Consider the following 72089-nt stretch of genomic DNA (forward strand, 5'->3'; position numbering starts at 1 on the left):
ACCTCGCATTTATCTGATTTAAATTCCATCTGCCACTTCTCAGCCCATTGGCCCATCTGGTCAAGATCCTGTTGTAATCTGAGGTAGCCCTCTTCACTGTCCACTACACCTCCAATTTTGGTGTCATCTGCAAACTTACTAACTCTTATGCTCACATCCAATCATTTATGTAAATGACAAAAAGTAGAGGGCCCAGCACCGATCCTTGTAGCACTCCACTGGTCACAGGCCTCCAGTCTGAAAAACAGCCCTCCACCATTACCCTCTGTCTTCTACCTTTGAGCCAGTTCTGTATCCAAATGGCTGGTTCTCCCTGTATTCCATGAGATCTAACCTTGCTAATCAGTCTCCCATGGGGAACCTTGTCAAACGCCTTACTGAAGTCCATATAGATTATATCTACTGCTCTGCACTCAACAATCTTCTTTGTTACTTCATCAAAAAACTCAGTCAAGTTTGTGAGACATGATTTCCCACGCACAAAGCCATGTTGACTATCCCGAATCAGTCCTTGCCTTTCCAAATACATGTACATCCTAAGTCCCTCAGGATTCCCTCCAACAACTTGCCCACCACCAAGGACAGGCTCACTGGTCTGCAGTTCCCTGGCTTGTCCTTACCACTCTTCTTAAACAGTGGCACCACGTTTGCCAACCTCCAGCCTTCCGGCACCTCACCTGTGACTATTGATGAGACAAATATCTCAGCAAGAGGCCCAGCAATCACTTCTCTAGCTTCACACAGAGTTCTCGGGTACACCTGATCAGGTCCTGGGGATTTATCCACCTTTAACCGTTTCAAGACATCCAGCACTTCCTCCTCTGTAATCTGGACATTTTGCAAGATGTCACCCTGTATTTCCGTACATTCTATATCTTCCATATCCTTTTCCACAGTAAACACTGATGCAAAATATTCATTTAGTATCTCCCTCATTTTCTGTGGCTCCACACAAAGGCCGCCTTGCTGATCTTCAAGGGGCTCTATTTTCTCCCTAGTTACCCTTTTGTTTTTAACATATTTGTAAAGCCCCTTTGGATTCTCCTTAATTCTGTTTGCTAAAGCTATCTCATGTCCCCTTTTTGCCCTCCTGATTTCCCTCTTAAGTATACTCCTACTTCCTTTATACTCTTCTGAGGATTCACTCGACCTATCCTGCCTATACCTGACATATGCTTCCTTCCTTTTCTTAACCAAACTCTCAATTTCTTTAGTCATCCAGCATTCCCTATACCTACCAGCCTTCCCTTTCACCCTGACAGGAATATACTTTCTCTGGATTCTTGTTATCTCATTTCTGAAGGCTTCCCATTTTCCAGCCATCCCTTTACCTACAAACATCTGCCCCCAGTCAGCTTTCAAACGTTCTTGCCTAAAACCATCAAAATTGGCCTTTCTCCAATTTAGAACTTCAACTTTTAGATCTGGTCTATCCTTTTCCATCACTATTTTAAAACGAATAGATTTATGATCAGTGGCCCCAAAGTGCTCCCCCACTGACACCTCAGTCTATTGCCCTGCCTTATTTCCCAAGAGTAGGTCAATTTTTGCACCTTCTCTAGTAGGTACATCCACATACTGAATCAGAAAATTGTCTTGTGCACAATTAAGAAATTCCTCTCCATCTAAACCTTTAACACTATGGCAGTCCCAGTTGATGTTTGGAAAGTTAAAATCCCCTACCATAACCACTCTATTATTCTGACAGACAGCTGAGATCTCCTTACAAGTTTGTTTCTCAATTTCCCTCTGACTATTGGGGAGTCTGTAATCCAATCCCAATAAAGTGATCATCCCTTTCTTGTTTCTGAGTTCCACCCAAATATCTTCCCTGGATGTATTTCTGGGAATATCCTCTCTTAGCACAGCTATAATGCTGTCCCTTATCAAAAATGCCACTCCCCTTCCTCTTTTGCCTCCCTTTCTATCCTTCCTGTAGCATTTGTATCCTGGAACATTCAGCTGCCAGTCCTGCCCATCCCTGAGCCATGTTTCTGTAATTGCTATGATATCCCAGTCGCATGTTCCTAACCATGCCCTGAGTTCATCTGCCTTCCGTGTTCGGCCCCTGCATTGAAATAAATGCAGTTTAATTTATTAGTCCTACCTTGTCCCTGCCTGCCCTGACTGTTTGATTCACTTCTGTTCTCAGCTGTACCCGCCCCATCCTCCCACCTTACTAGTTTAAATCCTCCCAAACAGTTCTAGCAAATTTCCCTGCCAGTATATTAGTCCCCTTCCAATTTAGGTGCAATCCGTCCTTCTTGTACAGGTTACTTCTACCCCAAAAGAGATTCCAATGATCCAAAATGTGAATCCTTCTCCCATACACCAGCTCCTCAGCCATGGATTCATCTGCTCTGTCCTCCTATTCCTGCCCTCACTAGCTCGTAGCACTGGGAGTAATCCAAATATTACTACCCTTGAGGACCTCCTTTTTAAAATTCTACCTAACTCTCTGTAATCTCCCTTCAGAGTCTCAATCTTTTCCCTTCCAATGTCTTTGGTTCCAATATGGACAGTGACCTCCTGCTGGCCCCTCTCCCCCGTGAGAACATTCTGCACCCTCTCTGAGACATCCTTGATCCTGGCACCAGGGAAACAACACACCATTCTGCTTTTTCTCTGTGGCCACAGAAACGTCTGTCTGTACCTCGGATTACAGAATCCCCTAACACAATTGATCTCTTGGAAGCCGACGTACCCCTCGTCGCATTAGAGCCAGTCTCAATACCAGAAACTTGGCTGTTTGTGCTACGTTCCCCTGAGAATCCATCACCCCCTACATTTTCCAAAACAGCATACCTGTTTGAAATGGGTATATCCACAAAAGACTCCTGCTCTAGCTGCCGACCTCTCGTACCCTTCCTGGAGTTAACCCATCTTTGTGACTGGATCTGAGATGTTCCCCCCTTTCTATAACTGCCATCCATCGCATACTGTAGCTGTTGCAAATTCCTCATCGCTTCTATTTGTCTCTCCAACCGATCCACTTGATCTGATAAGATTTGCATCCAACAGCATTTATGGCAGATGTAATCCGTAGTAACCCTTAAACTCTCTTTAAACTCCCACATCTGACAAAAAGTACATATCACTGCAAAGGCCATTTTTGCTCTTTCACAATCTACAGACCCAGAAAATAACATCGTCTTATTCCTCTACAAATACTGCCCCAGGTTAAATTAATAGCTATGGTTTATATTTTAAGTTTAATCAAGACTAAGCTTCAAAAACATATAATCAAGAAAGAATCCACTGTCCCCACTACTGCAGCCTTTCTATTGGACAGATATATCACCCTCTGTGTGAAAATGTTGCCCCCTCGGTCTCTTTTATATTCTTCCCCTCTCAGTCTAAACCTATGCCCTCTACTGCTGGACTCCCCCACAAGTAGGGAAAAGATATTTACCCTATCCATGCCCCTCATGATTTTATAAATCTCTATGAGATCACCCCCTCAGCCTCTGACACTCCAGGGAAAACCACCCCAGACTGTTCAACCTTTCCCTGTAGCTCAAATCATCCAAACCTTGCAAAATCCTTGTAAATCTTTTCTGAATGCTTTCAATTTCACAACATCTTTCCAATAGGAAGGAGACCAGAATTGCACGCAATATTCTAACAGTGGCGTAACCAATGTCCTGTACAGCCGCAACATGACCTCCCAACTCCTGTATTCAATACTCTGACCAATAAAGGAAGCATACCAAATGCCTACATGACTATCCTATCCACCTGCAACTCCACTTTGAAGGATCTATGAACCTGCACTCCAAGGTCTCTTTGTTCAGCAACATTTCCCAGGACATTACCAAAAAGGTTAGATTAGATTCCCTCCAGTGTGGAAACAGGCCCTTCAGCCCAACTAGTCCACACCGACCCTCCAAAGAGTAACTCACCCAGACCCATTCCCCCTAATTAATGCACCTAACTCTGTGGGCAATTTAGCATGGCCAATTCACCTAACCTGCACATCTTTGGACTGTGAGAGGAAACCAGAGCACCCGGAGGAAACCCACGTAGACGCAGGGAGAATGTGCAAACTCTACACTGACAGTAGGCCAAAGCTGGAATCGAACGTGGGACCCTGGTGCTGGGAGGCAGCAGTGTTAACCACTGAGCCGCCACGCTGCCCATGAACATGTGAGCGCGACACAGACAGTTGCCGGAGGGTGGAATTGAACCTGGGTTACTGGTGCTGTGAAGTAACAGTGCTAACCATTGAGCCACCATGCTGCCCTCAGGTTGGAAATATAAATAACTCCAATCTCGATCATGAACCTGTGACATCAGAAGACATGATGGAGATATTAACAGCAAATATAAATGCAGTTGAATGTTTTTAGGATGAATTTCACCAAATCATAAAGAAGGACACATCAAACATCATGGAGCTGTCAGCTTCTGTAACTCGCCCAGTGATTGTGTCTGGATCTGTCATCACTGCTCGAGCAGTTGCAGCTTTGATTGCAGCCTATTTGTAATGTCAGCTGCTGCTGTCTGGTGTGTTGTCTCTGAAGGTGATCGACACCATGAAATGTTGGCTCATGGTTTGGTCTTCGAGTAAAAAATGATGTCTGCAGATGCTGGAGATCACAGCTGAAAATGTGTTGCTGGTCAAAGCACAGCAGGCCAGGCAGCATCTCAGGAATAGAGAATTCGACGTTTCGAGCATAAGCCCTTCATCAGGAATGAGAGAGAGTAGCCAAGCAGGCTAAGATAAAAGGTAGGGAGGAGGGACTTGGGGGAGGGGCGATGGAGGTGGGATAGGTGGAAGGAGGTCAAGGTGAGGGTGAATTCATACCTTGTGGTTGGAGGGTTCCCAGGCGGAAGATGAGGCGCTCCTCCTCCAGCCGTCGTGTTGTTATGTTCTGCCGGTGGAGGAGTCCAAGGACCTGCATGTCCTCGGTGGAGTGGGAGGGAGAGTTAAAGTGTTGAGCCACGGGGTGGTTGGGTTGGTTGGTCCGGGCGTCCCTGAGGTGTTCTCTGAAGCGTTCCGCAAGTAAGCGGCCTATCTCACCAATATAGAGGAGGCCACATCGGGTGCAGCGGATGCAACAGATGATGTGTGTGGAGGTACAGGTGAACTTGTGGCGGATATGGAAGGATTCCTTGGGGCCTTGGAGGGAAGTGAGTGTGGAGGTGTGGGCGCAAGTTTTACATTTCCTGCGGTTGTAGGGGAAGGTGCCGGGGGTGGAGGTTGGGTTGGTGGGGGGTGTGGATCTGACGAGGGAGTCACGAAGGGAGTGGTCCTTGCGGAATGCTGATAGGGGAGGGGAGGGAAATATATCCTTGGTGGTGGGGTCCGTTTGGAGGTTGCGGAAATGACGGCGGATGATACGTTGTATGCGGAAGTTGGTGGGGTGGTAGGTGAGAACCAGTGGGGTTCTGTCTCGGTGGCGGTTGGAAGAGCGGGGCTCAAGGGCCCGCTCTTCCCGCTCCTCCGCCCTTGAGCCCCGCTCCTCCAACCGCCACCAAGACAGAACCCCACTGGTTCTCACCTACCACCCCACCAACCTCCGCATACAACGTATCATCTGCCGTCATTTCCGCCACCTCCAAACGGACCCCACCACCAAGGATATATTTCCCTCCCCTCCCCTATCAGCGTTCTGCAAGGACCACTCCCTTTGTGACTCCCTCGTCAGATCCACACCCCCCACCAACCCAACCTCCACCCCCGGCACCTTCCCCTGCAACCGCAGGAAATGTAAAACTTGCGCCCACACCTCCACACTCACTTCCCTCCAAGGCCCCAAGGGATCCTTCCATATCCGCCACAAGTTCACCTGTACCTCCACACACATCATCTATTGCATCCGCTGCACCCGATGTGGCCTCCTCTATATTGGTGAGACAGGCCGCTTACTTGCGGAACGCTTCAGAGAACACCTCAGGGACGCCCGGACCAACCAACCCAACCACCCCGTGGCTCAACACTTTAACTCTCCCTCCCACTCCACCGAGGACATGCAGGTCCTTGGACTCCTCCACCGGCAGAACATAACAACACGACGGCTGGAGGAGGAGCGCCTCATCTTCCGCCTGGGAACCCTCCAACCACAAGGTATGAATTCAGATTTCTCCAGTTTCCTCATTTCCCCTCCCCCCACCTTGTCTCAGTCGGTTCCCTCAACTCAGCACCGCCCTCCTAACCTGCAATCCTCTTCCTGACCTCTCCGCCCCCACCCCACTCCGGCCTATCACCCTCACCTTGACCTCCTTCCACCTATCCCACCTCCATCGCCCCTCCTCCAAGTCCCTCCTCCCTACCTTTTATCTTAGCCTGCTTGGCTACTCTCTCTCATTCCTGATGAAGGGCTTATGCTCGAAACGTCGAATTCTCTATTCCTGAGATGCTGCCAGGCCTGCTGTGCTTTGACCAGCAACACATTTTCAGTCATGGTTTGGTCTATCTGTTACAAAGCAGAGGCTGGCACCCCTCTGATAATAAAACTGAAACACCCAGAAAAGATCGTCTCGTAATCTAATAAAAATAAATGTGAAAGGTGGTATAACATACCCCTCATCCCCAATCTGTTCCTATAGAATCCCTACAGTGTGGAAACTGGCCCTTCAGCCCAATGAGTCCACACCGACCCTCCGAAGAGTAAGCCACCCAGACCCATTGCTGACTACTCTACTCTAATCTGCACATCCCTGGACACGTTGGGAAAATTTAGCATGGCCAATTCAACCTAATATGCACATCCTTAAACACTGTGGACAATTTGGAATGGCTAATCCACCATAACCTACACATCCTTGGATACTATGGACAATTTAGCACGGCCAATCCACCCGAACCTGCACATCCCTCTACACTAGGGGACAATTTAGCATGGCCAATTCACCCTAACCTGCACATCCCTCAACACTAGGGGACAATTTAGCATGGCCAATTCACCCTAACCTGCACATCCCTGAACATTATGGGATAACTTAGCACGGCCAATCCACCCGAACCTGCACATCTTTGGACTGTGGGATGAATTCGGAGCACCCGGATGAAACCCACACAGACACGGGGAGAATGCACAAACTCCACGCAGATCATCACCTGAGGATGAAATCGAACCCGAGTCCGTGGCGCTGTGAGGCAACAATGTTCCATATTACCATTTTTACAGACCACCTTTGTGACACACCTCACCCTGTCTCCTTCAAAATATGATTACAGCCGTAAACGTGGGATATGGGCCAAATGCTGGCAAATGGGATTCGATTAAATGGTGATATCTGGTCGGTATGGAAGAGTTGCACCAAATGATCAGTTTCCGTGCTGTCCAACTCTCTGGCTGTGTGAATGGTGATATGGTTCCCAGTCAGTGTGTTGGAGTTGGGCTGGGAGCTTCTTATGTGCCGATTCTTTTGCTTCCCCTGAGCGTCCACGTCATGGGTTGGGGAGGGTTTTCTGCACCACTCTTGCTTTGGTACTGCATTGCATCTTGTCCCAGTGCTGTTACAGGCATTTTAGATGGGTTCATGATCATTGCAATATCGTGCCCCTTCAGTCATTCCTTGATGTCACATGGACTGAATCGAATTGGCTAATGGCTGATGTTCATGATGCTGGGAATCTCATGGGGGAGACCGAGATGGATCACCCACTTGGCACTTCTGGCTGAAGGTGTTACAGATGCTTCAGCCTCACCTTTTGGACCTGATGGGTAGGGATCCTCCAGGCAATGAGAGGTGATAAGGGATAAGGGCCAGGTGCTGGCAAATGAAACAAGATTAGGTTCAGATATCTGGTCCACATGGACGAGTTGGAGCGGAGGATCTGATTCCGTGCTGTACATCTCTATGACTAATGCAATCATCATGTTACAGAAGAACCAGGTAAAATGAGAAGTGTAGGAGGGCTACCACAGAGCAATACTAAACATGCACAAAACAATTTACTTATGTCACAACAAAGGGTTGCTCAACAGTGGGAAATCAACTTGCAATAGGCAGGGATAAGTAATTCTACACAGTGTTCAACTTTTGGTTGTGACTGATGGTGGACGATTAAATCATTAATTGGAGGAGGTCAGTCACCTCCAACCTCATTGCCTGGAGGACATCAAGCCTTCAGGTCTAATCTTTTCTGAACCCCTTCAAGTTTCAGAACATCGTTCTGATAGGAAGGAGCCCAAAATTGCACACAATATTCTAACAGTGGCCTAACCAATGTCCTGTATAGCTGCAACATGACCTCCCAACTCCTGTACTCAATACTCTGACCAATAAAAGAAAGCATACCAAACGCCTTCTTCATTATCCTATCTACCTGCAACTCCACTTTCAAGGAGCTATAAACCTGCACTCCAAGGTCTTTTTGTTCAGCAATACTCCCCAGGACCTTACCATTAAGATTAGATCAGATTCCCTCCAGTGTGGAAACAGGCCCTTCGGCCCAACTAGTTCACACCGACCCTCCGAAGTATAACCCACCCAGACTCGTTCCCCCTAACTAATGCACCTAACGCTATGGGCAATTTAGCACGACCAATTCACCTAACCTGCACATCTTTGGACTGTGGTAGGAAACTGGAATACCCGGCGGAAACCCACGCAGACACAGGGAGAATGTGCAAACTCCACACAGCCGCCCGAGACTGGAATCAAATCCAGGTCTCTGGCTCTGTGAGGCAGCAGTGCTAACCACTGAGCCAGCGTGCCGCCCTAAGTCCTGCTGTGATTTACTTTTCCAAAATGCAGCACCTCACATTTATCTAAATTAAACCCCATCTGCAACTCCTCAGTCCATTGGCCTATCTGATCAAGATCCTGTTGTACTCTGAGGTAACCTTCTTTGCTGTCCACTACACCTCCAATTTTGTTGTCATCTGCAAACTTACCAAATGTACCTCCTATGTTCACAGCCAAATGGTTTATATAAATGATGAAAAGCAATGGACCCAGCACCGATCACAGCCGTAAATGTGCAGTGGTTTCTGTGCAGAATGTTTACAGTGAGAGACACCAGGATTGTTGTCTATCCTGGCAGACTCCTCACATCTCTCCCATTCGTCAGCTTTTGGCAGTGATGAATGATGGAGATTTCTGATTGAGATTCATAACTACTGCCAGTACTTTGTTGTACTTTAATTGTCCTCAGGGTCAGCAGAATTGGAGTGGTCAGGAATCTGGGTGGTGGAACATGTCAGAGTATCTGGGAGTTAATGCATCACAAAAGGAAGCCTTTGGGCCCATCATGCCTGCCCCTGCTGTCCCAATAAACATTTCCCTCACTGCCATCCTCCTCCTTTCACCCCGTGACTCTGCTCATTCCTTCTCAAACATGTCCCCTGCCATTTTGAACACCTCTGTGGAATCTGCCCCCACCACACTCCGGGCCAGTGCACCCCAGAGTCTCACCTTTCTCTCAATGAGTCAATGTTTTCCCTCCGCTGCTCCTGCTTCCTTTACCAACCACGTGAAGCCTGTGCTTTCTCCCACCATTGGTACAGCACAGGGTCTCAGTGGTTAGCACTGCTGCCTTTGAACACCAGGGACATGGGTTCGATTCCACCCTTGAGTGACTGTCTGTGTGGAGTTTACACCTTGTGTCTACTTGGGTTGTGCCTGGGTGCTGTGGTTTCCACGCACAGTCCAAAGATCTGCAGGTTTAGGGTGGATTGGCCACGCTAAATTGCCCCATAGTGTCACTGGGATGTGCAGGCGAGCTATATTAGCTGGTGGGATGCTCTTCAATGGGTCAGTGTGGACATGATGGGCCACATGGTCTGCTTCCACACTCGAGGGATTCTTCAGTGTACTGACCCCTCGTGATTGTGGACACCTCCATCAAATCTCTGCTCAGCTTTCTCCTCTCTGAGGCACACAGCTGTAACCTCTCCAATCTATCGACAGAACCACGCAGCTTGTCCAGAATTAAAGCTGAATCTATTACAGTATGCCTGTGATAACAGGAGATGATACGCATTTAGCTGCCTGCACTGGGCAACTGAACATTTGACCAAAGTCTGAGAAACAATCTTTTGGAAATCGCATTTTGGTCTTTTCAGTTTGTAACTTTGCTGAGTGGTTTCCCGTGTTCCTGTCGAATTGTTCAATCCCACAATCAGGAACCCCATGATCACTGTACACTTCCTCCTCATGACATGCTGACCTCTTTTAATCGTCCCCAATCAGCAGACGGGCGTGCTGTGATATTCGCTACCAAATAATCATCTCAGAAAATGGCTTATTTATTTCCCTAGTTCAGCGTGTTAGGCTCCAGGGGTTGGTGATGATTCACCGCTGATGATTAGCCACTGCCAGTTCTCCACCAGCGTTTCTCCACTGGGGTTGTTTGACCTGTGGAAACTATTCGCCCCCAGAAAACATTTCTATGTAGTGATTGTTTCCCCCCACCTGTTCTTTCAGACTTCTCAGTCCCCTTTATTTATACAACTACATATTGATTTAAAAAAAATGTAAAATAAATATCATTTTATTGGTTTATATATAAAAGAGTTACAAACTTTAACCAGAAAAAGGAAATATATTTTAAAAATCTTTATAATGGCAGTAAAATCCCACATTAATATTAAACAATCAAATTTTAGTTCACTTGATAGTTATGTGCTATTCCTCTAAGTTTTCCAAACAATCTCTTTTACCATATTCAAGAACAATTTTTTTATTCTATCGTCTGCGAATCGATTTTTTTTTAGCTTTATTTTTTAATCACAGTGCCACTTTTGATGTGGAAATATCCATTCCATCTGCCCCTTTGTTCACATCGCCAAAACTTAATACTTGAATCACTCTCGGATAGTTTATCAAAATCATATATAAAACCCTGGTGGTAAAACTTCTTATTTCCGCGTTTACTAATAATTTCTGTTTCCATTTTGAAGACTTGGGGGGTAAGTGGGAAAAAAAATACAAGCTTAAAAAAAACTCTCCTGTAACGAAAATAAGTTGTTACTGAAACAACGCAAACACTACCTTAACCAATATAACGACAATTTTATTTCGTTTAGATATGCTTGTTCTCTAACATTTTCAACGTTGTTAAATAAGAAAAATATATTAACAAAAGTAAATGGTTATTAAAACAAGTAAAGTAGGTAAAAACAATGACTGCAGATGCTGGAAACCAGAGTCTAGATTCGAGTGGTGCTGGAAAAGCACAGCAGGTCAGGCAGCATCCGAGTAGCAGGAAAATCGACGTTTCGAGCAAAAGCCCTTCTATTAAAACAAGTAAACACTATCACCAATATTCAGAATATACGACTTATTTATGGTGGCGAATCGTCTTCAGTGGCCAATGGGCCGTGGCTAAGCATCCTCTGTGGTTAAAGGGGAGTGGCTAATCGTCGTTGGCGAATGGTCCCATCCCGGGCTCCTGACTGAACTTACACATGCTCTTTGTCACACAGTCGTACAGCCCAGAAGAGGCCATTCAGCCCAGGATGTCTGCACACACCTGTTGACACTAATCCCACTTTCCATCCCTTGGCCCATCGGCCATCAATGCTGAGACATTTCAATTGTTCCTGCATGTTCCTTTAAAAGGTTGTGAGGTTTTCCACCTCGACCACCCTCCAGCTGTGACTGACTGTCCCTGTGTCTGATATTCCGATACTCCCAGTTCCTAAGTATTTTTTTTATGTCAAAAATATACTTTATTCATAAATACTTTGATGATCTATACAACTGGACATGCCATATATATGTAAACATTCCATTTGTTTGCATATCGAAACAGAGTAATCATTCCTGTTTACAGGTCTGTATGGTTACATTTTTAGCTGAGGTGTCAGCAGAGCCCAAATGACTGCATGGGCCCCCTGATCTTCTTTAGACAGGCAAATGTTACACGGTGGTCTTTCCCCACCGCGCTTTGGCGGCAGCTGCCCCAAGCTTCAGCGCGTCCCTCAACACGTAGTCCTGGACCTTGGAATGTGCCAGTCTGCAACACTCAGTTGGGGTCAACTCCTTCAGCTGGAAGTTCAACAGGTTTCGGACCGCCCAGAGAGCGTCCTTCACTGAGTTGATGATCCTCCAGGCACAGTTGATGTTCGTCTCGGTGTGCGTCCCGGGGAACAGGCCGTAGAGCACGGAGTCCCACGTCACGGCGCTGCTTGGGACGAACCTCGACAAATACCACTGCATTCCTCTCCAGACTTCCTCTGGATAGACACATCCCAGAAGGAGATGTGTGACAGTCTCATTCCCCCCGCAGCCGCTTCGAGGGCAGTGTGCGGTGCGGCTAAGAGTCCGGGCGTGCATAAAGGATCTCACAGGCAGAGCCCTTCTCACCACCGGAAGTTCTGGCAATGAGGCATTCTGCCAAATGGCTTTGACAGTCTGCTCAGGGAACCACTCGATAGGATCCGCCCTCTCCTTTTTCCGAAAGGTCTCGGAGACACTATGTGCTGACCACTTCCTGATGGACTTGTGGTCAAAGGTGTTTTTCTTCATAAACTTCTCCACAAAGGACAGGTGATACGGAACGGTCCAACTACTCGGAGCATTCTACGGCAGCGAGGCCAGGCCCATCCTTCGCAACACCAGGGACAGGTCGAACCTCAGTACGTAGTGACACTTGGTGTTTGCGTACCTGGGATCCACGCACAGTTTGATGCAGCCACACACAAAGGTGGCCATCAGGGTGAGGGTGGCATTGAGTGTATTGTTTCTCCCATTGCCCAGATCTTTGTACAGCAAGTCCCTTCGGACCCGGTCCATCTTTGAAATCCATATAAACTGGAAGATGGCCCGGGTGACTGCAGCGGCACAGGTTCTGGGAATAGGCCAGACCTGTGCCACGTACAACAGCAATGACAGTGCCTCACACCTGATGACCAGGTTTTTTCCTGCGATGGAGAGCGACCGTAGCTTCCATCTGCCCAATTTCTGTCTCACTTTGCTGATATGCTCCTCCCCCAAGCCTTGGCGCACACCCCCCTGAACCAAATACCCAGCACCTTCATGTGGTCGGTCCTGACGGTGAAGGGGATCGAGGATTGGTCGGCCCAGTTCCCAAAGAGCATGGCCTCGCACTTGCCTCGGTTAACCTTGGCCCCCGAGGCCCGTTTGAACTGGTCACAAATGCACACGAGTCTGCGCACGGACAGCGGATCCGAGCAGAAAACAGCGACGTCATCCATGTACAGGGAGGCCTTAACCTGTAGGCCCCCACTGCCAGGAATAGTCACCCCTCTCAGGCTCGCATCCTTCCTGATGGACTCGGCAAATGGCTCTATGCAGCACACAAACAAGGCAGGAGAGAGAGGGCAGCCCTGCCTGACTCCAGATCTGACAGGGAAGCTATCTGATTCCCACCCATTGATTGAGACTGCACTGACGATGTTGGTGTAGAGCAGTCTGATCCAATTGCAGATTCCCTCCCCAAAGCCCATTTGGAGAGAACATCTCTCATATACCTGTGTGATATCCTGTCAAAGGCTTTCTCCTGGTCCAGGCTGATAAGGCAGGTGTCCAACCCTCTGTCCTGCACGTAGGCGATCGTATCCCTGAGGAGTGCGAGACTCTCAGTGATCTTCCTGTCCTGCACAGCAAAGGTTTGGTCAGGGTGAATCACCGACTCCAGAGCAGACCTGACCCGGTTGGCAATTACCTTTGACAGAATTTTGTAATCCGCATTCAACAGTGAGATTGGTCTCCAATTTTTGAGTTCCTCCCTCTCCCCCTTCCGCTTGTAGATGAGGGTGATGATGCCTTTCCTCATGGATTCACTCATGGTACCTGCCCGAAGCATACTGACATACACCTCCAGCAGGTCCTGGCCAATCAAGTCCCACAGAGCGGAATAGAGCTCGATCAGTAAGCCGTTGCTTCCGGGAGTTTTATTCTTTTTGATGGACTTGAAGGCCCTGGTCAGTTCATCCAGAGATAGCAGCTGGTCCAGCCTCTCCCGTGTTCTGTCGACTAAGACCTCCATGATAGACAACAGGAACGACTGAGAGGACACGCTGTTGGTCGGCTTCGCGTCATACAGACTGGCATAGAAGGATTTACTGATCCTCATGACATCAGTCTGAGATGACGTTATCGAGCCGTCTTCTTCCTTCAGGCTTCTGAGCACGGAGCTCTCTTTGTGCACCTTCTGGAAGAAGAAACGTGAGCACGTCTCGTCCTGCTCCACCGAGCGGACCCTGGACCGGAAGATTATCTTGGAGGCCTCCGAGACAAAGAGCGAGGCTTGCTGGCCCTTCACCTCCTTGAGGTCCTCCGTGACATCGACCCCCATCGTCTGCAGCAGGAGCAGGTTCTGTATACTTTCCTGGAGCTGGGATAGTTTTCTTCGCCTCTCTCTCGCCTCCTGAACACCTTTGAGGATGAAGAACTTCTTGATGTTCCCTTTTACTGTTTCCCACCAGTCCTCTGGGGACTCAAAGAGGGGCTTCACGGTTCTCCAACCTGCGTAGTTCCTCTTGAGCTCCTCAATGTTTCCCGGGGTCAACAGCTTTGTGTTCAGCTTCCACGTTCCCTTACCCGCCCGCTGCTTGTCCTGTAGGTGACAGTCGGCCAGCAGGAGGCAGTGGTCAGAGAAGAACACCGGCTTGATGTCGGTGGATCTGACCGAGAGCATTCGGGACACAAACAGGTAATCTAACCTTGAGCGGATAGACCCGCCTGCCCGTGACCAGGTGTATCTACGCTGCGCTCCATCTGCAGGGGTGCTGAAGACGTCGTGCAGCTTGGCATCTTTTACTGTGTCCATCAGGGCTCTGGACATGGAGTCCAGTTTACTGTCCCCCCCGTCGGATCGTCCATCTGCATCAATGATACAGTTGAAGTCTCCGGCCAGAATGACCGCCTGGACGTAGCCAGCAACAGGGGAAGCTGCTGCAGGACAGCCAACCGTTCACTCTTACCCACTGGGGCGTACACATTAATCAGTCTCAGGGTAGCACTTAACTTAGAAACATCTTCTTCTTGAAAAAGAGTAATACATAGACCAAACGTGCAAATATTTCTGTGCATGTCAGTTCACAGTCTGCAACACCAGGGCTCTGTCTATGTCTGCAATCATCAGTCCTCCCATTGTTCGCACATTTTGCTTTAGGCTGTGTCTAAGAGCTTAATGTTAGAGGTGCACAACTCAAGTTAAATCAGTTGCTGCTGCCTCTCGGTATTATTCAAGCAGGTGTCCTACTTGTTGATATAATCACAGGGTTCAGTGAGTTTGTTGATGCTGGAATAAGCAGAAATTCCTCCAATGTTTGAACCATTCGGCAGAGCAGCTTATTCTTTTGCTTGAATTTCCTGAAGATTATCATCATTAAGTTCCGGGTTCTGGGGGAGCCCATTCTCCGATCTTCCCCACACAGATCAAAAAACACGTGACTGTGATATCTGCAGGACATGCAGCTTGCGGAGAGGAGCCAATGGCCTAGCGGTCGTATTGTTGGGCTGTGAATCTAGAGACCCAGCTGAGGTTCTGGTGTTCAAGTCCCACTACGGCAGATGGTGGGATTTGAATTCAATCCGGGGAGGAAAAAAGATCAGGAAGTAAGAATCAGATGATGATGATGATTGGAAAATCCCATTGGCTTCACTAATGTCCCCGTAGGGAAGGAACTGTGCTGTCCTTACCTGGAATGGCCGACATGTGACTCCTAACTGCCTTCTTATAATAAATGCCTCTCCAGTGACACTCACATCGTGTGAGTGAAAATGGTTTTGAAAAGTGATGCTTTCTCAGTGCAGTAACCCTACAGAGGGTGATATTTCATCACCAAGTCACCCTTTATTTACACATGAGTAGTCCTTGATGATAGTCCTGCTTCATATAGAGTCAGTCACCAGAGTGTAAGTATCCCTGATTCGTCACCTTTTTTATATCAGCCATGGTTCCCCGACTGGATCAGATTCACAGCCTCAGTCAGGGAACTCATATTCTATGAAGTCCCCCTGACCGACCTCATTCCAATCATTACACAAAGGCAGTCAAGCTGTCAGCTTCTTTTTAATTCATCTGTGAGATATGGGCATTGCTGCCTGGGTCCACCAGTTATTGCCCATCCCTAGTTGCCCCTTGAGAAGGTGGTAGTGAGCTGTCTTCCTGAGCTGCTGCAGTCCATCTGCTGAGGTTGACCCACAATGCCCTTGGTGAGGGAATTCCAGAATTTTGCCCCAGCGACAGTGAAAGAATGGTGATATATTTCCAAGTCAGGATAGTGAGTGGCTGGGAGTGGAATTTGCAGGGGATGGTGTTCCCATGTATCTGTTACCCTTGCCCTTCTGGATGGGAAGTGCTCCTGGGTTTGGAAGGTGCTGTCTAAGAACGTTTGGGGAATTTCTGCAGTGCATCTTGTAGAGGGTACACACTGCTGCTACTGTATCTTGATGGTAGAGGGAGTGAATGTTTGTGGATGTGGTGCCAATCAAATGGACTGCTTTGTTCTGGATGGTGTCAAACGTCTTGAGTGTTGTTGGGGCTGCTCCCACCCAGATAAGTGAGGAGTATTCCAACACATTTCTGAATTGTGCCTTGTAGATGGTGGACAGGCTTTGAGGAATCAGGAGGTGAGTTACTTGCTGCAGTGTTCCTCGCATCTGACCTGCTCTTGTAGCCACTGCGCTAGTGTGCCGAGTATAGGTGAATTTCTGATCTCTGGTTCTTTCGCGGTCTGCCTGAGCAGATCCTCCCAATTCCCTGCCTAAACCTCTGCCTCCCATTTTCCAGTTTGGAACCAAAGCGGATATTAGCAACAGCAGAAGCCATCAGTGTCTGGGGTGGGGGGTAAGAGGAAACAGGTCAGAGAATGGCCTTGAGTAGGACTGAAACCAAAGTCAATGTATTCCCAAAGTAGGTAGAGAGTGTCCCTGGCTCACCCCTACACCTTCACCCTGCTTTTTAAATGGGGAGTAAAAAATGAGGTCTGCAGATGCTGGAGATCACAGCTGAAAATGCGTTGCTGGTTAAAGCACAGCAGGTTAGGCAGCATCTCAGGAATAGGGAATTCGACGTTTCGAGCATGAGCCCTTCATCAGGAATGAGGTCTGAGCAGGGGAAAAGGAATCGATGTCCTGTGATGAGCAGTAAATGCTTTCTGGGGAAATGGGAGAACCACGCACAGAACAGTGACCGAACTCGGAACTCTCTTGAGTTTCGGTTGAAATAGTTGCTTAAACGGGAGACGTGACCTAAAAAGCAGCCATCAGCTGTTTTTAACTCTAAGGAAAACTTGGCTGAGAGGCAGGAAACGAATAACTGGTTGTTTTTATTTCAGACTTGGGGAGGAAGTTTGTAGTGGAGATTTCCAGATGGAAGGGGGGAATTCAATTTCTGTTATTGAAAGCGGATGGACAGATGAAAAACAGCAATTAATAAAGAGGAAAATGTATTCAACTTTGTGACTAGGGGCTAGAAACATAGAATATAAGATCGAGTATTTGGTGACCATCTTGCTCAGCTGGGAGCTTGACAAGGCAACATTATTTGCAGTGGTGTCGAGTTGTGAGAGCTGGGACGCGGATAGAATATTCCTTTTCCTCAGGCAAAGATCCCTTTCATCTGGAGTAAGCGACCAGGGCGAAATGATCGTAGTCTCCAGTCCGGACAGAAGGAGAGGAAACCACAGAACAATGGGAACTGACAATGATTGCACTTGGAGCTCGTTGACAAGTGTATGACCAGCAAACAGAGCAGCCAGTCACTTGTCTTTCCCCAGTCTTCGCAAACCGCTCATGTGACGCTCCTGGGAACAGGACTCCAGTGAAAACACCGGATCAGAGACACTTCTGCCAAAATGGAGAGAGCTGGATTCATCATCTCCGTGGTGTGCTTCGTCCTATCATACGGTGAGAATCTCTTTGGGTATCAGTAGGCCGGGTCAGAGCAGGCAACTGGAAGTTTTGGGGACCTCCTGAGGGTAAAAGTAAAAGGCAGCCCCTGTGTGTTGCTTTCCTCTCTGGGTTCCTTCCTAACGGAGATACCTTGGAATTGTTCCCACAGCTGAGCCTTTCAGTATCTTCGTGTACAAGCCAGAGGTCAACGCCACCGTGGGTGATCGAGTCACCCTCCCGGTGAGACCCTCCTCCCCCGTCTCGAGTGGTTTCTGGAAGTTTGGCGGTGAGTCCATCGTCCTGTGGACCGTCGAGCCGCCTGACCTCAACGTCGCCTACACCAAACACAAGGTGCTGCTTTTGGACAACACGTCCCTCCTCCTCCTCTCAGTAACTCTCAAAGACGCTGGGGATTACTGGGTGACGATGGACTCCCCGACTGGACAAGAAGGCAAAGCCAAGGTCACTTTGAACGTGTTCCGTAAGTTTCCTGTCTCTTGTAATCGACAATGAGCAGATCAACATGGGCCGAGCGGTAGACGGTGTTCACTTGGACTTCAGTTTGACAAGGTTTCACATGATGGACTATAATTAGCAAAGTTCGATCACACGGGATTCAGGGTGAACTTGCCAATTAGTCACAAAATGGGCTTTATGGTGAGAGACAGGGTGGTGATGGAGGGGTGTTGTTCAGATTGGAGACTTGTGACCAGGGTGTTCCACAGGGATCAGCGCTGGGTCCACTTTTGTTTGTCATTTATAGAAATGATTCAGGTGAACCTATAGAAAGCATGTTTCATAAGTTTATGGATGACACCAAGACAGTGGAGTGGGCAGTGAAGAAGGTCACCTAAGATTACAAGAACATCTTGATCAATTGGGTGAATAGGCAGATGAGTGGCAAATGGAGTTTACTTCAGATAAATGTACCACATTTTGTTAAGATAAACAAAGACAGGACTTAAACGATTAAAGTAGGGCACTGGGGAGTGTTATGGAACAGAGAGACCAAGGAGTTCAGGTACAAAATGCTTTCAAGTTTGCATCAGATCGAGATAGGGCAGTTAAGAAGGCCTTTAGCATACTTGCCTTCATTGCTGACAAGAATGTTGGAGTTGGGATGTTATTTTGAAGATGTACAGGATGTTGGAGAGGCGTCTGCTGGAATAGTGTCCAGTCCTGATCACCCTGTTACAGGAAGGTGACCTTACAGAAGTTTATAAAATCAGGAGGGGCATGGATAAGGTGCATGCCTTTTCCCTCGTGTGGGGGATTTCAAGACCAGGGGCGTATTTTAAAGGTGAGAGGAGAAAATTGTTTAAAAAAGACACGGGAGGCAATTTGTTTCAACAAAGGTTAGTGGTGCCGATAGTAGTCATGGTTTGGAGATGCCAGTGTTGGACTGGTGTGCTTCCAATTAAACCGGTTGGACTAGAACCTGGTGTTGTGTGGTTTTTAACTTTGTTTCATCAAAGGGTGGACCGTGTGTGGAATGAACTTCCAGAGGAAGTGGTGGATGTGGGTCCAGTTAGAATGTTTAAAAGACATCTAGACAACCACCTGATGAAGGAGCATCACTTCGAGAGCTAGTGCTTCCAAATAAACCTGTTGGACTATAGCCTGGTGTTGTGTGGTTTTTAACTTTGTCCATCCCAGCCCAACACCGGCATCTCCAAATCATGACATTTAGATAAGTACAGGAATAGGAAATATTTGGAGAATTACATGCTAAGTGCAGGCAGATGGATCTAGTTGAGTTCAGGATTATGGTCGCCATGGCAATGGACTGAGGGATCTGTTTCTGTGCTGGAAGTGTCTATGACTCCATAACTTGAATTGGGCATGTGATGAGGCTCATTTGGTGTTTTATTTATTGATATAAAATGCTTAGATTCGATTTGATTCCCTACAGTGTGGAAACAGGCCCTTTGGCCCAACACGTCCACACCGACCCTCCGAAGAGTAACCCACCCAGGCCCATTTCCCTCTGAATAACGCACAATTTAGCAAGGCCAATTCACCTGGCCTGCACCTCTGTGAAAGGAAGCCCCCACAGACACAGGGAGAATGTGCAAATTCGACATAGGCAGTTACCTGAGGCTGGAATCCAACCTGGGACCCTGGTGCTGTGAGGCAGCAGTGCTAACTGCTAAATCATCGTACCGCCCTGCGTTTATGTTTATAAAAATAAAGAACTGTAGGTGCTTAAGCTCTGAGATGAAAGACAGCAATTGCTAGAGAAACTCAGCAGGTCTGACAGCATTTGGGAAGAGAGAAAGCAGTCTTAACGCTTCAGAACACAGGTCACTGGAGCCGAAACATTGAGTTTGCTTTTTCTCTCTCTGTCAGACCTGCTGTTTCTCGAGTTATTTCTGCTTTTCGCTTCTTTCTGTTTGTCTTGGCCGGGTACGATACTTGTAATTCTGTGTCAAAGGTATAATTCAGACTCTGTGATTCAGCCAAACTCTAGATCAGATTCTCTACAGTGTGGAAACAAGCCCTTCAACCCAACAAGTCCACCCCAACCCTCCAGAGAGTAACCCATCCCCCTATGTTTACCCCTGACTAATGCACCATCCACGATTTAGCATGGCCAGTCCACCCTAACCTGCACATTGGGGGAGGAAACCGGAGCAAGTCCATGCAGACACGGGGAGAACGTGCAGACTCCACACAGACAGTCACCCAAGGCAGGAATCAAACCTGGGTCCCTGGTGCTGTGAGGCAGTAATGCTAACCACTGAGCCACTGCACCTGTACAAGCTAAGACCATAAGAAATAGGAGCAGGAATAGTCCATTCAGCCCCTCAAGCCTGGTCTGCCATTCAATACGAAAGTGGCTGATCTGACATTTCTCACGGCCACTTCCCTGCTCGTTCCCCATAACCACTGATTCCACGACTGATCAAAAATCTATCTCAGCCTCAAATATATCGAAGGACTCTGCCCCCACAGCAAGGAGTTACAAGACTCACAACCCTGAGGGAAAGGAAATTCCTACTCATCTCATTCTTAAATTGGCCACCCCTTTATTCTGAGACTCTACACTCTGGTCCTAGACTCTCCCATGAAGGGACACCTCTTTTACCCAGGAAAGCTCCTGAAGAATCTGACGTCTTTCAATGAGATCACCTCTCATCCTTCTAAAATACACTGCACAGAGTCCCCATCTGTTTGTCTTCGACATCATGGAACCCCTACAATGCATAAGCAGGCCATTCAGCCCATTGAGTCCACACTGACCCTTGAAAGAGCATTCCACCCTGGGCCTTACATTTCCCATGGCCAATCCACCTGACCCATACATCTTTGGACTGAGGGAGGAAAGTGGAGCACCCGGAGGAAACTCACGCAGACACGGGGAGAACGTGCAAACTCCACACAGCCAGTTGCCTGAGGCTGGAATCAAACCTGGTCCCTAGTGCTGTGAGGCAACAGTGCTAACTACTGAACCACGATGCTTCCCTTTGCTTGTGAGACAATACCTCCACACAGAGAATTACTCAAGTGAACCTGTTCTGATCTGATTTGGAGACACCAGTATTGGACTGGGGTGTACAAAGTTAAAAACCACACAACACCAGGCTGTAGTCCAACGGGTTTATTTGGAAGCACAAGCTTTCCGAGTGCTGCTCCATCATCAGGTGGTTGACCAGCTGATCTGCCAGACTTTTATTCTGAGTCAAAGGTGTAACTGAGACTCTGTGATTCAGCCAAACTCGATAAGTTGAGAGATTTGAATTCTGTTCAGAGAGGGAGATGGTGGTGTAATAGCATTGTCACTGGACTAGTAATCCAGAGGTCAAGGTTTGAGATATAGATTCAGATCTCACAATATCAGTTGGTGGAACTGGAATTCAGTGAATAAAGCTGGATTTTAAACCTTGTCATCAGTAATCATGACCCATTTGATTGACTGATTCCTTTTGTGAAGGGAATTTGCCTTCTTTACCTGGTTGACTGACATGTAACTCCATACCCACAGCAATATGGCTGATTCTGAACTGCCATCTGAAACAGTCCAGCAAGCTACTCAGTTCAACAAATGCTTGCCTTGCCAGCAACACCCATGGAAGAAAAGAATAAACCAATTAATCACTTTGTGGGTGGCACAGTAGCTCAGTGGTTAGCACTGCTGCCTCACAGCGCCAGATAATCCTGGTTCAATTCCTGCCTCAGGCGACTGTCTGTGTGGAGCTTTCACATTCTCCCCGTATCTGCGTGGGTTTCCTCCCACAGTCCAAAAATGTGCAGGTTAGGTGAATTGGCCAGGCTAAATTGCCTGTAGTGTTAGGTGTAGGGGAATGGGTCTGGGTGGGTTGCTCTTCAAAGGGTCAGTATGGACTTGTTGGGCCAAAGGGCCTGTTTCCACACTGTAAGTAATCTGAACAGGAATAGTATCGTTTAAACATTGTAATTGTACCTGCATCCAACACTTCCTCAGGGAGTTCATTACACATGTGAACCACCCTCTGTGTAAAAAATTTGCCCCTCATGTCTTTTTACAATGTCCATCCTCTCACGTTAAAAATGTGCCCTCTAGTCTTGAGATCCCCCCTCTTAGGGAAAAGACGCCTCCCATTGTCAGCACAGGACATTAACAGAGTGGCACGGTGGCTCCGTGGTAAGTACTGCAGCCTCATAGCACCAGGGACCTGGATTTGATTCCAGCCTCAGGCAACTGGCTGTGTGGAGTTTGCATGTTCTCCCTGAGTCTGTGTGGGTTTTCTCCCATAGTCCAAAGATGTGCAGGTTAGGGTGAATTGGCCATGCTAAATTGTCCCATAGCATTCAGGGTTTGTAGGTTAGGTGCATTAGTCAAGGGTAAATGTAGGGGAACGAGTCTGGGTTGGTTACTCTTTAGAGGGTTGGCGTGGAATTGTTGGGCCGAATGGCCTGTTTCCACACTGTAGGGATTCTATGATTAACCCTCTCTATACCTCTCATCATTTTGCAAGCTACTATAAGGTCACCTCTCAGTCTCCTGCACTCCAGTGAAAATAGCCCCAGCCTAACCAACATTTCTTTATAACGCAAGCCTTCCATATCCAGCACCGTCCTTGTAAATCTCCTTTGAACCCCCTTCAGCTTAATAATATCATTCCAATAACTAGGTGACCAGAACTGGGCACAGTAGCCCAAAAGAGGCCTCACCAACGTCCTATACAACATCAACTCCTATAGCAACGAAGGCAAGCATATTAAATGCCTTTTTAACCACTCTGCTTATGTGTGATGCAAACGTCAAAGAGTTACGCACCTGAACCCCTAGGTCCCTCTGTTCTCCAACACTACTCAAGGCCCTACCATTCATTGTATAAGCCCGGCCCTTGTTTGTTTTTCCAAAATGCCATTCCTTGCATTTATCCAGTTTGAACTCTGCCATAGAGTCACAGAGATGTACAGCATGGAAACAGATCCTTCGATCCAACTGGTCCATGCCAATGGGGTATCCAATCTAGTCCCATTTTTCAACCCATTGATCCATTTGATCAAGATCCCTTTGTAATCTTAGAAAGCTTTCTTTGCTCTCTACTATGCCACCAATTTTGGTATCGCCTGCAACCTTACTAACCATGCCTTTTGTCCATGTATCCAGTTCATTCATATAAACGACAAACAGAAGAGGACCCAGAAATTATCCCTGAGGAACACTGCTGGTGACAAGACTCCAGTCTGAGAAACTACCCTCCACCACCATTCTCTGTCTCCTACTGTGAAGCCAATGGATGGAGAAGGAGAGTGCTAACCTCAGCCAGTGTGGGAATTGAACCCACACTGTTAGCATCACTGGCTGGCCATCCAGCAAATAACATGGATGAATAAAGAAGCATTTATATGCTTGATTATCCATCACTGTTGTAATGAGGGTAGAAGCTGACAGATTCACTGTCATTACAACTGCAGAATCTGGACTATTATCAGTTTTTTTGTGCTTTCACCTAGCAAAGTCTGCTCCTTTTACCATCAGCGTTGAAGGCGGCAAGATTAATGCCGTTGCTGGGGACACAGTCATTCTGTCAGCGAGTCCTTCACAAGAGGTGAAGCACGGGAGCTGGACGTTTGGAGGGAAAGCTGTCGCCTGGTGGAGTGACACATCCCCCGAGATCAGCCCCGATTACAGTGGGCGGGCCGCAATCTCCTCCAAGACTTCACTGAAACTGAAATCGGTTCGGGTATTGGACACTGGAGAATACGATGTGACCATGAGTACAGCGTCCGGAGACACGAGGACAGCCAAAATCGAACTGAATGTTGTCAGTAAGTTGCTGCTGTTTCCCAAATTAAAGAAAGCAAGGGCCAGCAAAATAACTGGGTTGCCTATTTAATGTTGCCCATCATTGCCCAGAATAGTCAACGACCGAAATGAAACAAAGAACTGTGGATGCTGGTAATGTGAAACAAAGGCCAGAAATTGCTGGAGAAACTCAGGAAGTCTGGCAGCATTCTGAAGAAGGGTTAGGGGACCTGAGACATTAATTGTCTCCCACAGAACCTACCAGATCTCCTGAGTTTCTCCAGCAATTTCTGTTTTTGTTACAGGTTGAGTACTTCTGGCTGTTAGGGTAAATAGACAAAGTCTTTTCCCTGGGGTGGGGGAGTCCAGAACTAGAGGACATAGATTTAGGGTGAGAGGGGAAAGATGTAAAAGAGACCTAAGGGGCAACTTTTTCATGCAGAGGGTGGTACATGTATGGAATGAGCTGCCAGAGGAAGTGGTGGAGGCTGGTAAAATTGCAACATTTAAGAGGCATTTGGATGGGTATATGAATAGGAAGGGTTTGGAGGGATATGGGCCGGGTGCTGGCAGGTGGGACTAGATTGAATTGGGATATCTGGTCGGCCGAGGGTTAGACCGAAGGGTCTGTTTCCCTGCTGTACATCTCTATGACTCTATGTGTCAAGTGTTGGTGGGGCATATCACAACAAATGTTTCTATTCTATTGCACATGAGATGTGGGTGTTCATCGCTCAGACAGCTTTTGCTCCCCATCCTTCACTACCCTGGAAGGGTTAGTGGTGAACAGCAGCAGTCTTTGGGATGTGCATACCTAGGGATTACCATTGACCAGAAATTCCACTAGACTCACCACATTAACACAGCGGCTACAGGAGCAGGTCAGAGGCTCGGAATACTGCACCTCCTGACTCTGCAAAACCTGTCCGCCATCTGCAAGTCAAGAGTGTGATGGAATACTCCCTACCTTCCCTGATGGGGGCAGCTCCGACAACACTAGAGAAGCTTGACACCACCCAGGACAAAGCAACCCCTGCTTGATTGGCACTACAGCCACAAACACCCGTTCCCTCTGCCACCGACGCTCAGTAGCAGCAGTGTGTACCATCGACAAGATGCACTACAGAAACTCACCAAAGATCCTCAGAAAGTGTCTTCCAATCCCATGACCACTTCCGTCTAGAAAGACAAGGGCAACAGATACACGCAAACACAACCACCTACAAGTTCCCCTCCAAGCCACTCCCCGTCCCGACTTGGAAATATGTTGCCGTTCCTTCACTACCACTGGGTCAAAATCCCAGAATTCCCTCCCTGATGGAATTGTGGGTCAACTTTCAGCAGGTAGACTGCAGCAGTCCAAGAAGGCAGCTCACCACCAACTTCTCAAGGGGCAATTAGGGATGGACAATAAATGTTGGGCCCAGCCAGAGACCCCCATATCCTGTGGGAATGACTAAAAAGATTATTAATAAGGAGGACAGTTATGTTGGTCATTAGACTTAAATACATCTCTCGCAGCCTCATGCAGAAACAGCAAGTTGGCCCACTCTAGGAGTGATCAGTTACAAGAAGTTTAATGTAGTTTACTGACCTATTGTCCTGTCTCCCAGCACAGCCACAGCCTCTCAGCATCTCCCCAGAGCTCAGCAGCATCAAAGCACAGTCTGGAGCCCGTGTCATCCTGTCTGTTCATATATCCGGGGAAGTGAACAATGGAAGCTGGGTTGCCAATGGGGAAACGCTTTTCCAGTGGGACGGCACCATTCAGAATACAACACAGCACAAGTTCTTCTGGATAGACCTCTTACCAAATGCATCCCTCCTTCTATTCTCTGTGCATTCCTACAGCTTCACAGAGTTTACAATCACTCTGGAGTCCCCCACCGGTATCTCAGCATCAGCCATTATCACCCTTCAAGTATTCAGTGAGTACCTGCTACAATTGTTGGATTAAAGAGTTACTTGGTGAAAACTTGCACTTAGGGCAGCGTGGTGGCTCAGTGGTTAGCACTGCTGCCTCATAGCACCAAGGACCTGGGTTCGGTTCCCACCTCGGGTGACTGTCTGTGTGGAGTTTACATATTCTCCCAATGTCTGTGTAGGTTGCCTCCTACAGTCTAAAGATATGCAGGCTCAGTGAATTGGCTGAGCTAAACTGCCCTTAGTGTTAGGTGCATTAGATTTCCTACAGTGTGGAAACAGGCCCTTCAGCCCTTGGAAGAGTAACCCACCCAGACCCATTACCCTCTGACTAATGCATCGAACACTATGAACCATTTAGCATGGCCAATCCACCCTGACCTGCACATCTTTGGACTGTGGGAGGAAACCCACACAGACACGGGAAGAATGTGCAAACTCCACACAGACAGTCACCCAAGGCTGGGATTGTACCTAGGACCCTGGTGCTGTGAGGCAGCAGTGTTAACCACTGAGCCACCATGCTGCCCTGTCAGGGGTAAATATGGACAATGGGTTTGGGTGGGTTTTGCTTCAGAAGGTCAGGGTGGACTCTTAGGGCCGAAGGGCCTGTTTCCACACTGTAGGGTATCTAATCTTATTTTGCCCATTTGATTGCTAATTGAATTATCTCGAACATCTTGTCCCTCTGCTGAGGTTCCTGTTCCTAGTTTGGTTAGATTAGGGTGAAAGAATTTGCAACGGGTCTGGGCATGATGACTATTTTCTTTGCACTGTTGAACTGCCAAGGGTGGGGATGTTCACAACTAGGGGTCATAGTTAAAGGCGAGAGGAGAAAGATTTAAAAGGGATCTGAGGGGCAGTTGTTTCACACTGTGGTATAGGACAGATGTTAGAGGTAGTTTCTTTACTCAGAGAGTCGTAGGGGCATGGAACGCAGTGCCTGCAACAGTAGTAGACTCGCCAACTTTACTGGCCTTTAAATGGTCGTTGGGTAGGTATATGGACAAGAATGGAATAGCATAGGTTAGATGGGCGTCAGATTGATTTCACAGGTTGGCGCAACATCGAGGGCCGAAGGACCTGTACTGTGCTTTAATGCTCTAGAAGGTGGTTCATATGTGGAATGAACGACACACGAGCTGGTGGATGCAGGTACAGTTACAACACTCAATAGGCATTTTGACGGGTACGCAAATAGGATAGGTTTAGAGGGAAATAGACCAAACGCAGGCAAATGGGGCTAGTTCAGTTTGGGAAATGTAATTGGCATGGACAAATTGAACGGAAGGGTCTGCTGTATGACTCAGTGTAGGTCTGTATATTCTGAGGTTAAATGGAGACGACTTCCTTTGTCGAACAGAAAATTATTCCAAACTTAAAGCAGCTGGCTGTTCTGTGCCACTGAACTCAATCAAAAGAAAATGGGGAGAGGCTGTAAATTTGGGACATAACAGCTGGCCTTCTGAACTTGTGTTTGCGCCAATGCTGTCACTTTTTGAGGTTATTTTGTCCTGCTTCTTTTTCGAGGAGAGGTTGTAAAGCAGAGGTGCAGAACTGGTTAAATTAGAGCACTTGCATCATCAGCTTGGGAGGCCTTGGGTTTTTTTTTCACAGCCTGAATGGGTGTGGCCAACTGTCACAGAGTGGGGTTTCTAGATTTTAGTTCCTCACTAACGTCAGAAGCTACTGCGATGTCAACAGTGTTGGAAGCTTCAGTAATGTCCTCCTGGCTCCAACTCTCTCTGAATTTCCTCTTGCTGTTTTTCGCCTCCTGGATGTGAGAATCCGTGACTGAACTTACCTTTTTTTTGCCAAAGGTAATGTTTATGGAATGTTACTCTATTGGAAGTTAATTAGTAATATCTGTTACGGTGTCTGTTATTATGCTAGGCCTTCCAGCACAGATGTTATCCGAAATTCCTCTTTCTTTGATTGGACTTTAACTACAGCAGTTTAAAAAATTGAATGCTTAACACTGAATGGTTTGACCCGTTAATTTGCATCTGAAAGAGGCACTTCACTTTTGAGTTCAAAAAAGAAGTAAAATTTAGGGTCGAGGCTACCTTAAAGTATTTTCAGGGGGTCTGGTCTGGTCCATAACACTTCAACTCCCCCTCCCTCTCCACCAGGTTCATGCAGGTCCTGGGCCTCCTCCATCACCACTCCCTAACCACCCTGGAGGAATAACGCCTTATCTTCCACCTCGGGACCCTCCAACCCCACGGCATCAATGTGGATCTCACCAGTTTCCTAATTTTCCTCTTCCCTCGCCTTATCCCAGATCCAACCTTCCAGTTCAGCACTGCCCTCATGTCCTGTCCCACCTGTCCATCTTCCTTCCCACCTATCCGCTCCAACCTCCCCTCTGATCTATCACTTTTACCCCCACCTCCATCCACCTCTCACACTCTCAGCTACCTTCCTCCCCAGCACCACCCCCTCCCATTTATCTCTCAGCACCTCCCCCTTCCCCTCCCTCCTCACAAGCCTCATTCCAGATGAAGGGCTTTTGCCCGAAATGTCGATTCTCCTGCTCCTCGAATGCTGCCTGACCTGCTGTGCTTTTCCAGCAACACACTCTCGACTCTGGTCGGGAACAATTTGTCATTCTAATCGATCAAAACAGATCTGGTTCTGGTCTTAAATTTAGATCCTTGCCTCCCTCCTTTTACCTTGCGTTTCCTCCTCTGTCTATCAAACTCAGCCTTGAGTAGATTCAATGACCAAGCGTCTACACCTTTCCAGCGAAGCTATTTCCACAGACCCACAACCTCGAAGAGATGAATCAAAAACTCTTTGTATTCCATCTTAAAAGGGAAACCTCTTATTTATTTACTTCTGTTTCCTCGTTCAAGCTTTTTCAACATTACTAGATAATTTCTCAAATAAGGAGACCTAAACTGTGCATATTATTACTGATCAGACCCCAAAATGCCCTGGACAACTGCAATAAAGCCTCCCTAAGACCATAAGGAACAGGAGGCCATTCATCTCTTTGAGCCTACGTTCAATGACGTCATGGCTGATCAGAAAGAGCATGACAAGGACGTTACCAGGACTGGAGGGTTTGAGCTAGAAGGAGAGATGGGATAGGCTGGGCTTTTTGTCACTGGAGCACGAGAGATTGAGGGTTCACTTTATAGATCATAAGGAGTATGGATAAGGTGAATACAAAGGCCTTTTGCCTAGGCTGGAGTAATTCAAAACTAGGGCATGTATTTTTAAGGAGAGAGGAGAAAGATTTAAAAGGAACCAAAGGGACAACTTTTACACACAGTGGATGGTTTGTATGTGGAAGAAGCTGCCAGAGAAAGTGATAGATGCAGCTACAGTTGCAACATTTAAAAGACATTTGTACATAAAAGTTATAGGGGATAGGAAATGTTTTGCGGGATGTGGGTCAAATGCAGGAAAGAGGTCTGGGTTTAGTTGGGGCAACTTGGTCAGCATGGATGAGTTGGACCAAAGGGTTTTAGAACATAGAACATTACAGCGCAGTACAGGCCCTTCGGCCCTCGATGTTGCGCCGACCTGTCATACCAATCTGAAGCCCATCTAACCTACACTATTCCATGTACGTCCATATGCTTGTCCAATGATGACCTAAATGTACTTAAAGTTGGTGAATCTACTACCATTGCAGGCAAAGCATTCCATACCCTTACTACTCTCTGAATAAAGAAACTACCTCCGACATCTGGCCTATATCTATCACCCCTCAATTTAAAACTATGCCCCCTCATGCTCGCCGTCACCATACTTGGAAAAAGGCTCTCCCTGTCCACCCTATCTAATCCTCTGATTATCTCATTTGTCTCTATTAAGTCACCTCTCAACCTTCTTCTCTCCAACGAAAATAGCCTCAAGTCCCTCAGCCTTTCCTCGTAAGACCTTCCCTCCATACCAGGCAACATCCTAGTAAATCTCCTCTGCACCCTTTCCAAAGCTTCCACATCCTTCTTATAATGCTGTGACCAGAACTGTACACAATACTCCAAGTGTGGCTGCCCCAGAGTTTTGTACAGCTGTAGCATAACCTCATGGTTCCGGAACTCGATCCCTCTATTAATAAAAGCTAAAACACTGTATGCCTTCTTAACAACCCTGTCAACCTGGGTGGCAACTTTCAAGGATCTGTGTACATGGACACCGAGATCTCTCTGCTCATCTACACTACCAAGAATCTTACCATTAGCCCAGTACTTTGCATTCCAGTTACACCGACCAAAGTGAATAACCTCACACTTGTCTGTGTTAAACTCCATTTGCCACCTCTCAGTCCGCTCTGCAGCTTATCTATGTCTCATGTTTTCATGTGACTCTATATTCTTTCCTCATCACAGGAATCAGTTGAGTGGAACTATTTCCAGGTTAGAGTGGTGCTGAAAAAGCACAGCAGGTCAGGCAGCATCCAGGCAGCAGGAAAATCGATGTTTCGGGCAAAAGCCTTTCATCGGGAATGCCCGAAACGTCGATTTTCCTGCTCCTTAGATGCTGCCTGACCTGCTGTGTTTTTCCAGCACCACTCTAATCTTGACTCTAATCTCCAGCATCTGCAGTACCCACCTCCACCTGGAACTATTTCCAACACAACTATATAATTAGGAGTAAAAAATGAGGTCTGCAGATGCTGGAGATCACAGCTGCAAATGTGTTGCTGGTCAAAGCACAGCAGGTTAGGCAGCATCTCAGGAATAGAGAATTCGACATTTCGAGCATAAGCCCTTCATCAGGAATAGTTAGACCTAAACTGTGCACAATATTACTGATAAGGCCGCAAAACGCACTGTACAACTGCAGTAAAGCCTCCCTGAGAGCATAAGGAACAGGAACAGGAGGAGGCCATTTAGCCCTTCCAGCCTGCGTTCCATAAGATTAAGACTGATCCGTCTCACCTCATATCTACTGACCTGCCCTTTCCCCAACTTTTATATTGCATTCCACTTGCAACAATCAACATTCCTAATTTTCGCACCAGAAGTAAAAGTCAGTACACGTTCCCTTGTTTCATCGATAGTGGAGATAGATCTGACAACCTGGAATATTGCAATACCTTCCCCCCTCCACCACCCACCCAATTTGAGGCATAAAGTGTTTATAGTTCAACATCCTTTTCACAGCCTTAGCTTGTTCTGGAATAGAACAAAGAAAAACAAAGAAAATTTACAGCCCAGGAACAGGCCGTTCGGCCCGCCAAGCCTATGCTAATCCAAATCTACGGTCTAAACCTGTTGGTCAATTCCTAAGCAAAGTGGGCGATACGGTGGCACAGTGGTTAGCACTGCTGCCTCACAGCGCCTGAGACCCAGGTTCAATTCCTGCCTCAGATGACTGACTGTGTGGAGTTTGCACATTCTCCCCGTGTATGCGTCTGTTTCCTCCCATAGTCCAAAAATGTGCAGGTTAGGTGAACTGGCCATGTTAAATTGCCCATAGTGTTAGGTGATAGGGGAATGGGTCTGGGTGGGTGGCGGGTCGGTGGGGAATTGTTGGGTCAAAGGGCCTGTTTCTATACTGTAAGTAATCTAATTTGTATCCCTCTCCTCCCCACCTACTCATGCATCTGTGCAGACACATCTTAAATGAATCTACCGTGCCTGCCTCTACCACCTCTGCTGGCAACGCATTCCAAACACCCACCACCCTCTGTGTGAAGTACTTGCCGCGTGTATCCCCCTTAAACTTTCCACCTCTCGTTATTGAATCCTTCACCCTGGGAAAAAGCTTGTCCCTATCCACCCTGTCTATACCCTTCATGGTTTTGTAAACCTCAATCAGGTCCCCCCTCAATCTTCTTTTTTCTAGTGAAAATAAACCTAACCTACTCAACCTCTTTTTATAGCTAGCACCTTCCATACCAGGCAACATCCTCGTAAACCTTCTCTGCACCCTCTCCAAAGCGTCCACATCCTTTTGGTAATGTGGCAACCAGAACTGTACACAGTCTTCTAAATGCAGCCAAACCAATGTCTTGGACAATGTTACCATGTTTTAATCAGTGCACTGTTGTAATGTATGAATTGGTATAACTGCTTTATGTCCTGCAAAGTCCCACCCGTGTTGACGGAATGGTCAGTCATCGAGGTTTACAGCATGGAAACAGGCCGTTCGGCCCAACTTGTCTATGCCGCCCAGTTTTCACAATTAAGCTAATCCCATATTTGGTCCATATCCCTCCATACATATCCCATCCATGTCGAAACATTTCTTAAATGACAAAATTGCACTCACCTCCACCACTGCATCTGGAAACCCATTCCAGACATTCACCACCCTCTGTGTGAAAAGATTGCCCCTCTGGACCCTTTTGTGTCTCTCCACTCTCACCTATTCCCTTTAGTTGTCGACTGTCCTACCCATGGGGAAAATCTCTTGGCTATCCACCTCATCAATATTAAAAATCACACAACACCAGGTTATAGTCCAATAGGTTTAATTGAAAGCACACTAGCTTTTGGAGCGACGCTTTTTCATCAAGTGGTTGTGGACTCCACAACCACCTGACGAAGGAGCAGCGCTCCGAAAGCTAGTGCTTCCAATTACACCTGTTGGACTATAACCTGGTGTTGTGTGATTTTTAACTTTGTACACCCCTGCCCAACACCGGCATCTCCAAATCATCACCTCATCAATGCTTCTCATGGTTTTATAAACCCCGATAAGATCACCTTTCTGATACCACCAGCAAAACTAATGTCATTTACAAGATACCATGGGAGAACTGTAAAAAACACTACAAACTAGCAGGAAACTTGCCACCAGGATACAGGAACACCAACTGGCCACCAAAAGACATGACCCTGTCACTAGTTTCTCCACATACAGACAAAGAAGGATGCCATTTTGGCTGGGACAATACACACATCCCAGATCAGGGAAAACAATGACACGCACGAGAATTCTTAGAGGCATGGCATTCCAACTGGAACTCCATCAATAAAAACATTGACTTTCACCCTATCTAACTTCCCTTGAAAAGAAAAACTGGAAATGATATCACCCACCTGAAGAAGCCACCACCTATAGGGGAGAGGTAGGACATACAACCAGCACTTCACCAGAGACTCGCACTGATGATGTTACATAGTATGGTGATGAAACGTCTGAAAACAAACCTTCCAGCTCAGCGAGCTGACAAACTTATCACCTTTCTGATTCCTGCGCTCCAGGGAAAAGAAGTTTCAGTCTACCCAACTTCCCCCTACAACTCGAACCTTTCAGTCCAGCTAACACCCCGGTAAAACTTTCCTGCGCTCTTTCCAGTTTGATAATGTCCTTTATACAATAGGGGAACCTGAACAGCAGCCGGTCATCTACATTTGGCCTTACCAATGTCTTGTGCACCAAACAGCATGGAATGGTGGGGGGGGAGAGGAGCAGGATGCCAAGATTTGTCTTGTCAAGCAAGTTGAGTTGGAGACTCTCATCGTTTTGCTGACCTGATCGGCGAATTCTATGCCTGACAGACTTCTCTGCAAATTGCACAATCTACAATGTTGGCCTGGCCATTGCAGTTCTTCTGGTTTCGGTTTGCATTTTCCTCATTGGTAAACACATCTATGTGAAGCAGCACAGAGCGATGGGCGAAATTCACGGTAAGTGTCAAACCCTGCATCTCCTCCAAGTGTACAAAATAGGAACAGGAGGGGGCCATTCAGCCGATCAAGCCTCTGCCATCACTCGACAGGAGCAGGATTGATCCTCCATCTCTGTGCCGTACTCCTGATCTCTCCCTGTCCCCTGTGACACCCCTCAGCTTCTAAAGCTGTAAGACCATAAAAAACAGGAACAGCAGTACGCCATTCAGCCCCTCAGGCCCGCTCCATCAGGTAGACATGTTCTTCTTCCACCCCAAAGGTACATTATGGCTGAAAGATCATAACAAACCAGTGGTTTTCAACTGGTGTGCCCCCGTGAACTGCTCATGTGTTCTGTGAGATTTTGTACAATGGTAATAAAAGCCATTGCCAAGAGTATGTTGTTGAATCTTACGACCAGAAGAAATAGGAAAAGCAGCCCCTCTTTTGCCATTCAAAAGGATCATGGTTGATCCCATGTTCCTCAGCTGCACCTCCCCGTCATTTCTCGGTGAGCCTTGATTCCCCGACTGATCAAGAATCCCACCACCCCAGCCTGAAACATACACAGGGACTCTGCCCGGGAGTGGCACGGTGGCTCAGTGTTAGCGCCAGGGACCCAGGTTCAATTAATGCTTCGGGGCAACTGTCTGTGTGGAGTTTGCACGTTCTCCCCGTGTCTGTGTGGGTTTCCTCCGGGTGCTCCGGTTTTCTCCTACAATCCAAAGATGTGCAGGTTAGGGTGGATTGGCCATGCTAAATTGTCCCATAGTGCCCAGGGATGTGCAGGTTAGGGTGGATTGGCCATGCTAAATTGTCCCATAGTGCCCAGGGATGTGCAGGTTAGGGTGGATTGGCCATGCTAAATTGTCCCATAGTGCCCAGGGATGTGGAGGTTAGGGTAGATTTGCCATGCTAAATTGCCCATAGTGTTCAGGGATGTGCAGGTTAGGGTAGATTGGCCATGCTAAATTGTCCCATAGTGTTCAGGGATGTGCAGGTTAGGGTGGATTGGCCATATTAAATTGTCCGATAGTGTCCAGGGATGTGCAGGTTAGGGTGGATTGGCCATGCTAAATTGTCCCATAGTGTTCAGGGATGTGCAGGTTAGGGTAGATTGGCCATGCTAAATTGCCCATAGTGTTCAGGATGTGCAGGTTAGGGTGGATTGGCTGTGTTACATTACCCATAGTGTTCAGGGATGTGCAGATTAGGTGCATTATTCTGGGTGAATGTAGAGTAGTAGGGGAATGGGTCTGGGTGGGTTACTCTTCGGTGGATCAGTGTGGACTTGTTGGGCTGAAGGGCCTGTTTCCACACAGTAGGGATTCTATGAATCTATGATAAGGGGTTTTCCAAAGACTCACAACCCACTGAGAGAAGAATTTCTTCCTCATCACAGTCTTAAGTTTGTGCCACTTTATTCTGAGACTATTCCCACCTTCCCACTCCCCCACCAGGCCGGTCTTAAAAAATATTCTAGCAGATACTTGTTAGAGTGCTAATGCATTTATTAAAGCCTGAATTATTGCAAACTCCTCCAATAAGTCTGTAAGTGTGAGTAGATGTGATGTTTATGAGCAAAAGATCCAGCTGAGAAAAGTGAGGGGGTACCATAAAACTAAATTTTTGAAGTGTGCTGGAAAAATTGGGAGCCTTAAACAGTGGTGTTTCCCATTGTACCTCTGCAGCTGTCACCCTTAAACGTTTAATGCATCACTTGGTTAGTAGTCCTGTTGGATTTTAGAACCTACCAATCTGCAACTTTCAATCAAGGACAATTTCTTGCACTTGAGTACCAGCAAATTTCCGGCAAGCGTGTCTTTCGCTGGGCTGACCACCATTTGAGTGTTTGATTTCCATCTTCCAGATCTCCTGACTATATTCTGTAAAGGATATCGGGCTGCCCTGACCTTAGTCACGATCCTGAGCTCCTGCTTGATAATTGCCTTTTCTATCATCATAAACAAGTATTGGTGTATCCCCAGTACCCGGCCAGGTAAGTTGCTTGATTCAACATCACTTTCACAGAATCATTGAGGTTTACAACACACCAAGAGTGATCCAGCAAAGCTCAGTCTAAACTCGAAGAACAGCACCTCATTTTCCACTTGGGGTCCCCGCAGCCCCTTTGGACTCAATTTCAACTTTAAGGCTTGAACTCTCCAGTGTCCTTACCCCAGCCTCTGCACGCACCAGGCCTTGTTACCACACAGTCCGCTGCTATGGGGAGAAATTGAGGAAGGCAGATGCTGGAGAGTCAAGGGTTGGTGCTGGAGAAGGCACAACAGGTCAAGCAGCTTCCGAGGAGCAGGAGAGTTGACATTTCAGGCATAAGCCCTTCATCAGGAACGTGGTGGAGGGGGAGGGGTGTGTGTGTGTAAGGGGTCTGAGGGAAAAGTTGGAGGGTGGGGCTGGGGGGAAGATAGCTGGGAAGGCGATAGGTAGCTGCAGGTGGGAGCTGACAGTGATAGGTCAGAGGGAAAGGTGGAGCACATAGGCGGGAACACATAACACACTGATAGCCACTAACAGTCTCCATTAACAACTCTTCACCTTGCTAGCTGCATGGCTGTCCACTCCTTGGTCAGTCCAAATGTTCTTTTCTCTCCTTGGGCTTTATCCCCACTCATCATTTACTCCTTACACCGTCCCTCCAGCCCCCATTTTATCCTCTGCATAAATACCCACATTTTCCGAGCCAACGTCAGCTCAGAGGAGGCGTCACTGGACCCTGAAACGTTAACTATGATTTCTCTTCACAGATGCTGCCAGATCTGCTGAGCTTTTCCAGCAACTTATGTTTTTGATTCTATTAAACAGAGAAGTCGGCTTGGCCGAAAGCCTTGGTACCACAAGTGCACATCTCGAAACTTCTTCAGCGTGCTGAGGGTCTCCGCCTTCCCCACCCTGACAGGCAGTGAGTCCCACATTCCCCACCCCCTTCGGGTGAATATGTTTGTCCTCACATCCCCCTCTAAACCTCCTCCCCCTTACCTTTAATCTGTGCCCCGGTCACTGATCCCTCCAACAAGGTGAAACGCTTATTCCTGTCTAAGCTCCACATCATTTTATACATCTCAATATCACTTCCTGAGAAAAAAGAACAGGAAATAACATCACCACCGGATACAACGTCACCACAGGAAATTACATCACCAACCCAAGGAAAACACATAAATAGAAAGCGGGCCATGTCGCAGTGCTTCATCTGGAGGCTCACTGATGATGTTACCTAGTATGGTGGCGAAACATCTGAAAATGAATCTTCCAGCTCAGCGAGCAAACCTACATCCATAATCTCAACCATGTTCCGCACCTCCTCCTCAGTCTCCTCAGCTCTGAGGAAAACATCCCCATTCTGTCCAATCTTTCTTCATCACTGAAACTCTCCAGCCCAGGCAATCCCTTGGTAAATCTCCCGCTGCCTCCCCCCCGGCATTGCTATCCCATTTGCTCCTATAATGTGGATTCTAGAATTGCATGCAGTACTCTAGCTGAGACCGAACTGATGTTTTACTGAAGCCGCCTTAGCCATTTGAATCCAACTGTCCTGCTACCTTAAGGTACAAGTACACCATAATCCCTCTGATGCTTGGTACATCCAGGGTCCTACTACTCATAGACCAATCAGATTGCTCAGTATGGCCTGGAGACCCTAGCCCACCAATCAGTGCAATCTGCATGGGATTGACAGAAGTTGTTCAAAAAAATGCAGGAGAACATTTCATAGGAGATAAGACAGTGGATAGACACAGATTTCATCGAATCCCTACAGCATGGAAACAGGCATTTTGGCCCAACAAGTCCACACCAAACCTTCAAAGAGTGTCCCACCCAGACCAATTCCCCGACTACTCTACATTTACTCCTGACTAATGCACTGAACCCACACAAGCCTGAACACTATGGGACAATTTAGCATGGCCAATCCACCCTAACCTGCACATCCCTGAACACTATGGGACAATTTAGCATGGCCAATCCACCCTAACCTGCACATCCCTGGGCACTATGGGACAATTTAGCATGGCCAATCCACCCTAACCTGCACATCCCTGGGCACTATGGGACAATTTAGCATGGCCAATCCACCCTAACCTGCACATCCCTGAACACTATGAGACAATTTAGCATGGCCAATCCACCCTAACCTGCACATCCCTGGGCACTACAGGACAATTTAGCATGGCTAATCCACCCTAACCTGCAGATTTGTGGACTGTGGGAGGAAACTGGAGCACCCAGATGATATCCATGCAGACACGGGGAGAACACGCAAGCTCCACGCAGATAGTCGCCCAAGGCTGGGATCGAACCCTGACTAATGCACTGAACCCACTGAGTGCTAACCACTGAGCCACCAGATTTAGTGCTGGTGAGAGAGATTAGCTGGAAGGGTGTAACCCTCATGTCAGAGTTACCCCAAACCTCCAGGTCTGGAGAAACACATCTTCACATAAAGAGAGGCAGGTATATGGCAACTTCATCCTCAGAAAGTAGTCACTCCATTAATAATCATAGACTCATACAATGCAGAAGAAGCCCTTCAGCTCATCACTGACAGAAACTGCTTTCTATCTCCAGTAGTCCCACTTTCCAGCACCTTTTATGAGAGCTCAAAGGATGAAAGACTGAACACTCTTTGCCAGTGCAGTCCAGGATATGGAAGGAGATGCAGCCAAGTCGGATACAGAGAGTTGAGAATATATGTTATTCTGAGTGCCATAGAATGAGGAAACTGGCAAGTGGACATGAAGCAACCTCCTGTCCCTATCTGAGGGTGTCAGCACATCGAGTCGTAGAGAACAGACCCTTCAGTCCAACTCACCCATGCCGACCAGATATCCTAACCTCACCTCGTCCCATTTGCCGGCACTTGGCCCCTATCCTGCTGAACCCTTCCTATTCATGTCCCCATCCATATGCCTATTAAATGCTGCAATTGTACCAGCCTCCACCACTTCCTCTGGCAGCTCATTCCATACATGCACCACCCTCTGCACGATTATGATGCCTCTTAGGTCCCTTTTTTATCTTTCCCATCTCACCCTAAACCTGTGCCCTCTAGTTCTGGACTCCCACAACCCAGGGAAAAGACCTTGTCCATTCACCCTGTCCATGCCCGTCATGATTTTATAAACTTCTGTAAGATCACATCTCAGCCTCCTACACTCAGGGAAACAGTCCCACCCTATTTAGCCTCTCCCAATAGCTCAAACCCTCCAACCCTGACAACATACTTGTAATTCCTCTCTGAACCGTGCAAGTTTCACAAGATCCTTCCGATAGGAAGGAGACCAGAATTGAATGCAGGATTCCAAAAGTGGTCTAACCAATGTCTTGTACAGTCGCAACATGACCTCTCAACTCCTGTACTCAATGCACTGACCAATCAAGGCAAGCATACCACACGCCTTCTTCACTACCCTATAGTTTACATCGACACATGGACGTTGAAATTTATAAGTGACACAGTCATGTGACAAAGCAATAGACAATAATATTTTTGAGATGGTAAACATGCAAGCATTTGTTTTGGAGCGGATGTACATTACTCAGTATAGATCATTGAAGGATGCTTCAGCCTCATCAAATTGATTAAGTCAATTGATTATGTTCTCCTCTGTCTTGTTGCAGTTCTGGACTTTGTTGTTGAGTAACCCTATCCAGGTGAGACAGTTAACAGGTGAGTATTTGCAGTATATCAAGAGGTAAGGCAAGTCTTTAAGTTATGATAACTTGCTGGGGTAATACACTGGAAATCGAGTCCTTTGATCCCTTAAGTTATCACAAACGTTTAAAGCGTTTCCAATTTACTTGTCTCTCATGGAGTCATAGAGATGCACAACACGGAAACAGACCCTTCGATCCAACTTGTCCATGCCAACCAGATATCCTAATTTAATCTAGTCCCATTTGCCAGCACTTGGCCCATATCCCTCTAAACACTTCCTATTTACATAACCACCCAGATGCCTTTTAAATGTTGTAATTGAACCAGCCTCCACCACATCCTCTGGCAGCCCATTCTGTACACGGACCACCCTTTGCATGAAAAAGTTGCCCCTTCGGTCTCTTTTATATCTTTCCCCTCTCACCCTAAACCTATGCCCTCTAGTTCTGGACTCCCACACACTAGGGAAAAGATATTTACCATATCCATGCCCCTCATGATTTTATAAACCTCTACAAGATCATCCCTCAGCCTCTGACGCTCCAGCGAAAACAGCCCCAGCCTATTCAACCTCTCCCTATAGCTCAAATTCTCCAACCCTGGCAACATCCTTGTTAATCTTTTCTGAACCCTTTCAAGTTTCAGAACATCCTTCCAATAGGAAGGAGACCAGAATTGCACGCAATATTCCAAAAGTGGCCTAACCAATGTCCTGTACAGCCGCAACATGACCTCCCAACTCCTGTACTCAATGCTCCGAGCTATAAAGGAAAGATGACCAAATGCCTTCTTCATTAACCTATCTGTGACTCCACTTTCAAGGAGTTATGAACCTGCACTCCAAGGTCTCTTTGTTCAGCAACACTCCCTAGGACCTTACCATTAAATGTCTAAGTCCTGCTAAGATTTGCTTTCCCAAAATGCAGCACCTCACATTTATATAAATTAAACTCCATATGCCACTTCACAGCCCATTGGCACATAGGATTTGAACTAGTGATTCTGAAGGAACTGTGATAAGGATGGTCAGGGGCTTGGAGGGGAACTTGGAGACAGTGGTCTTCCCATGTATCGGCTGCCCTTTGTCCTTCGCGATGGAAGTCGTCATGTGTTTGGAAGGGGCTCCAATAGGAGCCTTAGTGGACTTCTACAGTGCATCTTCGAATCGTAAGAGTTATACAGCACGGTATCAGACCCTTCACTCCAACTCGTCCATGCCAACCAGATATCCGAAATTAATCTAGTCCCATTTGCCAGCATTTGGCCCATATCCCTCTTAAACCCTTCCCATTCATATACCCATCCAGATGCCTTTTAAATGTTGTAATTGTACCAGCCTCCACCACTTCCTCTGGCAGCTCATTCCATACACGTGCCACCCTCTGTGTGAAATAGTCACCCCTCGGGTCCTTTTTAAATCTTTCTCCTCTCACCTTCAACCTCTGCCATCTATTTTTGGACTCCCCTATCCTGGGAAAAAGACCTTGGCTATTCACATTATCCATGCTCCTCATGATTGTATAAACCTCGATAAGGTCACCCCTGAACCTCAGACACTCCAGGGAAAATAGCCCGAGCAGATCCAGCCTCTCCCTATTTTATATCAGTGCCTGAGATAACGTGTATGTTTTTTAAGATGTGGAGATGCCGGTGTTGGACTGGGGTGTACAAAGTTAAAAATCACACAACATCAGGTTAGAGACCAACAGGTTTAATTGGAAGCACTAGCTTTCGGAGTGACGCTCCTTCATCAGGTGATTGTCGCTCCAAAAGCTAGTGTGCTTCCAATTAAACCTGTTGGACTATAACCTGGTGTTGTGTGATTTTTAACTATGTTTTTTAAAGTTTTCTTTATTTGAGTGCTTGCAGTGCACTGTAACTGTCGGGTTGATGTAATGACAATACAGGACAGTACATTTCATACCAAGCATCACTCCAATCTGTTTCCATCGTGTTTTCAGAGGGAGGCTGAGGACTTTACCAATAATGCTGTGCAGCCCAAACAAGCCAGAAACCACAGGGAAACCGACGGAAAATGAACAATATTAACTCCCTCCCAGAGGATGTCTTAAAGCAGAATTCAGATTTCACTTTATGACAAACTTGTGGGGTCCACTTGCTCATTAAAGTTTCATGGAGTTACAGCCACAACCTGTTAATTACACTGGTATGTCTGTTCAGAAAAGAGTTGGTGCAACCGAGATTTTTCGGGTTCTTTTCATCTAAATTCACAATTCATTCCCAGCGTCAAAGGCGGTGGAAAGGTGCAGTCGGTCAGGCAGCATCTGAGGAGCAGGAGAATCAACGTTTCGGGCATAAGCCCTTCATCAGGCACGATTCCTGATTGAAGGCTTATACCTGAAATGTCGACTCTCCTGTTCCTTGGACGCTGCCTGACTGGCTGTGCTTTTCCAGCATCCACAATCTTGACTCTGATCTCCAGTCCCCTCTGTCTCCTGATTTATTCCCAGGGCGTGGCACCGTTAGTTGGGCCAGCATCGAGGTTCATAGAATCCCTACAGCGTGGAAATGGGCCCTTCAGCCCAACAAGTCCATACCGACCCTCCACAGAGTATCCCACCCCAAACCGATTCCCCATTTCTCAACATTTACCTCTGACGAGTGCACTTAACCTCCACAACTCTGAGCACTTTGGCACGGCTAATTCACCGAGCCTGCACATCTTTGGACCATGTGAGGAAACCGGAGCACCCGGAGGAAACCCACGCAGACACGGGGAGAATGTGCAAACTCCACACAGACAGTTGCCTGAGGCAGGAATTGAACCCAGGTCTCTCGTGCTGTGAGGCAGCAGTGCTAACCACTGTGCCACCATGTTTAACAGGATAGTGCCTGGTTATGGAGGATTTTAGCTATGATAGACTGGTTTCATTTTCACCGGAACGCAGGAGGTTGAGGGGGTGACCTGATAGATATAAGATTGTGGATATCATGTGGAAACTGTGCGGCTTTTTCCCAGGGCGGAGGGGTCAATTACTAGGGGACACGGGTTTGAGGTGCAGATGAGGGGGGGATGTGTGAGGCAAGTTTTGCAGACAAAGGGTAGTGAGTGCCTGGTGGAGGTGTTGGAAGCAGCACTCAAGAGGCTCCGGGATGACTACATCAATGTGAAGGAAATAGAGGGATAGGGATCCTGTCAGTGAAGGCAGTTTTCGTCTGGAGGGACAAAATGTGTCAGCATAGGCTTGGAGAGTCCAAGGGCCTGTTCCTGTACTGTCCTGGTCGTTGTTCTTCTTTATAACGGCAGAGATCCTGCATTCCTACCGAACTCCTTCAACTCCCTTTGCAGGACCTCATTTCACTTTCTGCCGATGACTTTATGAATAACTAATTTGGCTACGCACTCTCCCAATTCAGAATATCCTGCTCCGGCTGAGAGACATCGTTCACCCTGGCACCAGGGAGGCAGCACACTATCCTGGAGTCTCACTTGCCTCTCTGAGCTCTCACCTTGGGGTGGCACAGTGGTTAGCACTGCTGCCTCACAGCGCCAGAGACCTGGGATTGATTCCAACCTCAGGGTGACTGTGTGGAGTTTGCACATTCTCCCCGTGTCTGCGTGGGTTTCCACAGGGTGCTCAGGTTTCCTCCCACTCACCAAAAATGTGCAGGTTAGGGTGGATTGGCCGTGCTAAATTGTCACATAGTGTCCAGAGATGTGCAGGTTAGGGTGGATTGGCCATGCTAAATTGTCCCATAGTGCCCAGGGATGTGCAGGTTAGGGTGGATTGGCCATGCTAAATTGTCCCATAGTGCCCAGGGATGTGCAGGTTAGGGTGGATTGGCCATGCTAAATTGACAGTCGTGTTCAGGGACATGCGGGTTAGGGATAAATGTATGGGCAATAGGAGAGGGGGTTGAGTCTGGGTGGGTCACTCTGCGGAGGGTCGGTGTGGGGCCAAAGGGCCTGTTTCCACACTGTTGGGGTTCGGTGATGATTCTGAGAATAGCGCCCACTACTAGTACTACTCACCTACACTTCACCCCTCCCTGCGCACCACAGTGCCAGTCATGGGTGTACCACAGTGCTAGTCATGGGTGTACCACAGTGCTAGTCATGAGTGTACCACAGTGCCAGTCATGGGTGTACCACAGTGCTAGTCATGGGTGTACCACAGTGCCAGTCATGAGTGTACCACATTGCCAGTCATGAGTGTACCACAGTGCCAGTCATGGGTGTACCACAGTGCTAGTCATGGGTGTACCACAGTGCCAGTCATGAGTGTACCACAGTGCTAGTCATGGGTGTACCACAGTGCCAGTCATGGGTGTACCACAGTGCTAGTCATGGGTGTACCACAGTGCTAGTCATGAGTGTACCACAGTGCCAGTCATGGGTGTATCACAGTGCCAGTCATGAGTGTACCACAGTGCCAGTCATGGGTGTACCACAGTGCTAGTCATGAGTGTACCACAGTGCCATCATGAGTGTACCACAGTGCCAGTCATGGGTGTACCACAGTGCCAGTCATGGGTGTATCACAGTGCCAGTCATGAGTGTACCACAGTGCCAGTCATGGGTGTACCACAGTGCCAGCCATGAGTGTACCACAGTGCCAGTCATGGGTGTACCACAGTGCTAGTCATGAGTGTACCACAGTGCCATCATGAGTGTACCACAGTGCCAGTCATGAGTGTACCATAGTGCCAGTCATGAGTGCCATTGACCAGGTGACTATTGCTGTTTTTCCCTGAGTGGCCATTACCTCTGATACTATCCAAAACAGAAACTGGCCGGAACCCTCAGTGGGTCTGGCAGCATCTGTGTGGGGGGTTGGGGGGCGGGGGGGTTGGGGGTGGGGGGGATTGGTGGTGGAGTTGACATTTTGGGTCCAGTGACATTTCTTTAAAATGGGCCCCATGTGCTGGCTGGGCGTTCGCCCGATGGACGCTGTCGGAATTGTTATGTTTTCCCAGCTATTTCTCCTTCAGCTTTGTATTTCCAGCATTCGCCTCTTGTGAAAGGGGAATGGTCAAAACAGACGGCCTGCCCTCACTTATCCGTCTTCCTGGGGCTTACTCAACTCTTCACTAACTGTGTAGCCCTGACTGATGGTGTGACCCAGCTCAGTCATTGTGCTATCCGTGACATTCCCAGGCTCCTGGATGCTCCACAGTGAGTCCATCGTAGCTCCAGACGTTCCATGCAGCAAATTAGGGAACTGCAGCCAAACACAGTTCCTGCATGGAGACTGGACGTGTCCCTGATCTCCCACCTATCACAGGGGGAGTGTTCAACAGGGTCAAATTCTCCTGCCATCTCAAACCGTATCAACTAAACCTTCGGTATCAACTTCAGGAAACAGTCCGCGAACTGGATTAGGGTGGCACCGTGGTTAGCACCGCTGCCCCCCCAGTGCCAGGGACCCAGGTTCGATTCCAGCCTTGGGTGACTGTGTGGAGTTTGCACAATCCTCCCCATGTCTGCTGTGGGTTTCCTACTGCAATCCCAAGGTGTGCAGGCTAGGTGGGTTGGCCATGGGGAATGCAGGGTTACAGGGATAGGGTGGTGTGGACTCGGTGGACCGAATGACCTGCTTCCACGTTGTAGGGACTCCATGAGTTGAGTAGTCAACCTTACCCGCTGGTCATCAAACTCCGGTGCCTCACTCCCCATTCAAATTTGCTTGATGAAGTGTAGCAGGCAGTGAATGACCACAGAAACATTGAAAATAGGAGCAGGGAGAGGCCATTCAGCCCTTCACAATCACGGCTGATCGTCCAACACAATCACCCAATCCTGCTTTCTCCCCGTAACCTTTGATCCCAAGTGCTATATTGAGCTGCCTCTTGAATACACTCAATGTTTTGGCATCAACTACTTCCTATGGTAATGAACTCCTGTCTTTGTGTGAAGAAATGACTCCTCAGCTCCATCCTAAATGTTCCACCCTGAATCCTCAGACTATGACCCTCTGTTTCTTGATGCCACCCACCATCAGGAACATCCTCCCTGCATCTATCCCCTGTTTCATAAAACCCCTACAGTGTGAAAACAAGCCATTTGGCCCAACAGGTCCATACTGACCCTCCGAAGAGTGACCCACTCCCCTACCCTATTACTCGACATTTACCCCTGACTATTGCACCAAACCAACACATCCCTGAACACTATGGGACAATTTACAATGGCCAATCCACCCTAACCTACACATCTTCGGGAGGAACTCGGAGCACCCAGCGGAAACCCACACAGACAACATGCAAGCTCCACACAGACAGTCACCCGAGGCTGGAATTGAACCCAGGTTCCTATCCCTGTGAGGCAGCAGTGCTAACCACTGAGCCACCGTGTTGCCCGTTTCAAATTGTATAAGTCCCCTCCATACGTCTGACCTCCAGCAAAAACAAACCTAACTTAGCCAACCTCTTCTCCATCGCCATCCCCGGAATCAGCCTGGCAAACCTTCGTTCCCTTTCTCGAGAGCAAGCGCGTCCTTCCTCAGAACAGGAGACTAAAACAGCATATGACAATCTCAGTGTGGCCTCACCAAGGCTCTGTATAACTGCAACAACACATCCCTGCTCCTGTACTCGAACCCTCTGGCAATAAAGGCTGACATAACATTTGCCTTCTTTACCGCCTGCTGTGTGCCCTGTATACTTGGACTTTTGGAAAGTGTTTGATATGGAGCCACATGGGCTGGCTCGTTCACAAATTAGAAATGTTTAGGATTGATGGCTCCTTGGCAGCATGGATGGAAATGAGGCGAAGAGTGTGGCGCTGGAAAAGCACAGCCGGTCAGGCAGCATCCGAGGAGCAGGAGAGTCGACGTTTCGGGCATAAGGCCTTCATCAGGAGCACGGATGAAAACTTGGCTAAAAGCTAGAGAGAATGTAAGGAGGGGCACTTCCCAAACTGGACTCGGCAGACGCTGGAGGTCAGAGTCAAGATTAGAGTGGTGCTGGAAAATCACAGCACGTCAGGCAGCATCCGAGGGACAGGAAAACTCGATGTTTTGGGCAGACGCCCTTCATCAGGAATGAGGCTGGGAGCCTCCGGGGTGGAGAGATGAATGGGAGGGGTTGGTACTGGGGGGAAGGTAGATGAGAGTGCAATAGATGGATGGAGGTGGGGATGAAGGTGATAGATCGGAGGGGAGGGTGAAGCTGATAGGTGGGAAGGAAGATTGACAGATGGGACAGGTCATGAGGGCGGTGCTGAGCTGCAAGTTTGGAATTGGGGTAAGGTAGTGGAGAGGGGAAAAGAGTAAACTGGTGAAGTCCACATTGATGCCATGGGGTTGGAGGATCCCGAGGTGGAAGACGAGGCGTTCTTCCTCCAGGCATCGGGCGGTGAGGGAGTGGTGATGGAGGAGGCCCAGGACCTGCATTTCTTCAACAGAGTGAGGGGGGGAGTTGAAATGTTCAGCCACGGGGCAGTGGGGTTGGTTGGTGCGGGTGTCCCGGAGACGTTCTCTAATGCGCTTCCCAAATTAGAGATGAGTTGAAATTGGTGCTCCGCAGGGATAGGTGTTGAGACCCTGATTGATATCAATGAATTGGAGATGGGTGTTGAGGGCAGGATCTCTAAATTTGCAGATGATACTAAGCGAGGGAGAAAGATAAAATGGGAGGATGACACTGAGGAGCATTGACAAGTTGGCTCCATGGGCTTATAGCTGGCATCGGGATTGCATCGAAATGTGGCAGAAGAAACATGGAGAGACAATACAAGCTCAAAGGTACAACTTTGAGAAGAGAACAGGAGTAGGAGTTTATTGTATTTTCTCTCTCTATCTCCCCTTCCCTGCTTCTCAAAGTATGTGGGTTGGCTAGCTCAGATGGCTAGAACATGGTGCCTCTCACACTAAGGTCATGTGTTCAATCCCCCACTGACCAGGTGTGTGATTGGGGTTTGCACGTTGCAGGTTCCAAATTGCTGAATATGCATTTGTCCTTGCTTTTACTGGCTCGGTGGTTAGCACTGCTGCCTCACAGCGCCAGGGATCCGGGCTCAATTCCCACCTTGGGCAACTGTCTGTGTAAATTTTGCACATCCTCCCAGTGTCTGTGTGGGTTTTATCTGGATGCTCTGGTTTCCTCCCACAATCCAAAGTTGTGTGTGTTAGGGTGGATTGGCCATGAAAAATTGTCCCATAGTGTCCAGGGATATGCAGGTTAGGGTGGATTGGCCATGAGAAAATGTCCCATATTGTCCCATAGTCTCCAGGGGTGTGCATGTTAGGGTGGATTGGCCATGTTAAATTGTCCCATTGTGTCCAGATGCATTAGTCAGTGCTAAATATAGGATAGAGGATTGAGTCTGAGATCGTGTATCAGGTATAAGCAGGCAGGGAAAGAGTGAAGTTCTGAGTTTTGTGAAGCAAGGGGTTCAGCTGAGCATGACTCAGATCAGATAAGAACTTACAGTTAACAATAGGGTGCTGGAGACAAGGGTAATGGGTTAACAAGATGGAAAAGCAGTCACTATATGGAGCTGTTTAACAATATTGGAAGCATTCATTATGCAAGGTCAGCTAACAATGGGAAAACTATCCACTGCATGAATCCAGTTAACAATGTTAAGAGCATTCATTGTAGAACAGTACATAGAACATTACAGCACAGTATAGACCCTTCAGCCCTTGATGTTGCGCCGACCTGTCATACCAATCTGAAGCCCATCTAACCTACACTATTCGATGTACATCCGTATGCTTGTCCAATGATGACTTAAATGTACCTAAAGTTGGCGAATCTACGACCATTGCAGGCAAAGCATTCAATACCCTTACTACTCTCTGAGTAAAGAAACTACCTCTGACATCTGTCCCATATCTATCACCCCTCAATTGAAAGCTATGTACCCTCGTGCTCGCCGTCACCATACTTGGAAAAAGGTTCTCCCTGTCCACCCTATCTAATCCTCTGATTATCTTATATATCTCTATTAAGTCACCTCTCAACCTTCTTCTCTCTAACGAAAACAGCCTCAAGTCCCTCAGCCTTTCCTCCTAAGACCTTCCCTCCATACCAGGCAACATCCTAGTAAATCTCCTCTGCACCCTTTCCAAAGCTTCCACATCCTTCTTATAATGCTGTGACCAGAACTGTACACAATACTCCAAGTGTGGCTGCACCAGAGGTTTGTACAGCTGTAGCATAACCTCATGGTTCCGGAACTCGATCCCTCTATTAATAAAAGCTAAAACACTGTATGCCTTCTTAACAACCCTGTCAACCTGGGTGGCAACTTTCAAGAATCTGTGTACCTGGACACCAAGATCTCTCTGCTCATCTACACTACCAAGAATCTTACCATTAGCCCAGTACTTTGCATTCTGGTTACACCGACCAAAGTGAATCACCTCACACTTATCCGCATTAAACTCCATTTGCCACCTCTCAGCCCAGCTCTGCAGCTTACCTATGTCTCTCTGGAACCTACAACATCCTTCGTCACTATCCACAACTCCACCAAACTTAGAGGTCTTGGTCTCTGCTATTGACCCTCATTGATTGTAACAGGCACCCAGTTGATTTGTATGTTTCCTTATCTGGATGCTCCTCCCTGTAACATGACTATATAGTTCATTGAGAAACTGCTGTTCAAGACAAGACATGAGCTCATGTCTCTGCGCACATGGGCGATTGTTCTCTCTCCTTCCAGGGCCCAGAATAAAGATGAAGGAGGTAAAGCCATACTGTGTCTCTGAGCGTTTTACTTCAAGTGAGGGGTGGGAGGGGGGATCGGGGTGACAATATTGGCATAGTTGGCAGGATCCAAATAAATAGTTACGATCGGATGGTGTCAGCGGCTGCCCAGAACATCAGTGTCTGGAGACCGACGGGCCCACAAGGTAAGATTTTAAACCTTAGTCCCTCCCAATGTTCCTGTGTGCCAGCGATGGTCCCTTCGTTCGATCACTCTCTCTTCAACAGATTCCTGAAATGGTAATTAGTTCAGTTGAGAGATATAGTTTCACAAGTGTGCAGGAAGGCAGAGTTTGACTCCTCTGCACTGCGTTGGGAGGGAGGGGTGTGTGATTGAGGTTTGAGTCCTTTGTGTGATACTGGGGTTAGAGTCTCCGGGGCTGGGTTTTGTTGAGGTTCGAAGCCTCTGCGCAGTACTGGGGTTAGACCCCCCTGTGGTGGGTTAATTTGAGGTTCAAGTCCTCCGCACTGTGCTGAGGTTCCAGCTCTCTGTGTGTAAGCGAGGTTCAAACTCTCTGTGTTAAATTGGGATTTGAGTTTCCTGTGTTTAGTTGGGATTCACGTTTTCTGTGTTGAAGTGGGATTTGGATTTTCTGTGTTTAATCAGGGTTCGAGTTGTCTATTTTTAAGTGGGATTTGCGTTCTCTGCCTTTAAGTGGGATTTGAGTTCTCTATGTTTCAGTGGGGTTCAAGGCCCCCTGAGGAGTAAAGTGAGAAACGGGTTAAAATCCCCTAGTGGTGAAATTTGAGGCCTGGTGAGTCTTTGGGGAAAGAGAGTGACTCGGATTGCGATGCCATGTGGTCTGCTGCGAGGGCTTTCTCTGTTTATCAGTGTAATTTCAGAGCAAGGATGCAAACAAAAATGAGAAAACACTGAAATTAAGATTGTGCTAATATTTGGGTGAAGAGGGGAGGTTTCAATATCAATTGTGCCATGCTGAGAGTGTTTGATGTTTAAACATTTTGGGTAAAATACTGGATCAGAAAATCCTTTTCAGTAACTGTTTGGCCTTGTTTGAATCAGGATCTCAATTCAATGTGTTTTGTCGGCTGTGTAAGAGGGCAGATTTTGTTTTTACATTGAACTTGTACATGTCCTTTTTAAAATTATTTGGAGATGCCGGCGTTGGACTGGGACTTACAAAGTTAAACTCACACAACACCAGGCTATAGTCCAACAGGTTTAATTGGAAGCACTAGCTTTCAGAGCGCTGCTCCTTCATCAGGTGGTTGTGGATTTTATCTTGTACTCCACAACCACCTGATAAAGGAGCAGCGCTCCGAAAGCTAGTGCTTCCAATTAAACCTGTTGGACTATAACCTGGTGTTGTGTGATTTTTTTTTACTTTAAAATGATCAAACTTGTAACCTTAAAACAAATTGATTGGGTGCATTGAGCTGTGAATTGTTTGAAATTCCACAATGCCTGTTTAAAACAAAAACATGTGGGTCAGTGGTCATGCTTTCCCCCGATGAGAATATTGCATTACAATATCTTTACTGCTGTGGTTTTAATGCAGAGCGTTCACAAAAAGTACGTTTTTAGGTTGATGTTTTGTTGAGATTTTCTAGAGAAAATTAGCACGTGAGGCTGAGCTATTCAAATTCTGTTAATTATTGTTCAGACTTCATTGGCCCCTTTCATATTGCAAATATAAAGAATGTTGATCTCTGCCAAAGTTGCCACTGTAATTCCGACTGTTTTATTTAGGAAGTTTCATTTGGAGAACATATTTTAAAATATTCACCATCCTTGTAAATCTTTTCTGAACCCTTTCGAGTTTCACAACATCTTTCAGATAGGATCCTCCCAACTCCTGTCCTCAATAATCTGACCAATAAAGGACAGCATGCCAAATACCTTCTTCACGATCCTATCGACCTGCAACTCCACTTCTTCACTCTTCATGCTCATGACTGAGGAGCTGATTGAATCCATTGGATCATTCAGTATGCAAGGTCAGCTAACAAGGGGAAAAGCATCCATTGTATGAATCCAGTTAACAAGGTGAAGAACATTCATTTGTAACAGTAAAGGGCTTGTTCTCTGCTATTGATACTCATTGATTGTAACAGTCACCCAATTAATATGTATGTTGCCTTATCTGAACGCTCCTCCCTGTAAAGTGACTCTAGAGTTCATTGAGAAACTGTTGTTCAAGAGAAGACGGTGAACTCATGTCCCTGTGCACATGGGCGATCATTCTCTCTCCCTCCAGGGCCCGGAATAAAGATGAAGGAGGTAAAATTATTGTGTCTCCGAACGTTTTGCTTTGGCTGTGGGGGTGGGGGTGGGGAGGGGGAAACGGGACGACAGGTCTGCATGGGTTGCTCTTCAGAGGGTCGGTGTGAACTTGTTGCACTGAAGGGCTGTTTCCACACAGTAAGGAATCTAATCTAAAAGCACAGTCACTGTCCCATGCACTTGGTTCAAGCACATCACCGCTGCCCCTTCTCCATTTGCAGTGAGCTGCTACCAAGAGGATGAAGGTGGAGGTGGGAAAGAAGGAGACGTGCAGTAAGCTACATGCATTACACATCCTTGGCTTCATTGGTCAGAACATTGGATGTGGGAGTCGGGAGGTCATGTTGCGGCTCTGCAGGCCACTCTTGAAGTACTGTGATCAACTCTGGTCTCCCCTGCTATAGGAAGGATGCTGTTACACTTAAAAGGGGACAGAGAGAACTGACAAGGATGATGCTGGTCCGAGAGAGAGAGGCTGAACAGACTGGGGCTATTTTCCCTGGAGTGTCGCAGGCTGACGGGTGACCTGATAGAGGTTTATACAGTCATGAGGGTGGTGCATGAATGGAATGAGCTGCCAGAGCAAGTGGTTGAGGCTGGTACAATTACAGCATTGAAAAGGCATCTGGATGGGTATATGGATAGGAAGGGTTTAGAGGGATATGGGACAAATGCTGGCTAATGGGACTGGGTCAGATTGGGACGTCTGGTCAGTGTAGACATGTTCCACCTGAAGGGTCTGTTTGCTTGCTGTATGACGCTATGACCTCAGGGTTCATGTGCAGAATTCTCTGAGAGATGGGCATCACTTCGGGGTTAATGGCACTCCAACCCCAAGATCTTTATTTCCTCATTCGCACCCGTTATCTTGTGACAAGCACTCGGAAATATTTGAGTGAACAACATCTTGTCGTTTGACAAAGCAAAATTGCTCGAGGGGACACAATCTTTTCCTCCTCCATCTGGATTTGGACCATTCGATGCAGTTACTTGTCAATTTTAACAAAGCGAAATCTTGTGCCAAAGTAGGTTGGTATGAATTATTTATCGAAGGTGGGAGTGGGTGTGCCTGTTCCTCTGAAATATGTTAGAACTGTGTCCATTCCAACCTCATTCTCAGCCAGGAATGGAGGGGTTGGTGCGTCGCTCGATCCCCCATCGTCCTGAGGAATTTTCTCTGTCAGTTTTTATTTAACCAAGTTCATCAGAAAGCAGGTTCCAAATAAACCTGTTGGACTATAACCTGGTGTTGTGTGATTTTTAACTTTGTCCCATCCCAGTCCAACACCGGCCTCTCCAAATCTTTTTTTTTAAGCAGTTCACTTCATAAAGTACTGGAGGCTTCGACTCCATTTTGGTGCTAACAACACAAAAATCTCCCCCATTTTGCTGTGCAGGCCCTTGTCGTGCAGTGGTACTGTCCCTATCTCTGAGCCAGGAGGCCTGAGCTCAAATCCCACTTGTTCCAGCAGGATGCCTTAAGATCTCCAAACAGACTGATCAGAAAATATCTCTACCCTGCAAGAGGCTATCACAGTACAGCGGTAAAGTCCGTATCTCTGAGCCCACTGTTTCAGAGATCAGGCATCTAACATTGGTTGATGAGAAAATATCTCTGCTCTTCTTTGCTTGCCCGCTCCCTGTATTCTTTAATTGCCAAAGAGATACATTCAATAGGGGAACATCCTCAACCAGAAACTTGGGGTGAAATTCTACAGACTCGTTCCTTTGGGTGGCCATTTATCCTGAAGCAGTCTTCAATTTTTGTTCAAGATGGTGGAACAGTGGTAGTGGAATCTGTGGGCTCTCAGCCCATCGACTTGTCCACTTGGTTCTTCTATTTTTGTTTCAAATGTTTCCATTTATTATGGAACTTTACCTTCTTCTAATGACCTCGGCAGAAGGCATCTTCTCCCGGCCCAGGCCTGCTGACGAGGTGGTTTCCAGCAACCCCGACTGGTGGTGTAGGCCTGGCGAGGAGGTCTCCCAGTGTGGTGGTCCAGGAGGGGGTGGTCTCGGCCTGGTGAGGAGGTCTCGTCTTTATTTTGGAGGTGGCTTCAGAATATTCCAATGGCCCAACACGGCAGTCTAGTCCCAGCTCAGAGGCCTAGTCCCAGCTCGGAGGCCTAGTCCCAGCTCAGAGGCCTAGTCCCAGCTCGGAGGCCTAGTCCCAGCTCAGAGGCCTAGTCCCAGCTCGGAGGCCTAGTCCCAGCTCGGAGGTCTAGTCTCCAGCATGGAGGTCTAGTCCCAGCTCGGAGGTCTAGTCCCAGCTCGGAGGTCTAGTCCCAGCTCGGAGGCCTAGTCCCAGCATGGAGGTCTAGTCCCAGCTCGGAGGTCTAGTCCCAGCTCAGAGGTCTAGTCCCAGCTCGGAGGTCTAGTCCCAGCATGGAGGTCTAGTCCCAGCTCGGAGGCCTAGTCCCAGCTCGGAGGTCTAGTCCCAGCTCGGAGGCCTAGTCCCAGCTCGGAGGTCTAGTCCCAGCATGGAGGTCTAGTTCCAGTTCGGAGGCCTAGTCCCAGCTCGGAGGTCTAGTCCCAGCTCGGAGGCCTAGTCCCAGCTCGGAGGTCTAGTCCCAGCTCGGAGGTCTAGTCCCAGCTCGGAGGCCTAGTCCCAGCATGGAGGTCTAGTCCCAGCTCGGAGGTCTAGTCCCAGCTCGGAGGTCTAGTCCCAGCTCGGAGGTCTAGTCCCAGCATGGAGGTCTAGTCCCAGCTCGGAGGCCTAGTCCCAGCTCGGAGGTCTAGTCCCAGCTCGGAGGTCTAGTCCCAGCTCGGAGGTCTAGTCCCAGCATGGAGGTCTAGTTCCAGTTCGGAGGCCTAGTTCCAGCTCGGAGGTCTAGTTCCAGTTCAGAGGCCTAGTCCCAGCTCAGAGGTCTAGTCCCAGGAAGGACGTTGAGTTCCAGCATGGGGGTCTAGTGCCCAGCTTGGAGGCCTAGTCCCAGCATAGGGGTCTAGTCCCCAGCATTGAGGCCGAGTTCCAGTTTGGAGGCCTAGTTCCAGCACAGAGGTCTAATCCCAGCTCAGAGGTCCAGTTCCAGGAAGGACGTCAAGTCGCAGCAAGGAGGTGTATTCCCAACAAGGAGGCCTAGTCCCAGCATGGAAATGTCATTTTGGTGTGGCTTGGTAGTCTCTGCCTGATCTTCAGCTTACCTCAAACCCAGGAGCCGTTACTTGAACAATGATGAACTTTTGCTCCTTTTTTTTTCTCACTTACGACTTCTGTCATTAAGTTAAGCACTCATCAACTTTATCGCTGTTTTTTGTTGTAAACATACATGTGACAATAATTTGCTATTTTGAATGATCGAGCCCTAATCCTGAGACCACGATTTAAATGCAATGGCTCCATTGCTCACCCCTGCCATTTCCAGTCAGGATTCGGGAATTTACAAATCAGGCACAGACCAAGGGGATTGGCTGCTAACCCTATCGTGTGAGTGTCACGGTGGCTCAGTGGTTAGCGCTGCTGCCTTACAGTGCCAGGGACCCAGGTTCGATCCTAGCCTTAGGTAACCCCTGTGTGGGATTTGCATGTTCTCCCTGTGTCTGCATGGGTTTCCTCCAAAAATGTGTAGGCTAGGGTGGATTGGATGTCCTGAATTGCCTACAGATGGGTCGGTTAGGTGCATTAGTCAGCGGTTAAATGTAGGGGAATGGGTCTGAGTGGGTTGCTTTTCTGTGGATCGGTGTGGACTTGTTGGGCTGAAGGGCCTGTTTTCACACTGTTGGAATTCTATAAAAATTCCACGGCCTATGCACCCAATCCACCGACCGTGCACACAGTCATGTTCTGTCTTCCAAAGCCCATGTGTTTGAGGGTTAAGAGCTTTAATCTCTGCCTTTCCCAGATTCTGACCGTCTTTCTGAAAGCTCTTTATCTTCCTCGCTCACATTTTTGGCACTCTTGATGTCTCCGCTCGATAAGGCTCTTCCTGTCATTCTTCTCCATGGGTCATGGGAGCTGGTGCTTTTATCGCTCCTTCCCCACTGCCTGCTCAGCATGCTTTGCAAAGTGCTGACAACATCGCTGAAGCAATTCTCCTTCAAAAGGCAGCGTCCCCTAAGCTCAGCTCAATAACAAACAAAACCGCACAACACACACTCCCTGAATTGCAAACAGCCATCTGAAGAAACCTGGCTTCAGGTAATCTGTGTTTGATGTGTCAATCCAAGAGCTCATTGTTGATTGAGATTGAGTGGTACGTAAGGCTGAAATGGAGCAAGCTGGTGGATTCATTTCTTTCAGTGCAACTCAGCTCCAGTTTCTGAGGATAATGTGAGAAATGGTCTGTAATTTTAAAAAGTCATTCCTGATGAAGGGCTCCGGCCCAAAACATCGATTTTCCTGCTCCTCGGATGCTGCCTGATCCTCTGTGGCGTTTCCAGCAACACACTCTCAATTGAGATTGTTTTAAAGATTAGATTGCCTACAGTGTGATAGCAGGCCCTTCGGCCCAACAATTCCATGGTGACCCTTCGAAGAGTAACCCACCCAGACCCATTTCCCTCTGACTAATGCACCTAACGCTACAGGCAATTTAGCAATGGCTAATCCACCCTAACCTACACATCTTGGACTGTGGGAGGAAACTGGAGCACCCAGAGGAAACCCACACAGACACAGAGAGAATGTGCAAACTTCACACAGGCAGTCACACAAAGCAGGAATCGAACCTGGGTCCCTGGTGCTGTGAGGTTGCAGTGCTAACCACTGAGTCGCTAAGCACCTCTGGCTTGGGCAACTAGACTAGAAGATGTTGTAAAACCTGCAGGTATTCACAAAAGATTTACAGGGATGTTGTCAGGGTTGAAGGATTTGAGCTATAGGGAGAGGCTGAACAAGCATGGGCTGTTTTCCCTGGAGCATCGGAGGCTGAGGGGTAACCTTATAGTGGTTTATAAAATCATGTAGGGCATGGATAGGATAAATAGACAAAGTCTTTTCCCTGGGGTGGGGGAACTAGAGCGTGAGAAGGGAAAGATATATAAAAGGGACCTAAGGGGCAACGTTTTCACCCAGAGAGTGGGACGTGTATGGAATAGGCTGCCAGAGGAAGTGGTGGAGGCTGGTACAATTGCAACATTTAAAAGGCATTTGGATGGATATATGAATAGGAAGGGTTTGGAGGGATGGCTGGTGGGACTAGATTGGTTTCGGAGATCTGGTTGGCATGGATGAGTCGGACTGACTGTGCTGTGACTCTAGGACTCTGTGTAGACTGCAGCTCAGTGAAAGTGAAGACTGCAGATGCTGGAAACCAGAGTTTAGATCAGAGTGGTGCTGGAAAAGCACAGCAGGTCAGGCTGCATCCAAGGAGCAGGAAAGTCGACATTTCGGGCAAAAGCCCTTCATCAGTAATTTGCAGCTGTCAGATATACCATGACCACTTCCAAAAATTACAGAGAGGGAAAATTCCGTCTTGTCTGAAAAGGGATAAATTAAAACCTTGTCTGCTTCATCTATCTATACATCAGCCTCCCCCTGTCCTGGCCACTTTTTTAGATATTACAGACCAGGCTGTGACAGATTCAAACAGCTCAGTGCCAAGGGAGGTGGGAGAAAATCACAGAATCCCTGCAGTATGGAATCATACATCTTCCCATTCCCGTCCATACCAACCCTAGCATTCCACCCTATCTCCTGCATTTCCCACAGCTAATCCACCCAGCCTAAACATCCCTGGACACTGCATGGCAACATAGCAAGGCTTAACCTGCACATCATTGGGCTGTGGGGGGAAACCCACACAAAGGCATAGGGCAAATGGGCAAACTCCACAAAGACAGTCACCTGAGGTTGGGATTCAACCCGGCTCCTTGGTGCTGTGAGGCAGTGGGGCTAACCACTGAGCCCCTGTGTAACCCAGGGTGGAAGCTCAATAAATAATCAGTACAGCAGTGATTGCTGAAATGTCTGTGCATGAGGGGAGTACAGGATACCCCTCGAACTGACTGATATCCCCAGCAACAGTCTCCAAGTAACCGACACAAACCATCCCTCAACTGACTGGTGCCCATGGCCAATATCAATGGTTGGTCAATGTTCCTTGGGTTACAGCCACTCTTCTGGATAACCACCCCATCCGCATTCATCGGGAGGTCCCTCTGATTGCCTTAGTCCCACTGCCAACGCACCCTCTCCTTCAATGTCACTCCACCTGACTCGGTTAAGGATCACAACTTGAGGGACGTTTCAGAGAACATGGCCGGGACACACGCACCCAACAGCCCCACCGCCCTGTGGCTGCCCGCTCCAACTCCCCCTCCAACTCTGCCAATGACATGCAAGTCCTTGGCCTCCTCCACCGGCCAATCCAAACCACCTCACGCCTGGAGGAAGAACGCCTCATCTTCCGCCTTGGGAGTCTCCAACCACACAGCCGTAATGTCGCTTTCATCAGTTCCCTCATCTCCCCTACCCTCCCACCTCATCCCAGATCCAACCCTCCAACTCAGCACCGCCATCTTGAATAATCCAACATATCCATCTTCCTTCCCACCTATCTGCTCCACCCTCTGCTCTGACCAATCACCATCATTCCCCACCTGCATCTACCTCTTGCTTTTGCAGCAACCTCCCCCACTCCAGTCCCAGTCCCCCTCCAATTTATCTCTCAGCCCCATGGGCTCCTCCACACTACCCCACCCCCCACCTTCCTGATGAAGGGCTGATGTCTGAAACGTCGACTCTCCTGCTTCTCAGATGCTGCCTGACCTGCTGTGCTTTCCGAGTGTTACCCTTTCTGACTCTGGCTCACAACTGACAGTGAGGCGCTCAGATCGGGGCTTGGGGCAGCAACTAACCACAGTTACCCGGTGCCAGACCCAGAGAGGGAAGGGAGGGTGACATGGGGCTGGATTGCAGAGTACAGAGGAACCTCGATTCTCTGAATATCGATTATCCAAATTTCGGATTATCTTGAAGAAGAAGATTACAACTCCCCGCAAAAACGTTACATCGAAGAGGTAAGTGTATTGGACTCACCAGTACTGAAGAAGATGTGAAAACGCTGGCAAAAACAGAAAAAAACACCAGCAGTGACTGGGTATCTTTTAGGTAAGGGTTAGTTACACAGCCCTTTGCAAAAGTAAGTGGTTTACAGTATTCCCATCACTTTACTGGGCCGTTCATGGAAAAAATGCCTGAGAATGTAAACGCATACACGAGGTGGTGCTTTTGTCTTTCTGTTGCGCGACTGAGTTCCCAGGAAATGACAAATGCTCTTGCAATCGTAGAAGCTGTTCTGGACCTTGTTTAATGCAAGGATTTCATACACAGTATTTATGTGACGGTACGGATTTAATCTTTCTCAGTTTAACCTGCAATTTGCAGAATGCAAAGACTGGTTTGTTTAAATAGCAGACTCATCAAAATTATCGATTTAAACCAACTCTCCGGGGGAGCGCAGCGTTAGATCAGTATGGCGTCCCTTGTGTAAGGTCAAATCGATTATCCGAAGAATCAGTTATCCAAACGAAACAGCTCCTGCCCATCCTGTTTGGAAATGCACGGTTCATCTGTATATCCACAACAATAAAGCAGGAGCGTGACTTAACATTGTGACATTCTCACAGGAATCACTCTGCAAACTCGGAGAGGATGTTTGTCAGCAACAGGACAGGATCTGCTCCCTCACTGCAGCGATGTTTTCCCACACCTACACTTCCCCTCCTCCCTCTCCCTCTCCTGCTTCTTCTGAAAGCCACACTAAAAACAGGCAGCCCTCTCAGTCTCACTGTGGGAAAAGACTCGCTAACCCACGATAGGCCCACAAGAGCAAAATTGGCCCAACTGTACCAGAACACCCAGAATTCCCGAGCAGCTCACAAGCTGGATCAGACAGCAGGCAGATAAGGGAATACACGGTCAGCTCCCATGGACATGACAGAGCACCGCAGCTATGTCGAAGCCCCACGGGCAGTTTCACAACCCAGCAATACCAAAGCCACACAAAGAGGACAGACACCAGCAAAGGACATGTTCCAGGAACAGGACAATGGAAGCACCTCACCACTTTAGAAGAGACGTTAACACCTACCTGTGGAGATGAGTGGAACCATGATACTGTCGGGATGTTGCATTGTGTGAAGGAACTGGACGTTCATCCGATTAAAGTGTTTTCCAATGAGCATCCTTGTAACTAAATTACTCCATTTCCAGAAACATTGTAGTTTCCCATTTCTTACTCAGTGTCATTGTGCAGCATTACTATAAAACTGGTCTCATCCTCAGCTCTGGGAATAGAAATCTGACCGACCTGTACACACTGTCAGTTCTGTTTCAGCCGAGTCAGTTTCTCCTCCAGCCATACCGCTTGCAATAAACTGTTTGTCAATTTCACTTCGAGCTGTGTTTTGTGATCTCTAATCGATTGGGCAAATTTCTCCAACCCTCAACTCAGCAAGACAGGACTTCCAATTCAGGAGAAAGTGAGGACTGCAGATGCTGGAGATCAGAGCTGAGAATGTGTTGCTGGAAAAGCGCAGCAGGTCAGGCAGCATCCAAGGAGCAGGAGAATCAACGTTTCGGGCATGAGCCCTTCTCAGGCACATCACCCCCTACATTTTCCAAAACAGCATATCTGTTTGAAATGGATATATCCACAAAAGAGGAGAAAGTGAGGTCTGCAGATGCTGGAGATCAGAGCTGAAAATGTGTTGCTGGAAAAGCGCAGCAGGTCAGGCAGCATCCAAGGAACAGGAAATTCAACGTTTCGGGCATAAGCCCTGATGAAGCCCTTTCCTGATGAAGGGCTTATGCCCGAAACGTCGAATTTCCTGTTCCTTGGATGCTGCCTGGCCTGCTGTGTTTTTCCAGCAACACATTTTCATATCCACAAAAGACTCCTGCACTAGCTGCCTACCTCTCTTACCCTTCCTGGACTTAACCCATCTATGTGACTGTATCTGAGACTTCCCCCCCCTTCCTATAACTACCATCCATCACATACTGTTGCTATTGCAATTTCCTCATCGCTTCTAACTGTCTCTCCAACTGATCAATTCAATCTGATAAGATTTGCAGCCAGCAGCATTTATAGCAGATATAATCCGCAGTAACCCTTAAACTCTCTTTAAACTCCCACATCTGACAAGAAGTACATATCACTCTATTAAAGGCCATTTTTGCTTCTTCCAATCTACAGACCCAGAAAATAGCACTGTCTTCTTCCTCGACAAAGCACTGCTCCAGGCTAACTTAATTCTTATGGCTTATATTTTTAAGTTTAATCAAGAGACATATCTCAATAAAACATACAATCAAGAAAGAACCCACTCTGAGGGATCCAAGATGGCGGTGATCTGGGAAGATCATACTGCAAAGCGTCTCATCACAGTGGGAGCAGGACGGTCCTTTAACCTGCCCAACCCAGGTCATCAGGATTTCTTGGGGCATTGGAAAGATTGTGGAGCCCCAAGAAATATTTAAAAATTGACTTACCTGTATTTTCAGCTGTCCAGAAATGCCTAAAAAGGGAGGAGGAGCAACCGAGGTCGGGCCTGCAGCTCAGCCTGCAGCAGCCTCAGAGCCGATTACTCTCCAGGACCTGGTGAACCAGCTCTCGAAATCCCGCGAGGTGTTGGGGAAACAGATTGAAGAGAAGCTGGCTCCAGTCTCTCTCATGCTGCAGAAGCATGAGCAGCAGCTGGGAGACCTGGAGAAGAGGACGGATGAGGTGGAGCACAGGGTCACAGCGGTGGAGCACAGGGTCACAGCGGTGGAAGCTGATGCCAGTTCATTCAAGGATAAGATCCAAGCCCTGAAGATGCAGGTTCGTAATTTGAGTGACCGAGTGGATGAAAACAGAGGCAGGAGAAAAAACACTCAGATCATTGGTCTGCCTGAGGGTAAGGCAGGTGAGCGGCCTACGGAATTTGTTGAGGATTGGTTGCCGAAATTCCTTGACTTGGAGACTGGCCTGAGAGGATTGAAGATAGAGAGGGCTCACCGGGCTGCAGCGCGGAGGTCGGGTCTGGGTCAACCCCCTCGTCCTTTCCTGGTGCAGTTCCATCATTACCGGGATAAGGAGAGAGTCATGAAGGCTCCCAGACTCCAGGGGAAGGATCCAAGGGCCCTGAGTGATCTAAGATCATGTTTTCTCAGGACTTTTCAGCGGCAGTGATCCAGAAACGAAAATCGTATGATGGTGTCAAGAGAAGATTGAAGGAGCTTGGGATTCTTGCTGAGATATCCGGCAGTGCTTCCGATCACCTTAGATGGGTCCATGCATCTCTTTGACACATCGGAGAAGGCAAGAGACTTTGTGGACAAACTAACCTAATTTAAACAATTGTAGTATGTATAAATATTGTTGCTTGGGTATGTGTTTATCATTCTGTAACAGAAATGGAGGAAATCCGGTTGGAGCTTTGTTTTTCCCTTTTTTTTCCTTTATTGATAATAATTTGGTTCAGACTATGTCTGGCGGTGGTTAAGATGTACATTTTAAATTTCTAAGTTAGGACATACCAAACGATGGGTGGGGTATTTATTCCCCCTTTTTTCTTATAAAAGAATGTTTTTTTATTCATATTGATATCCTATGGGGTGTTTAGTCTTTTTAGCTTGTGCTTGCGATGCAGCTCTAGCTGGGAGAAGTGAAGGTGGTTGAGATGGTTAGATGCCTATTTATGGGCAGTTCGGGAAGAGTAGATAACCCCTCTGGGTGGGGGGGGGGCGGGGGGTGAGTTCCCCTACTCAGCGTTATTGGCGCTTTATATATTGGTTTGTTTTCTGGTTTTTGTTGTTTTGTATTTTTAATAATATTGTATTTCTGTTAAATGTTGTGGTTTTAGTTTATGTAGTTTTTATATTTGGTGGACCATGCAACATTAAGGTTCAGCAATTTGTGGTTCGGGTTCCTCCTCTCTGGAATTTAAATGTAATTGCAGAAGATTATGGCTAATGATTTGATTAAATGGTGTACCTGGAATATCAAGGGAAGTCACTCACCAATTAAGAGGAAGAAGGTACTCTTGAGTCTTAGAAAGGAGAAGGTGGATATTGCTTTGTTACAGGAGACACATTTGGATGACAAGGAACACCTGAAATTATAGCAGAATGGCTTTGACCGAGTTTATTTTTCATCACTTAATACAAGAAGTAGGGGAGTGGCTATATTGGTTAGGAAAAATCTCTCATTTAAATTGTTGGAATGTGTTAAAGACACATACGGGAGGTTTGTAATTCTTAAAGCCTTGATAAATGGGGAAGAATATGGTGTTTCAAATGTTTATTGTCCCCCAGCTCATCCTCTTAAATTCTTGGTAGATGCTTTATCTAAAGTGATAAGACTCAAGTCTCGCACATCATCACAGGGGGAGATGTTAACTGCCTCATGGATCCCACAGTTAACAGTTTGCCTAAAGGTCCCTCAATACCCTCTGCACAAACTAAATAGTTAGTGGGTCTGTGTGGGGAGTTAGGGTTGGTGGACATCTGGAGGTGTATCCACCCCACAGGTAGGGATTTCACGTTTTTCTCCAATCCGCAGAGATGTCACACAAGGATTGATTTTTTTCTGACCCCTGCATAACCCTGGATCTGGTGGCATCCTGTATGATTGGTAACATTGTCATCTCTGATCATGCTCCAGTGTACCTTATGGTTAAAATTAAGGATGTTACAGTGGATTCAAGGTACTGGCGAATGGACCCCTTTATTCTCATGGACAGTAAGTTTGTGGAGTATTTCTCTAGGGAATTTCGGGCATTCCTAGATATCAACATAGGCTCGGTTGATAGCTCATCTGTTCTCTGGGAAACTGCCAAAGCTTATGCCAGGGGGTTAGTTATTTCATATTCCACCAGTAGGAAGTGGCAGAAGGGTGAGCAGCAACGTCTCCTTGGAGCACAGTTGAAGGCAGCCGAGAAGGCCTATTTTGACAATCCCTCATTGGTCAAACTACAGAGGATTGTGACACTGCGGTCTACACTAAATTCCGTGCTCATGCAGACGGCAAAGAAGGAGCTGGCTTTTGCAAAGCAAAGGTTATATGAACATGTTGATAAGCCAGGCAAATACTTAGCATACCTTGCCAGAAAGAGTAAGTGCCCCACAAACCATTGCAGCGATTAGGGAAGAGTCTGGGAACCTAACATGTGATTCTAAAAAGATTAATGTGGCGTTCCAGAGATTCTACTCTAAGTTATATCAGTCTGAGAATTGTGAGGAGGGGCCGGCCAAAATGGAATCCGTTTTTAGGGATCTGAAGCTCCTGGGTGTGACTCCCGAACAGCAGTCCTTTCTCAATGCCCCATTATCAGAGCAAGAAGTGCAGGAAGCTGTGAGGCAGCTTCAGAGTGGAAAGGCACCCGGTCCTGATGGACTTCCCAGTGAATTCTATAAGGAATTTATAAGTTTCCTGTCAGGCCCGATGCTGAATATATTTAATGATTCATACAGTCATGATTGTGTCCCACCATCTCTGATAGAGGCCAATATTTCACTGATCCTTTAAAAAGGGAAGGATCCGGAAGACTGTGCTTCATACAGGCCCATCTCGCTCATAAATGTGGACTTTAAGATCCTCTCTAAGGCTCTCGCGTTAAGGCTGGAGACTGTGTTACCTTCTATTACTAAAGAGGATCAGACGGGCTTCATAAAGGGTCGCAAATGCTGCAATAATGTTAGGAGGCTGCTTAATGTAATTCAAGCACGCCAACAGCAGTCAATACAGGGATTGGTGATTTCTTTAGATGCAGAGAAGGCATTTGACCGAGCTCAGTGGCTGTACCTTTTCTATACTCTAGACCGGTTTGGTCTGGGCGAAGTTTTCATAAGATGGGTAAAGGTTCTCTACAGTGTACCTCTCATGGCGGTCATTACCAACGGGGCATGATCAAACAATGTTAATATTTCTAGGGGCAGCCGGCAGGGCTATCCCCTTTCACCATTACTTTTTATGTTGGTGATTGAACCATTGGCAGAGGCCATTCGTAGGGATCTCAATATATCGGCTCCAGAAGTGGGGTCAAAATTACATAAGGTCTTGCTGAATGCAGACAATGTTCTAATTTTCTTGACAAATCCAGCAGTCTCAGTGCCTTGCCTGATACAATGCATACACGCATTTGGCACTTTTCAGGGTATAAGATTAATTTTGCTAAATCAGAGGTTATGCCTATGGGTGGTCTTACAAAAGAGTTGGCTCTTGAGAGTAACTATAGATTCCCATTTAGGTGGTCACAGGGGGGTTTTGTGTATTGGGGCATATTCTTTACTCCAATTCTGGATTGGCTGTTCAAAGCCAATTTTACTCAATTATTTGAAAAAATTGAACAAGATCTCCAAAGATGGGAGGCACTTCCAGTCTCATGGTTGGGTCAGATAGCGCTTATTAAGATGAATATTCTCCCTCGTTTGCTATCCCCTATACGGATGCTCCCCTGGTTTTCAATAAACACTCAGGAGACTGAACGGTTGGTTCAGCTCTTTCATCTGGCACCGTAAACGGCCCCTCATTAAATTAGCCAAACTGCAATTGCCTCACAGATTGGGGGGAGTAGACCTTCTGGACATTAAAAATTATCAATTAAGCTCGCTTTTGACCTACGTGAGTGATTGGGTTTGTGGGGACCCTGTTTCAATATGGCTAGATATTGAAGTCTCCCAGTAAAGGTTCCCCCTTACCAAGTTTGCTGTTTTTAGACAAGGTGAGGACAGTTAGGGAATATTGCCATAACCCAATAGTCATCAATACTGTTGAAGCATGGAGGGCAATTCGGCAGAGGGAAGGTAATATTGGCAAAATATCTTTGTTTACACCTTTAGTGGGTATGTCGGGTTTTCAACTGGGTATGATAGATTCAGGATTTAAACATTAGGCAGCTAGGGGTGTATCTTGCATGGGTGATTAATTTGAGGGAGATGTAATGATGTCCTTCGATCAGTTAGTATGGAAGTACGAGTTACCGAATAGAGACCACTTTTGTTTCTTTCAAGTCAGGGATTTTATTCAAAAAAAAGACCATACTTTTGACTGATCCCGACAAGTCTGACATGGGAGGAGGGTTACTAAGGGCTAAAAGGACACTCTCTGTCAGTACTTTATATCACCAATTGGGGGGTGCCACCTCAGATGAGTCTGATCGACTCTGCAAGATGTGGGAGAGAGAGCTGGGTGTTTTGAAGTTTCTTCAGAGGCATGGGAGGATATTTGGGAGAATACAAGGAAGGTATCAATTTGCAATAGGACCCATGCTTTACAGTTGAAGATTCTCCACAGGGTCCACTTAGCCTCAGAATGTTTGTCAAAATTTAAACCAGGAGTATCTCCAGCATGTCCCAAGTGCAAGGTCTGCAGGGGCACTCTTACCCATCGTCTTTGGTCTTGTGACAGGCTTCAAACATATTGGAGCGCTGTGGTGGGTGCAATGGAGAGGATTTTAGGTGGAGGGGTGGAGAAGGACCCTATTTCTCTCCTTTTGGGCCTACCCATTGTATTTCCTGCAGACTCGCATAAGGCAAAACTTTTCAATATCTGGACTAGTGGTGCTGGAAGAGCACAGCAGTTCAGGCAGCATCCGAGAAGCAGCAAAATCGATGTTTCGGGCATAAAACTTTTCAATATTCTTACATTCTGTGCAAGGAAGAATATCTTGCTAGGTTGGATATCTGAAACCTCCCCAGGCCTGTCGGGTTGGCGGAAGATTGTTATGGAGCATGTTCCCCTGGATTTTCTCACAATTATGGTACACCACACAACTGAGAATTTTTACAAGACATGGCCACCCTTTTTGAAATACCGGGACACAGATTTATCTGCCACACTAACACGGGCTTTTATATAGCCGTAACGATTGTGTTTCATGAGTCCAATATCCAAGGAGGAGGAACTGTGAATGTATGAGTGTTTTGTTTGGCTGGGCTGAGTTATTACTATTTATTTGTTTGTTGTTAGGTATTTATTTATTTAGTTAAATAGCTAGTTCAGTTTTTGTTTAATTTTAGACTTCTCTGTATATGTTTATACATTCGTATGGGAGGGTGGGTTGGGGATTTTCTTATTATTTGGGTTTAGTTTTGGACTATTTTTGTACTGTTTTGAATTGCATTGTTTTGTATTTGTTGTAATATTTAAATATCTATTTTATCTTAAAAAGATATATTACATATAAAAAAGAAAGAACTCACTACTGCAGACATTCTGTAAGGTCACATTTAAAAACAATCTACATAATATTGTACAAATTTCTACTTTGGAAATAGAACCGGTCTAACTCAAGGTCAGGATCCAGACAGAGTCGAACCTCACACATTTAATACATTGCCTGAGTTGAGATGCCACCAATTGTATGATGTTGAGGTGCCAGTTTTGGACTGGGTTGGACAAAGTTAAAAATCACACAACTACAGGCTATAGTCTATTTTTAACCTTTATTTTATAAAACCTTGTTATCTCGTGATTGTGTCTTAAAATATGTTCTGGGATTTACATATTAGTGAACTTAAACCTGCAACCTATTCTAAAAGATAAAAGACTTAACAGTCATCTAGGTTTGCTCAATATAATGTTTTAATTGCATGACACTGTGATCTTTTGCTATAAATTCTATGTCTTCTGATCCTGCCCCACTAGTTACCTGATGAAGGAGCAGCGCCCTGAAAGCTAATGCTTCCAAATAAACCTGTTGGACTAATAGCCTGGTGTTGTGTGATTTTTAACTTGGTCCACCCCAGTCCACTGGGAGATAGTGAGGACTGCAAATGTTGGAGGTCAGAGTTATTTTCATTCCCACCCTAGTTCTACATTGGCACCCCCATATCATGACATCTGAGTCCAACAGTTATGGGTTCAAACATTGAGTCCAAACTCAGAGACAGTGTTTCAGGGCCATGTTTAAGGAAGTGTTGCACCTAAAGAGAAAAACAGTTCACTCCAGCATCTGAGCCAATATTTATTGCAACAAACGTAGAAATATACCATTTTCAGGTCAATAGACAATAGGTGCAGGAGTAGGCCATTCGGCCCTTCGAGCCAGCACCACCATTCATTATGATCATGGCTGATCACCCACAATCAGTATCCTGTTCCTGCCTTATCCCCATCACCCTTGATCCCACGATCTTTAAGAGCTCTATCCATCTCTTTCTTGAAAGTATCCAGGGACTTGGCCTGCACAGCCTTCTGGGGCAGAGTGTTCCATACACCCACCACTCTCTGGGTGAAGAGGTTTCTCCTCAATTCTGTTCTAAGTGGCCTACCCCTTATTTTTAAACTGTGTCCTCTAGTTCTGGACCCACCCATCAGCGGAAACATGCTTCCTGCCTCCAGAATGTGCAATCCTTTATTAATCTTAGATGTCTCAATCAGATCCCCTCTCAGCCTTCTAAAGCCAAGTGTATACAAGCCCAGTCGCTCCAGTCTTTCAACATATGATAGTCCCGCCATTCCGGGAATTGACCTCGTGAACCTACGCTGCACTCCCTCAATAGCCAGAATGTCCGTCCTTAAATTTGGAGACCAAAACTGCACGCAATACTCCAGGTGTGGTCTCACCAGGGCCCTGTACAGCTGCAGAAGGACCTTTTTGCTCCTATACTCAATTCCTCTTGTTATGAAGGCCAGCAAGCCATTAGCTTTCTTCACTGCCTGCTGTACCTGCATGCTTGCTTTCATTGACTGATGTACAAGAACACCTAGATCTCGTTGTACTGCCCCTTTACCTAACTTGACTCCATTTAGGTAATAATCTTCTTTCTTGTTTTTGCTACCAGAGTGGATAACCACACATTTATCCACATCAAACTGCATCTGCCATGCATCTACTCACCTAGTCTGTCCAAGTCACGCTGAATTCTCAGAACATCCTCCTCACATTTCACCCTGCTGCCCAGCTTTGTGTCATCAGCAAATTTGCTAATATTACTTTTAATGCCTTCATCTATTTCATTGATGTGTGTTGTAAACAGCTGCTGTCCCAGCACCGAACCTTGTGGTATCCCACTGGTCACCGCCTGCCATTCCGAAAGGGACCTGTTGATCACTACTCTCTGCTTCCTGTCAGCCAGCCAATTCAAAAGCTAACTGTTCAAAAATATAAAGGAGGGTCGTAAAAGCTTTTTTTAGGTATGTGAAAAGAAAAAAATGGTTAAGATTAAAATTGGGCCCTTGAAGACAGAAACGGGTGAATTTATTAGGGGGAACAATAAATGGTGGAAGAGCTGAATAGATACTTTGGATCTGTCTTCACTGGGAAAGGCACAAGCAATCTCCCAGATGTAATAGTGGCTGAAGGACCTCGAGTAGTGGATAGACTGAAGGGAATTTATATTAGGCAGGGAATGGTGTTGGAGAGACTGTTAGGTCTGAAGGCTGATAAGTCCCCAGGACCTGATGGTATGCATCCCAGGGTACTGAAGGACGTGGCTCTAGAAATCGTGGACGCATTGGAATCATTTTCCAATGTTGTATAGATTCAGGATCAGTTCCTGCAGATTGGAGGGTGACTAATGTTTCCCATTTTTCAGGAAATGAGGGAGAGAGAAAACAGGGAATTATAGACTAGTTAGCCTGACATGAATGGTGGAAAAGATGCTGGAGTCAATTATAAAAGATGAAATTACGACTCATTTGGATAGCAGTAACAGGATTGGTCAGAGTCAGCATGGATTTACGAAAGGGAAATTGTGCTGGACTGAACTTCTGGAAATTTTTGAGGATGTAATTATGAAGATAGACAAGGGAGAGCCAGTGGGTGTAGTATACCTGGACTTTCAGAAAGCCTTTGATAAAGTCCCACATACAAGATTAGTGAGCAAAATTAGGGCACATGGCATTGGGGGCAAAATACTGACTTGGATTGCAAATTGGCTGACTGACAGGAACAAAGAGTAGTGATAAACGGGGTCCCTTTCATAATGATAGGCGGTGACCAGTGGGATACCACAAGGTTCGGTGCTGGGACAGCAGCTTTCTTATGCTTCGTGCATTCATACATAAAAATTTTAATTTGTTACTCCTCTCACCCTTCCTATCAATCCCTATTTCACTTGACCATACTGTATGATCCCTTCTTGAGTTTTCTGCTCCGTTGATTCTGTGATTTTCTTAACTTCTCTTATTCTCACTTTCCCTTCAACTTCCTTCCTGAATTTTCAGTTTGTCCCCTCACATCACTGCTTAAGAGAATTTGCAGGGCAGGAAACACACTCTCTGCATTTCAAAGTGTGACTGCGCTAAGAACATAGTGCATTTGGATCTAAACTGTTTGGAGATGCTGGTGTTGGGCTGGGGTGGACAAAGTTAAAAATCAGAGCTGAAAATGTATTGCTGGAAAAGCGCAGCAGGTCAGGCAGCATCCAAAGAGCAGGAGAGTCGACGTTTTGGGCATTAGCCCTGCCCCTTGGATGCTGCCTGACCTGCTGCGCTTTTCCAACAACACATTTTCAGCTCTGATCTCCAGCATCTGCAGACCTCACTTTCTCCCTAAAGTTAAAAATCACACAACACCAGGTTCTAGTCCAACAGGTTTATTTGGAACACTAGCTTTCGGAGCGCCGTTCCTTAATCAGGGAAGGTGGGACACTTTCTGGGGTAGGTGGGACCTCTACAATCAGGATGGTCTCCACCTGAGCCGGAGGGGTACCAATATCCTGGGGGGGACATTCGCTAAGGCTATTGGGTGGGTTAAACTAATCCAGCAGCGGGGGGGGGGACCCAAAATTGCAGTCCGAGTATAGAAAAGGTTGAGAGTAGGGAGGTCCGAAATCAAGCTTCAGGGACGGGACATGGCACCAGCAAGCAAGACGTTGGTTTGAAGTGTGTTGACTTTGACGCCAGGAGCATCCGGAATAAGGTGGGTGACCTTGCAGCATGGGATGGTACCTGGGACTTCGATGTTGGGCCATTTCGGAGACATGGATAGAGCAGGGACAGGAATGGTTGTTGCAGGTTCCAGGATTCAGATGTTTCAGTAAGAACAGAGAAGATGGTAAAAGAGGGGGAGGTGTGGCATTGTTGGTCAAGGACAGTGTTACAGTTGCAGAAAGGATGCTTGGGGACTCGTCAACTGAGATAGTATGGGCTGAAGTTAGATACATGAAAGGAGAGGTCACCCTGTTGGGAGTTTTCTATAGGCCTCCGAATAGTTCCAGAGATGTAGAGGAAAGGATAGCAAAGATGATTCTCGATAGGAGTGAGAGAGACAGGGAGTTGTCATGGGGGACTCAACTTTCCAAATATTGACTGGGAACACTATAGTACGAGTACTATAAATGGGTCAGTTTTTGTCCAGTGTGTGCAGGAGGGCTTCCTGACACAGTATGTAGACAGGCCAACCACGGGTGAAACCACATGAGATTTGGTACTGGGTAATGAGCCTGGCCAGGTGTTAGACTTGGAAGTAGGTGAGCACTTTGGTGATAGTGATCACAATTCTGTTATGTTTACTTTAATGATAGAAAGGGATAGGTGCATACCACTGGGCAAGAGTTACAGCTGGGGGGAAAGGCAATTACAATGCGATTAGGCAAGATTTAGGAAGCATAGGATGGGGAAGGAAACTGCAGGGGATGGGCACATTAGAGATGTGGAGCTTATTCAAGGAAAAGCTCCTGTGTGTCCTAGATAAGTATGTACCTATCAGGCAGGGAGGAAGCTGTAGAGTACAGGAGCCATGGTTTACGAACGAAGTGGAATCTCTGGTCAAGAGGAAGAAGAAGGCTTATGTTAGGATGAGATGTGAAGGCTCAGTTAGGGCACTTGAGGGTTACAAGGTATCCAGGAAAGACCTAAAGAGAGAGCTCAGAAGAGCCAGGAGGAGACATGAGAAGTTGTTGGCGAATAGGATCAGGGTATACCCTAGGGTTTTCTATAGGTATTCAGGAAAAAAAGAATGACGAGAGTAAGATTAGGGCCAATCAAGGATAGTAGTGGGAAGTTGTGTGTGGAATCAGAGGAGATAGGGGAAGCACTAAATGAATATTTTTCGACAGTATTCACTCTAGAAAATGACAATGTTGTCGAGGAGAATACTGAGATACAGGCTACTAGACTAGGTGGGGTTGATGTTCACAAGGAAGAGCTATTTGAAATCCGCAGAGTGTGAAAATAGATAGGTCCCCTGGGCCTGATGGGATTTATCCTAGGACCCTCTGAGAAGCCAGGGAGGAGATTGCTGAGCCTTTGGCATTGATCTTTAAATTGTCACTGTCTACAGGAATAGTGCCAGAAGACTGTAGGATAGCAAATGTGGTTCCCCTGTTCAAGAAGGGGAGTAGAGACAACCCTGGTAATTATAGACCAGTGAGCCTTACTTCAGTTGTTGGTAAAGTGTTGGAAAAAGTTATAAAAGGTAGGATTTATAATCATCTGGAAAAGAATAATTTGATTAGGGATAGTCAGCACGGTTTTGTCAAGGGTAGGTCGTGCCTCAAAAACCTTATTGAGTTCTTTGAGAAGGTGACCAAACAGGTAGATGAGAGTAAACCGGTTGATGTGGTGTATATGGATTTCAGCGAGGCGTTCAATAAGGTTCCCCACAGTAGGCTATTGTACAAAATGTGGAGGAATGGGATTGTGGGAGATATAGCAGTTTGGATCAGTAATTGGCTTGCTGAAAGAAGACAGAGGGTGGTGGTTGATGGGAAATGTCCATCCTGGAGTCCAGTTACTAATGGTGTACCGCAAGGGTCGGTGTTGGGTCCACTGCTGTTCATCATTTTTATAAACAACCTGGGTGAGGGCTTAGAAGGGTGGGTTAGTAAATTTGCAGACGACACTAAGGTCGGGTGGAGTTGTGGATAGTGATGAAGGATGTTGTAGGTTACAGAGAGACATAGATTAGCTGCAGAGTTGGGCTGAGAGGTGGCAAATGGAGGTTAATGCGGACAAGTGTGAGGTGATTCACTTTGGTCGGAGTAACTGGAATGCAAAGTACTGGGCTAATGGTAAGATTCTTGGTAGTGTAGATGAGCAGAGAGATCTCGGTGTCCAGGTACACAGATCCTTGAAAGTTGCCACCCAGGTTGACAGGGTTGTTAAGAAG

At 47.1% G+C, this 72089-nt stretch overlaps 1 protein-coding gene across 3 annotated transcripts; it reads left to right on the forward strand.

Annotated features, from left to right (window-relative positions):
- Positions 1-17373: 17373 nt before the first annotated feature.
- Positions 17374-41332, forward strand: LOC132833936 (carcinoembryonic antigen-related cell adhesion molecule 21-like). 3 transcript variants are annotated; one of them, XM_060852615.1, is made up of 8 exons: positions 17374-17778; positions 17933-18244; positions 23710-24024; positions 25615-25929; positions 33394-33522; positions 35375-35503; positions 39145-39193; positions 41143-41332. In XM_060852615.1, the coding sequence occupies exons 1-7, from the start codon at positions 17727-17729 to the stop codon at positions 39165-39167; spliced, it is 1275 nt and encodes a 424-aa protein (XP_060708598.1). In that variant the 5' UTR covers positions 17374-17726; the 3' UTR covers positions 39168-39193; positions 41143-41332. The 3 variants fall into 3 exon arrangements, with proteins under 3 accessions (XP_060708598.1, XP_060708599.1, XP_060708600.1); XM_060852616.1 differs by lacking the exon at positions 33394-33522 and having other exon boundaries at positions 17385-17778; XM_060852617.1 differs by lacking the exons at positions 33394-33522; positions 35375-35503 and having other exon boundaries at positions 17385-17778.
- Positions 41333-72089: the final 30757 nt, after the last annotated feature.

The sequence above is a fragment of the Hemiscyllium ocellatum genome, chromosome 38 (genome assembly GCF_020745735.1).
Source record: "Hemiscyllium ocellatum isolate sHemOce1 chromosome 38, sHemOce1.pat.X.cur, whole genome shotgun sequence".
In the NCBI taxonomy this organism is placed as follows: domain Eukaryota; kingdom Metazoa; phylum Chordata; class Chondrichthyes; order Orectolobiformes; family Hemiscylliidae; genus Hemiscyllium; species Hemiscyllium ocellatum.

What these genes read in the sequence shown, in the direction of transcription:
- LOC132833936 (XM_060852615.1), top strand. Translation starts at nt 17,727, where the DNA reads ATGGAGAGAGCTGGATTCATCATCTCCGTGGTGTGCTTCGTCCTATCA. An exon ending in AATCGAACTGAATGTTGTCA is followed by an intron (nt 24,025 to 25,614) that starts GTAAGTTGCTGC and finishes CCTGTCTCCCAG; the next exon opens with CACAGCCACAGCCTCTCAGC. An exon ending in AGCGATGGGCGAAATTCACG is followed by an intron (nt 33,523 to 35,374) that starts GTAAGTGTCAAA and finishes TCCATCTTCCAG; the next exon opens with ATCTCCTGACTATATTCTGT.